We start from the raw sequence: 71,795 nt of genomic DNA, 5'->3' as shown, positions 1-71,795 counted from the left end.
AGTGGCTAGAGGGGGCTAAGGAGTTGGGACTTTTCTTTTCTAAGGTGAGAGAGTTGAATATGTTTGATGTTGATGGGAAAGATCTAGTTTAAAAAGAGTGGCACTTACAGAAGAATGAAGAGATCATCAAAGGGTAAGGTGCTTGAGGTGGAGTAGCAGAGAGTCCAAAGCACGCGTGCAGGAAGTGGCCTGAGACAACAAGGGGAGTCTGCCCCTAAAGCTAGAGGAAGAGAAGGAGAGATGAGGGCAGTGGGAAGTTGAGGGGATTCAGTTCTCTCTGTGAAGTGGAAGGTGAGATCCACCAGCTCGGGGTAGCAGTGGACTGAGAGGGAAGGATAGAGGTTTAAAAGAGTGGGAAAGGTTTGAAATCATCATGCGGGAAAGTGAATAGAGGAGTGAAGGTGGGTTGTACGGTCGTGCTGAAGTCTCTGTTGAAAGTCAGCCATCTTGAATTTTTCTTGCACCAGTTTGCCCTGAAGCATAAATTTCACCAGCACTGCTCAGGTACTGAAGTTAGATATAGAGAAACACAGAAAGAGGGACTCACCCTGGGTTAAAGTTTTCCCAGATGGTACAAAATTGGAAGTGCAGGAGAGTTTAAGGCCAAAGAGGCAGAGGCCATGGGGAGGTTCCAGGGGGCTCAGTGTTCTGGAGGTGGGGGAGGAGTGGCAGGTGGGGTCAGGGCCTAAGAAGTACAGAGTATTGCTGTGTGCCACACACAGTTGTCAGGGGAGCATTTTTAAAGCATGATTCCAATCAGGTCCCTCCCTTTGAACCCAGCAATTTAAATAAAGACTGAACTCGCATTAAAAGCCTTCCCCAGTAGGGCCCAAAGACACCACTTAAGACATATCTCCAAAACCTTCTCCATCATCTTCTGCTCCTTCTGCGCCTCTCGATATACCTACCCAGTACTGAACCAAATGGACCATAAGCATCTCATTGCTTTCTCATCTCTATGCCATTGCTTAGGTATTTTGCTCCTTCAGGAATGCCCTCTCCATGACATAAATGATTCCTCTATCAGTGTTCTTATGGTACTTAATGCAAATCTCTATTACAGCCGTTGTCACATTTTATTGTAATTTTTTGTTTACATTTGTAGAGGGTATCTGTTGTGCCTCTCTGCCCAACATCCCTTCCTCCACGGCCCCTCCTTTCCTTTGGTTCACCCTGCAGTTAGAGAACTGCAACTCCTCCACTCATTGTGGATCTCGTGTAGCTCCTGAATGTGGCTCCAGGACCATCTGGCTATAATTATGGGCACATGACCCAAACCAGGCCAATCAGCATCTCTTCTCAGGATAATAAATATGGAAAGTGAAAAACTCTCTCTTTTAGTTCTACTGGCTAAGATGGTATAAACCAGAAGTTGTCTGTGGCCAATTTCCACAACACGACTTCTGACTATTACCACATAGAGGGAGCCCAATTGTAATGGAAAAAAAAGAGGAGACCCAAGCAGGGATCACATTACTATTTGACTTCTGAGATCCACTTATGCTTGACCTCCCCTCCTGGACCTCACAATTGTACAAGCCATTCAAGTGCCTCTTTTGCTTAAGCCAGCATGAACTAGTTTTGTTTACCTGCCCCCTAAAAGGTCTCAGTGAATACACATGTTGTCTCCTCTGCAAGACTCTAAGTCCTGGACTAGACACAGAGACTTTGATGCTCAATAACGTGAAATAAATGTTGAAATCCTAACAATCATTCTGGGTACAATTCAACTTTCATTTACTTCTATAAAAATTTTACTGAACCCCCAAACCAATTAGGATTATTCTCAGAACCCTAAAGCAATTGCCTGTGACTCCTGGTGGCACTTTATAGATTCTGCTTCTTATTTCAGCTGTCTGTGTGTTTGGCTGTCTCTCCCTACCGGGTAAGTAAGTTGCAGGGCTTAAGTCTGTAGAGTAGGTGCTCAATATAAGTTAACTGTTCTAAGTTGCACCCTGTGTGCCAGTTGTTGTGCGGAGGCAAAAAGAAAGATAGGGGAGATTCAGTTTCTACTATGAGGCGCTTGCGGCACATGTTCAACAAATAGTGTCATGAATTGCCTTGGCCTGAATAGAAAATGAATAGAGAAGAAAGAAAGTAACAGATATCCTTTATGGAGAAGAAAAGCTCTACACTGAGAGCAAAAGGTATTTTTATCAGGAAGTGTCCAAAGAATGCGGAACAAGCTCAGAAACATTTTATAAATAGATCAGGAAGCAAATATACTAGAAATATAAAACCACTCATAAATATAAGTCAAATGCAACGTAATTTAGCAACTGTAGGAGTCACTAAATCCTCTTTTCATTGTCTCCAAACTTCTTTCCAACTAAATAAGGGTAGATTAATCTGATCTTCTGTGTGTCTAACCCTGGTTATAAAATGCCCTGCTTCTCCAGAGAACACTCGATGAAGCTCACCTTGTTCCAACAATTCCAGTGCTATGTTAAATATGGTGGGAGAACCTTGTTCAAGTTTGAGGCCGCCATGGCTCCCCCCAAAGAAACGTGCAATCTGCAGATGCTCTGGGAATATCTGTTGAACAAATGGTGAATGACTCAAACCAAATCTTCTCCCCCAAGGTGTGACCACATCCAACTTCCTCACATTGTTTCCTCTCCAGCCCCCTTCAGAGGTTTGAGAGTCTTGCCCTGGACAGGCGAATTGGAGTGAAAGTTTATGCAAGAATCCAGGAATCTTAGTCTAATCTCTCTGCACAGCCTTGGGGGAATCAGGCAAAAGACATCTGGGCAAGTATGCACAAAGTGATTATGTCATCTCAGCAGTCCTAGCATTGTTCAGTGTCCTCAGTCACCTGAAAGCTTTCCTGTTGCAGTTAAGCTATGGAGACACCAGCTGGCTGGCTGCTCGGTAGGATGTCATTGCAAAATGGCCTTACCAAGGTGAGGCACCAAAGGCTCAGGGCCTCACCTTTTCTGGATCAGAAACTTGATTAGACCTACTCTCTCAAAATAAGTGTATTAGTCAGGGTTCTCCAGAGAAAAAGAACCAGTAGGATATATAGAGATATATAAGAAGAGATTTATAGTAGGAATTGGCTCATGTGGCTATGGAGGCCAGGAAGTCCCATGATCTGCAAGCTGGAGACCCAGGGAAACTGGTGGCATAATTCTGTCTAAGTGCAAAGGCCTGAGAATGGGGAAGGGGGGTGATGGTGTCAGTCCCTCCCTGAGTCAGAAAGTTCAAGAATCAGGAGCACCAATATCCAAGGGCAGGAGAAGATGCCTCAGCTCAAACTGAGAGGCAAAGTCAGCCCTCCTCTGCTTTTGTATTCTATTCAGGCCCTCAGTGGATTGGATGATGCCCACCACATTGGTGAGGATAATCTTTACTCAGTCTACTATTCAAATGCTAATCTCTTCCAGAGACACCCTCACAGACACACCCAGAAATAGTGTTTTACTAGCTATGTGGGCATCCCTTAGCCCAGTCAAGTTGATACATTAACTTAACCATCATAATAGGGGTGATCAAACTCTGGGAAACTGGGTTGCACTCCCCCAAAACACTTCCCAAGAGGTCAAAGATTCAACCAACCTGAAATTCAGTCCTTCTATCCTAATGAAATAAATGCCAAACTTTATGCACAAAAAGGTAAAGGGATTTTTTTTCTTTTGTTTATAGGAGGAGAGGATTAGTATGTTACATTCTTTTACGCAGTTTGAACTTCTTTTACAATAGACATGTTTTACTTCTATATTAAGATAATCATTTTTAAATTATTGCTGGAAATAATTCATCTGTGAGACCATTTTTTGGTTCTGTGAGGGTGAGGACTGTGTTTTGTTTTGCTTTGCCACTGCACCTCTAGCATGTAGCTTAATGTCTAAGACATTGTAGGTGCTGAATAAATACCCCAATAAGCTTCCTGACTCTTGTCAATCTATTCTAACTTTAAAAGTGGTGGCAGTTGTGTAAATCAGGGAAAGGCTGAGTTTATAGACAATCAGAGTCTTTAAACAGTATATAGTCCAGAATTTTCCAACTTGGAGTTAGTGCCTATCAGTGGTTTGTAAAATCAATGTAGTGAGTCATGACTGGCATTTAAAAAAATAGACTAGAATTCAGTAGAAAAAAAACAGTACCTTTAAGAAAGATATTGTTTCATAAAATTTGGTTTCCGTTTTTACATCACACTGTGTAGTGATGTAAAATGTATTTCTTAACTCTTGGTTGTGGTCAAAAAGTTTGAGAGCCTTTGATCTAGTCTAACTTAGACACACACACACCCTGCTGTCCAGCCATAACAAACCACTTTCAGTTCCCCAAAACACCGTGTCGTTTTCTTCTCCTGAGGACTTGGCACTAACTGTTCCCTTTACCTGAAGTGAACTTGCTCCTTTTGTCTACCTGGGGGCACCTAGCTTACTCTTCAAGATGCTGCACAAGTATGTTGCCTCTGAACCCTCTGTGACCCTTCTGAGCAAAGCCAGGCTGCCTCTGCATGCTTCCACCTCCCCTTCCACCTGACTCATCGCAGCGCTGTGCACTGGACAGTGGTCACTTCCGCAGGTGGCTGCCTCTTCTACTAGTGTTGCTCCTGAGAGTGGGGACTTTGTGGTCCTCACCTCAGTATGGCCAAGGCCCCACACGATGCGTGTAGAACTCAGTACATGACTGTGGAATAATTACAGAGAAAAGCCTTTATAAAGAATGAGGGGGCTCTTTATGTAATGAAATAGAATAGCATCCAAATTTGAGCATCCAAATTTTTCAGCAGTAAGTGAAAAAAGCGAGGTACAGTGCAGTCTGCATAATGTGCTGCCATTGTGTGTATGTGTGCATTTGATTGTGGAAAGTAGCTTTGGAAGAATACAAAGGAAACAAGTAACAATGGTTGCCACCTGGGGACAGGCATAGAAAGAAGATGAATATTTCACTGTCTGCCTCTCGATTTTTGTGCTATGTGCGTGATTTACCTATCGCTAAAACTAATTGTCTTCCAAAATATTTTTATAGGCAGTGAATATAAGAAAGACAAGATTTATGGCTTCCAAATGTCCCATATGTAGAAAGGCATAATTGTTTTTTCTTGACTGACTGAAAAAAAAAAGGAAAAGGGAGTCTTTATTGTCTGTGAGGCTTAAAGGTAAACATAGACTTTTTCTGATTTACAGTAAAAAGGAGAAGTGGCATCTCCCTCTAACCAGGAGAGCAGCCCAGTAGAAGAGGGAGACTGGGGTGGATAGAATTGCAGTTTCTAAGAAATAAGCAAACCTCCAATCTATGGAAAACCTCAGATCCTTAGCAAGGCCTGACTAATGAACACTCAGCGGTTGGCAAAGGCAGCAAATGTAAGAAAGGACAATCTAAGCTAATGTTGTAACCATTTGAAGAGCAAGGTTCTTCCACCAGTCCTCTAGCTGGGCTGTCCAAATTCTTCACCTCATTAAAATATTCTTTTATGTAAGCCTAATTATCAGAATTAAAAGAGCTGCTTATTACAGACCTCGGTTTCTATGACAACAGTAAAATAAATTCCAAAGTGTCTGAAGCATCGAGAAAAATAATGTACACTAATAATAGGGAGCCCTGTGAATCCTTTTAATAAGACAACTAATTGAGAACCAGTAACTCTACATGTTGTAAGAAGAATGGCTGCAGAGATCTGCACACTTTTTAAAACCCGGCATAACGTTCTCTTTTAAAGTCACTGACATGATTTTGAGTCAAAAATATCTTCCTGGCTACTTTAAGAATATCATTGGGATATTCCAAGCCTATCAGTTAGTGGAAGAAAAGATCATTTTCCCTTTTACATTGTATGCTCAAAATCTGTCTCTTGGATTCTCTCTTTCTCTTTTTTTCTTTTTTTGCTTAAGTGCCGGTTGACATCCTGGCAGGGATGATCTGGGCCCCAGGCCGGGGCCTGCCCTGTGGCGGTGTGTGAAAGGGCAGGGGAACTTGTTCCCTTCTGCTGCATATGCCATGTTCCTCTCCTTAGAATGGAAGACGCACTGTGAACAGGGATCCTCAGATGGGCCCTTCCTAGTTCATGTTTGCAAACATAAAGTTCTTTGCTGAAATGTTTTTTTCTTGACTTATTGTAAAGCAACTGGCATAATCCTTTGTATTAGTTTGGTGGGGCTGCCATAATAAAGTACCACAGACTGAGCGGCTTCAACAATGAGCAATTGTTTTCTCACCATTCGGAGGCTAGAAGTCCAAGATCAAGGTGTCAGCATGGTCAGTTTCTTCTGAAGCCCCTCTCTTTGGGTGGTAGATGGCCATCTTCTCCTCCCTGTTTTTTCACATTGTCTTCCCTCTGTGTGTGTCCGTGTGTTAATCTCCTCCTCTTCTTGTAAGGACACCAGTCATACTGGATTAGAGCCCACCCTAAAGACCTCATTTTAACTTAATCACCTCTTTAAAAACCCCATCTCCAAATACAGTCACATTCTGAGGTACTAGGGGTTGTGACTTCAGCACATGAATTTGGGGATGGGGGGAGGGGGGGACATAGTTCAGCCTATGACAGTGAGCGTGCTCCTTTACAGTATGACTTTGCTGTCCTTCCCGTCAAGGTGGGCCTTACACAGTATGACCAGTGCCCTTGTTAGAAGAGATTAGGACAGACACACATAGAGGGAGAACACCATGTAAATATGAAGACAGCCGTCTACAAGCCAAGGAGAGAGGCCTCAGAAGAGCCAACCCTGCCAACACCTTCATCTCAGACTTCCAGCCCCGAGAACTGCGAGACAATAAATGTCTGTTGTTTAAGCCGCTCAGCCTGTGGTATTTTGTTGTGGCGGCCCCAGCAGGCTAACGCACTTGGAGAGATGGGGAGAATTTCTGCAGCTGCCTTTTCAGATCCTTTTCAATCTGCCACACCAAGACCTGCAGCTCCTTGTGGTTTGGGATTCTCTGGTTCTTAAATATTAAATAAATATTGCATGTTATTATGCCTGTTTTTCAAGACAAGAAAAGAAAGAGAAGATGGTAAAGGATCAGAAAAAATATGAGAGAACCAAAAGAATGTTTATGTCATGGAAGCCAAAGGAAGAGAGAATGTTGGGAAGAGATCTTTGGAAGTCTCAAGGAGGACGGGGATTGAGAAATAGCCATTGGAAGGGCCGACCCCGTGGTGTAGTGGTCAAGTTCAGTGCACTCCACTCCAGTGGCCCTGGTTCATGGGTTCGGATCCTGGGAGCCAACCCACACCACTTGTCAGCCATGCTGTGGCAGCAAACCTCATATAAAGTGAAGGAAAATTGGCACAGATGTTAGCTCAGGGCTAACCTTCCTTAAGCAAAGAAAGAGTAAGATTGGCAACAGATGTTAGCTCAGCGCTAATCTTTCTCAGCAAAAAAGAAGAAGAAGAAGAAGAAAGAAATAGCCACTGGATTTGGCAATTGGAAATTGACACGTGAAAGAGTTCACAACATGGGAAAGGCTGGGATTGGTTGCAGGGAAGCAACGAGTGTTGATCAAGGAGAGCTTTAATTCTTACTATGTATTTCTACTGCTTGAAATGTTTTATCATAAGAATATATCCATGTGTAAAAATTTTTTTTAACTATATGGTAATTTTTAAAGAAAGAAAGTCAGAATCCTCTCTGGATCCTCCACCCCTGCTTTCTGGAAGTACCCACTTCTAGGATTTTAGTGCACATTCTCATAGAATGCTGAGGAGTGCCAAATGGCACAGCCCCACAGGAGGGCAATTTGACAAAAAACATCTAAATTATACCTCAATAAAGTTGTTTAGAAAAATTACAAATGCAGAGCTGGCCCCATGGCATAGTGGATAAGTTCAGCATACTCTGCTGCGGTGGTCCGGGTTCATGGGTTTGGATCCCAGGCGCAGACCTACACCACTCATCAGCCATGCTGTGGTGGCGACACACATGTAAAGTGGAGAAAGATTGGCACAGATGTTATCTCAGGGCTAATCTTCCTCAGCAAAAAAAAAAAGAAAAGAAAAAAAAAAGCATGAATCCTTTAGCTATACTCACACACATGCAAAATAACACTATGTACAAGGATATTCATTGCAGCTTTATTTGTCATAGGAAAAGTTTGGAAATAATCCAGATGTCTTCCAATAATGGATCGTTAAATAAACTGTGCTACAACCACATGATGGAATCTCATGCTGCTGTTTAAAAAAAAAAAAAAAGAGTAAGGCAGCTCTCCTTGTACTGAAATGGAAAGTTTTCCAAGATAGAGTAAGTTAAAAAAAACAAGGTAAAGAGCAGTTGTATCCTCCTTTAATGTAAGCAAGAAGGCAAAAGAAGAACATACTTATACATATAAGTATAATATATATATTATACATTTAAAATATTTGCTTATATTTGCATAAACACTGGAGGGATAAGAAACAAATAGAATTGGTTATCTGGAGAGAAAGGTGTAGATAGGAATGGAGATGAGATTATACTAGATTATTTTCTCAAGTATGTAGACAATCTCATTAGATTCTTACAGCGAATCTGAGGCAAATATTATTTCCTCATTTTACAGATGAAGATTAGAAAGACTAAGTCACTTGCCAAGTTCACCAACTTACACAGCTGGTCAACATGGAGCCTGATTCCAGCCTAGCTCTGCCTAACTCCAAAATCCATGCTTTAAGATCATTCAAACTGTCTCCTGAGTCACGGGTCCCTGGTCTTCAGGTTATGATCATAATAATCAAAAATAAATGACATCAAAGGCAGAATAATGAAAAATCATAGCTAAACATGTTTTAAGGTCTTTAAACAAATACAAGGGGCTAGAGATTTGGAGATTTTTTATTAAGTGGGCTGGTTCTACTGGTGGTTTGTGTTTATTTGTTCCTTTGTTGGCTTCCTGGCTTTTTATATGTCTGTTTAGGAAGAAATAAGTGGAGGAGGGGATGGAAAGATAATCTACTTTTATTGTTTGTTTTGAGGAAGATGAGCCCTGAGCTAACATCTGCTGCCAATCCTCCTTTTTTTGCTGAGGAAGACTGGCCCTGAGCTAACATCCATGCCCCTCTTCCTCTACTTTCTATGTGGGATGCCTAGCACAGCATGGCTTGCCAAGTGGTCCCATGTCCACACCTGGGATCTGTACCAGCAAACCCTGGGACGCCAAAGCAGAATGTGTGCACTTAACTGCTGCGCCACCGGGCCGGTCCCAAGATAATCTACTTTATGTGGTACATACAGTTCCCTTAGGCAAGTAATTTTTTGTGGAGGTTTTTGAAGTTTAGAGTTTATGCTGTTTAGCTCCAGGACTTGTTGTCTAAGAAAGTGACTAGAAGTATAAAGAGAGAAAAGGTGAAGAAAAGTCCCTTCCTGTATAAGGCTTCTGCTGTCACTGCTGCCAAGTCTCCTGGATAGGAAGGACTTCCTGTCTGAGCATGAATAGAAAAATCTGGAGTCCATCCATCTGTGAGAAGGCTTTGGCACCCAGTTAAGATACACTGTGTGTTCTAGATCTTTTCTTAACTAATTGTATCCTTTTTTCCCCATCATGAGGAAATCTCTCTTATGCTAGATTTATTTTCTAAATGGAAATATCCGGGGATTTAATGAAGTAGCTCCTGCTCTGAGCTGTCTGGATCCTAAAGTCCATCAGTTACATATTCACAGTTTTTACTTAGGTGTAAAACTTGAGTCATCCTTCACAGGGGTCCTAATTAGAGCTCCTTGGATGGCAAGAGTTTTTTTAAAAAGTTTAGCGAAAAGTTCTTAGAATCCCAAGATCCCATAGTAGGAAGTGGAGAGTTCTTTCCTTGGATTACTCTCCCCCTTGATTTCACCTACAAGTGGCACTGGTTTGCCAAGATGCCAACTTGGGCCTATCCCGACTGGTAAAAATGGAAAAATAAAGTAATTCCTTCTCCCTGAGGTTGATGACTCCTGTCCCCATCACAGTAAGTCACAATGCCAGGACCACACAAACCAGTTGCCCTAACTCCAAACCACCTTATGAAAGTTTGCCCTTGTCTTGCAGCAAAGCAGATCTCCAAGCTTGTCCCACAGGCCCTCGTGCTGCCAGCATACTAGAGCAGATCTCATGATGCTTTTGTTCTGCAGACCAACCCTTTCCTTGGCTCATCACAACTCACAGAAGATGAAGTGAATCTCAGCCATGACACTGATAAAGTTTACATAGAGTAAAACATTCTCTTTGCAGTCTTTTTGTTATTGTTTTTGTTTTTTGTTTGTTTGTTTTTTCTGGCAGTAGTGCTCCTTTATTCTGAGAATAGCATGGAGTAGCACGGGGACAGGACCAACGGGCAGTGAAGAGCTACAATGGGTTGAGAGCAGGGCTAAATTTATAAGGTATAGGTATGTGAGTTATTTCTTTACAATACAAAGGAAAGATCATGAAAAAAATCATTACAATGGTGTCAGTGCAGATGGGGTCTGGTTATTGGGTGGTCCTATAACTTTGGATAAGAATCAGATCGGATCAGGTCAGGACGTCCTATGCTTCCTGGAGGATGATACAGATCGGTATGTAGGGCAGGAGGCCTTGGGCTTCTCTCCCTGGGGCAGCCTTGATCCTCATCATAAACCCCCCCTGAGCCCATCTGGCCCCAAAATCTTTTGGGGATGTGGACGATGGTCAATCTTCCGTAACTGCTTTCGGCTGTATAATCTTTGCAGTCTTAAGGAAAAATAAGAACCACTGGTGATCTGCCACACTTGAAAGAGAATTAGCACTCCCTTGGCAATGGAAGAAGTATAACACCCAAATCCCCCAGTCACTATCAGCATCAAAGCAAGAAGGGGAATGTGTTGGCTGGCAAAATGGTTTATTGGCTGGGTGAAGGGGACTCATCATTTCACTCAGCGACCCTCAGCTCATGAGTTTCTCCACTTGTTCGTTTGTTATTCATTTACTCATTCATTCACATGTATTGAGCCAGAATTTGCATTAGGCACTGGGATTACAAAAGAGAACAAGACAGAAACAATCCCTGACCTCAAGGAGTTTACAGACCAGCTATTGTTCCCGCCCCTCATCACTGTCTCGAACTTCAAGCTGCTCTCTCTGTAAGCTGTAAGTAGTTCTGCCTCTCTGGTCTATAGAAATGCCAGTTATCACTGGGGAACTCTTTTAGTATATCAGCTTCCAACTTAAGGACATAATGACGTCTAAATATTATTATCATTGTGTAGTTTGAAATACTTTTCTTATCTGTAAAACAACTCATTTGAGCCTCACAATTTATCTGAGCTGGGTAGAAATTACTGTTTCATTTTTTTCTTTCTTTCTTTTTTATAACATAGCTTTATTGAGATATAATTCACATACCATGCAGTTCACCCATTTAAAGTGTACAATTCAATGGCTTTTTTCTATAAAAATGAATACAACATGGGCCAGCCTGGTGGTGTAGTGGTTAAGTTCACATGCTCTGCTTCTGTGGCCTGGGGTTCGCAGGTTTAGATCCTGGGTGCAGACCTGCACACCACTCTTCAGGCCATGCTGTGGAGGCATCTCACATACAGAGTGGAGGAAGGCAACGGATGTTGGCTCAGGGCCAATCTTCCTCACCAAAATAAAACAAAAGAAAATACACCAAAATATTAATACAACCATCACCACAATCAATTTTAGAACATTTTCATCACCCCAGAAGGAAACCCCATACCCATTAGCTAATCTACTAATCAATTTTATGTCCTTGTAGATTTAGCTATTCTGGATATTTCACGTAAATGGAATCACATAATACATGGTATTTTGTGTCTAGCTTCTTTCACTTAGCATAATGTTTTTAAGGCTCATCTATCTTTTAGCATGTGTCAGTACTTCATTCCTTTCATATGGCTGAATAATATTCCATTATGTAGATATTTCACATTTTATTTATTAATTCATCAGTGGATGGTGTATTTCATCTTGTAAATGAAAAAAACCAAAGCAAATAAATGGCTGGGTGAAACCATTCAATGCCGAGTCTCCTGATTCCTGGTCCAGTGCTCATTCCGTTAAATCTATGAGGTCCCATAACTTTAAAATACATGTTAATTTCTACTGTCAAAACACATTTATGTCAGAAATTCTGCAATAGAGTATGAATCTAAGAAATGCAATTTAGCTTCCAGGACTGCCTTCTGGGCAGTTTAGGCCACCTCCTCATTATTTCCTATTGCTATTTCAGGGTTTTTCTCACTTTTGAGGTAAAAATGAATTTTGAGGGTGAAAAAGAAGTCAATAAAAAAAATGGTTCTTTGTAGAACATAGCCCTCACCATTGTCCTGCCCTTTTCTCTGATTCTGTGTCTCTCTTCTCTGCTGTTGTCTTTGTACAGGTCATGGGTCATTAGAATGGGCTTGTGGTTGTTGAGAGAGAGAGATTAAATTCTTGATTAAAGGGGCTGGCCCCATGGCCCAGAAGTTAAGTTCACACGTTCTGCTTCAGTGGCCCAGGGTTTGCCCACTCGGATCCGGGGTGTGGATATTTGCACGGCTTGACAAGCCATGCTTTGGGAGGCGTCCCACATATAAAGGAGAGGAAGATGGGCACATATGTTAGCTCAGGGCCAGTCTTCCTCAGCAAAAAGAAAAGAAGAGGATTGGCAGGAGATGTTAGCTCAGGGCTAATCTTCCTCAAAAAAAAAAAAAGGAGTACATCAGAGATCAACAGTCATCACCATTCTTCAGTTGCCAAGGCACAGGCTCCAGAATCCACAGCCCATATGCAAGTATTATGAAACCCATCCTGATTACCCTTGTTTCCCTAACAGTTTTATACACTTAGATGGGGCCCTTGGCAGGAGGATATCCTAGTGGAGGCTACTATAATATAATAATTTTTTTCTGTGAAGAGATTTTATTCAATTTTAAAAGAAAATGACTACTTTAGATAAAGATTTGGCCCTATAAAAAAGCACATCTGTCCAGCTTTAAACCAAATACCAAGAGTAGTCTACTTCTATTTCTTAGCAGCTGGCAACAATACCCTTAATGAGCTCTATTGACATTTCTATTTTCTTCATCCCATATGGTATAAAACAAAACCAATCCTGACTCCTTGATGAGCCTAACGTGGTCATTTGAGTTTTACAAATGGTTTCTCTAACAGTATGCCGAAATCCTTTTGTGCTCTCCCCAGACAGCTGACTGGAACATACGGCAGTGTTTACCCTGGTAGTGAGTCTTCTGTGAATAGTCAACCAATGCTCTGTGTTATGGAAACCAATCTGTATGCAAATGAGACAATCCACAGGTTCTAACCTGGAAATACTAGGACAACAGTCTGGATGCATTAACCACAGAACTGTGAAGATGTGCTAAGGCTGCTATAAAAGGATACCGTAGACCGGGTGCCTTGTTGCCTTGTAAATGATAGAAATTTCTTTCTCACAGTTCTTGAGTCTGGAAAGTCCAAGATCTAGGTGCTGGCAGATTCAGTGTCTGGTGAGAACCTACTCCCTGGTTCATAGATCGTTATCTTCTCACTGTGTCCTCAGATAGAAGAAAAGGGCAAGGGGTCTCTCTGGGGTCTCTTATAAGGGCACTGATCCCATTCACGAGGGCTTCACCTTCATGACCTAATCACCTCCCAAAGGCCCCACCTCCAAATACCATCACATTGACGATTAGAATTTCAACATTTGAATTTTGGGGGGACACACATCCAGTCTATAGCATATATAAAGGATAATAAAGTTGAATAAATTAACTCAGAAGCATCAAAATTAAATAAAAGCCTAGTAAGCCAGGCTAAGAGAAGAAAGCTGATATAAACAAGAAAACATTGTCAGGCCTTATTGTGCAAAATACCAGGTTGAGGTTTTGACCTCAGTGAGTTTTTTGCAGTTCATCTCTCACTTCTTTTGTTTCCAGCTTTCCTCTCTTTGTGGGAGGAATTGGGGCTTCCTATTCCAGGATCCCAGTTAGCTAACCAGCCTAAAACTGGGCAGATCCACCAGCCAGACTGTTCTCGTCAATAGTGGCTGCTCCTCCTCTTGTGAATATTTAAGTGTGCTAAGATCTAATTCTAAACCTATTCTGATTCCAATGCACCTCCAATTCAAAAGTAATGCTCTGTCCTGGCATGGCTGGGGACATACTGAGTCCACAAATGAGTAATTCTGGACAAGGGACCTCCTTCAGGGGAGGGAGCCCCAAGGGAGAGAGAGAAGGGTATGTGTTGGGTTGGATGAGTATGTGTCTAAAATGAAAAACCCCGTCTTTCCCTCCTGCTGTAGGGAAGAACCTCAGTTCAGTCTGTCTCCTGTCGTTTCTTTCACTACTCACACAAAACACTTCACTTCTGATACTTCTGGTCACCAAATGTGTGCAGGTTTTTCCTCACAACAAGCAAGTCTCTGACCAGCTGGGTGTCCTACAATTTAACTCAATTCTGACACTCTCTACCCAGAGATGGCGTCAGATACTACAGGTTAAGGGCTCAGTCCTACAAAACCGCCCGCCCCCTTCCACCCCCTCCCCAACACCTCAGATGCCAGTCGCTAAGCCCAGGTTATCACCTGTGCTTCTGAGCAACCGACTATAGATAGGAGATTCCAATGACCCCCACCTTGGATGCAATTAATTTGCCAGAGCACCTCACAGAACTCAGGGAAATATTTACATTTACTAGTTTATTAAGGGATATGATAAAGGATACAGATGAACAGCCAGACAAAGAGATACATAGGGGAAGGTGTTGGGAGGGTCCCAAGTACGGGAACTTCTGTCCCTGTGGAGTTGGGGTGCGTGACCCTCCAGGTGTGGATGTGTTTACCCACCTGGAAGCTCTCCAAACCCCACACTATTGGGATTTTAGGGAGGCTTCCTCACATAGGCATGATCAGTCATTAACTCCATTTTCAGCCCTTCTCCCTTCTCAAGAGAACGGTGGGCAGGAATGAAAATCCCAAGCTCTAATCATGGCTTGGTCTTTCCAGTAACCAGCCCTCAACCAGGAGCTATCGGGGAGCCCACCCAGAGTTACCTCATTAGAACAAAAGACACTCCTATCACCCAGGAAATTACAAAGGTTTCAAGAGTGCTGTGTCAGGAAGAGGGGCAAAGACCAATGTATATTTTCCGTTATCTCACAGTGTCCTACCATAATTTCTGAAAGGGACTAGAAGCAAGACATCAGGCATGCTAATAAAGTACTAGGGAGAAGTGACCCCCTGATTTGGGAGGGGGTGGGTGACCAAGGGCACCTGTAAGGGTGAACAAACCAAGAATAACCAATAAAAATTGCAGAATACTACATATAGTATGATTGCATTGGCTTATTTTAAAACTGTATGTCTCCAGGGATGTATCCAAATTTGGAAAAAATTATAAAGACACGGGAATGATAAACACCAAATCCTGGATAGTTGCTACTTGGAGGTGACAGAGAAGCAATGCATTCAGGGAGAGACACACGAGGGAATTCAACGACATTAGGAATTTTATTTCTGAAGCTGAGTGATGGGTACAGGAGTGTTAATAGCACCATCTGTTCACACCAGTGTTTGTTTTTTGAATTTCTCAGTTTTTTTTTTTTTTTTTTTAATTTTTTTTTTTTTTTTTAAGATTTTATTTTTTCCTTTTTCTCCCCAAAGCCCCCCGGTACATAGTTGTGTATTCTTCGTTGTGGGTTCCTCTAGTTGTGGCATGTGGGACGCTGCCTCAGCGTGGTCTGACGAGCAGTGCCATGTCCGCGCCCAGGATTCGAACCGACGAAACACTGGGCCGCCTGCAGCGGAGCGCGCGAACTTAACCACTCGGCCACGGGGCCAGCCCCTGAATTTCTCAGTTTTAATAACTAATAAACACTGATAGATATAGCCCACATAAACAAGAGCTCTTTTCAGTCCTCAGTTTGTTTGTTTGTTTCATGTGCCCAGTTAGTCCTTTTTTTTTTTTTAATTGTGGTAAAATACACATAACGTAAAACTGACCATTTTAACCAAACTGGTGTTCTTTTAATACTACTGGCTCACATGTGAAAGGTGATTAGGGAATGGTATCAACATAACACAGAAACCAAGTTGGTTTATATGCGATTTTTTCAGTATGTTAATATTTTGAAGTCATCAGGGCAAGCTTTCTGACAAAGAGAAAGCCTTCATCATATTTGAGGTCCCTAAGGAAAAAGCTGAAAATCCCACAAAAGCACCTTCCTTTAGTGGATATAGTGGCTGACTTAGTGGCTTCAAGAAGCTCTACATTTTTCACTATATTAACCTGGGGAATTTGAGAGTACAGATCAGAAATTATGAAGATACTTCTCCTTATGTTTAAATAAAGTGATTTAAGAAAACTACTTCTAGGGGGCTGGCCCAGTGGCATAGCAGTTAAATGCGCACATTCTGCTTCGGTGGCCCGGGGTTCACCAGTTCAGATCCCAGGTATGGACATGGCACCACTTGGCACGCCATGCTGTGGCAGGCATCCCACATAGATAGTAGAGGAAGATGGGCACGGATGTTAGCTCAGTGACAGTCTCCCTCAGCAAAAAGAGGAAGATTGGCAGCAGTTAGCTCAGGGCTAATCTTCCTCAGAAAAAAACTGCTTCTAGATTTATTTTTAATTTTGGTGAAAATAGTCTCTTTTGGAAGCAAACGTCTTTAAGGACCCTCATCTCTAAAGAGGAAACAAGAGTGCCCGGGTATAAGGCTGCAAAGAAAGGCCCGGCCATGTGGTTGGCTGCAAATGCCAGTGGAGAGTGAACTGTGCCCGGGTCTTTATTAGGATGGTTATCTTTGTCATCAGGGCTCTAATTACAAACTTCTTAAGATTTTGAGTGGCCTGTTCCTAACTCTGTGTTTCCCATAAGCCCTTTTATTTTTAGTGTATGCTTTGGCTAGACATGAGGTTTTTCAAAAATATAGAAGAATTGTTGTTACTCTCTCTATGCACTTGTATGTTCTAAATATTTAATTTAAAAAGTCAAGAAAAGGCTGCAAAGAAGAAATAACCTAAGTAGGAGAATTATTTATTTTCTTTTCTGCTTTCTGGGCTAATATTACCCAGGGGTTAGGGAATTCAAAATGGCTTAAACAATAAGGAAAGTGTATTATTTCACAAAATATAAAGTTCCACACATAGGGGAGGCATACGTAGAGTGGCATAATGATGTCTACAAGGACTGAATCATTTTCTGTCTTCCTCCTCTGCCATCTTCAGCATGTTGGCTTTCATCCTCAGCTTGTGCCTTCATGGTCACAAGATGGCTGCCATAGCTCCAAAGCTCACACTGTCATACAACTGTGTTCAAAGGGAAAAAGAAGTTTTTGCTTTAGAGTCGTTTTTTATTAGGGAGAAAACTCTTTCCAGAAGTCCCGCTGCAGATTTCCCTTCGGGTCTCTTTGGCCAGAGTTGGATCACATGGCCATGCCCTAGCTGCAAGAGAGACTAATAAATTAGTATCTGGCATGTTCAGCCTTTAGAGAGTGAGGCAGCACTACCAGCAAGGAAAACACATTGGGAATGGCTCTTTGGTTAACAAAAAGCACTGTTAGCCAAGGTGGTAGGTAACCAGACAAGTCTGTCTGTAGACAGAACCTATGGCTTTAACCTCTGCTCTCCGATGTCACCTTTAAGATTCTTCCAGCATTTGAATTGCCTTGCCATCACAAACACTATAATGTAACCACACCCCCAAACTCACCCTGTACCTTCTTGCCTCCCATCTTCGTACATGCAGTTCCTTCAGCCTGAGATTCTGCCCCCTTCCATGTCTGCTTTTAGATATAGAATCCACTCTTAAAGATGCCACTCAAACACCAGTGTCTCAATAAAGCCTGTCAAATAACTGGTCAAACTTCGCAACTCTTCCCTCTAGTGTCCCCTAGCGCAGAGGAACTCCCCACAGGGTCTAGCGCAGGGTCTGCAAAGGGAATTGAGTTGAACTGTTTTGTCCTTTGGGCTGCAGAAGGAAGGGTACAGAGAACAGGTTTCCCTTCATATAGTATAGTATTTGGGGGATTTGAGTGAAGTGATATTACGCAAAAGAGCTATTCCAAAAGTTAACATTATCTTTTTCTATTTTACACTGGTTTCCTTATTAAAAAGAAAAAAATTTCTTGCCCAAATCATTTAGGAAATTTACCTAAAAGCTGTTATTTTCCTCTCCCAAATTATTTGAATGACCGTTTTAACCCTTTCAGATTCCTTAACTGCTAAGCACTGGTCGTCTTGGATTTTTAAACTGCTCCTCAAAATTAGTAAAATGTTAATAATTGTTGAAACTGGGTGATAGGTACATGGGAATTCCTTACACTGCTCTACTTTTGTATATGTTTAGAATTTCCATACATAAACTTAAAAAGAAATGGTTTTTCCATGTTTTAGAATCTCCGAAGTACATGCCTATGTATTTAGGAGAAAGTTTAGCGGACATTCAGATGTTACACAAGGCAAATTAGTTGCGGGCATGTCAATTCATATGCAAAATCTGCAGCCCCTGTGGTAGACTTTTCTTCTTTGCTTCCCCAGATTCGACAAGTTATAAAGCTTTATTTTTCCATTTACTTTTGGCAAAAGAGTGCCAGTGTGGTGTGTGAACATATGCCAGCTCATCAGTGATGTTAAAGTTCTTCACTGTTGCTGTGCACTTGTTTTCTTTCGACTGGAAACTTCTGTGACCATGCTGGATCTTTGTCAGGTGGGTTCCTAATGTGACAGCTTCGTGTTTGCTCAAATAAACTGAGAGCTTTCATTTTAAAAAAATAATAACTTTGACTCAGCTGATGCCAAATTTTGTCAACAACAGTTAACCAGGAGCAAAATTAACCAAAATTCTTTTAAGTGACATAACTTTACTGTTTCAGTGATCTCAGTGAATGTCTATTTCAGTTCATAAATAAGGAACTACAGAGGTTTCATTTTATCACATTTGTTTTGTACAAGATATAGACAGTGGAGCTTCCTCCCTTGTTTCCTCTGCAAGGTTCTGTCTATTCTCCAAGGCTCACTTTAAATTCTGCCTCCTCTGTGAAACTGAAATATACAAATATGTACTGGGGGGATTTGGGGAGAAAAAGCAGGGGGAAAAAAAAGAAGATGGAAAACATTTGTTAGTTCAGGTGCCAATCTTTAAAAAAAAAAGATTTCCAAGGGCCTTCCCTAGAGATCCCAATTTGGTAGCTCTGAGGTGGGCCCCGTGAATCTGTGCTTTAATAAGGACTCCCTGGCTATTCTTCAGCCCCGGCAAATGTGGGAAACCAGGTAGAACCGTCAAGCCATGGTCCCTGGACATTCCCTGGGTGCAAACTGCCTAGGTTTGAATCCTGGCTTCAGCACTCACAGTGTGATCTTAGAAAAGTTACTTAATATCCATAAGTCTCAGTTTCCTCATTTGTAAAATGATGTATAACTATCTTGTAGCATTGTGGTGGGGTTTAAAAGAGATAGTACTGGTACAAGATTTGGGGGACCTGATTTAGGAAAAATAATTGCAAAAATATCTTAAATTTGCAAATTTTATAAAAACATATGACCAAGTGAATACATTGCCAGAGCCCCTCCTCGGGCCCTGAAGTTTCATTAGCTTCATGGAAAATCCACTTCTTAAGTGTTATTTTATTGTACTCAGCTTCATATACATTGTTCCACTTTGTTCTTGCAACAACCTCATGAGTAAAGTGTTATTATTTCCACTTTATAGTAGAAGAATCAAAATAGAGGCTTAGGGAGCTGGTGGCCTGACCAAGACTATACCAAAAACAGTGGTAGTGCAAACCCAGGTCTGCCATGTCCCAGAGCCAACTAATGTTGTCAGGATTACATACTGAATATGCATACTCTGCCTTTCTTAACCCTTTTTTATGTGAATGACCTTGTCAAAGCTAAAGAGAGATACAAGGAGTCTTAAATTAGTTGGCTCCTCTGGATTATGATGAGTCACCATGGAGCTGAGATTGTTCTCAGCTTTGCAGCCAGAATCTCAAGGTTTCCAGTTCACTCAAACTCTAGCAACTAATTGCTTAACCAAACTCACAGGAGGCTGACTGAACACATGTAATGCCAATGTGTTCACGGACCATGGGAGGGCGCCTACCTGGTCATCAACCCAGTCAAGGGGCCAAATCACAGGTCAGAAAACAGTTTGGTAAATCTGGAATCAGCAATATGAGTTGGGTGCCATGGTGAGATATTTTCATCAAGTTAGGCTAACCAAATGAATGACTATTTCTCCAGGAGAGAAATACGTCTGCCCAGTGAAGAGGGATGAAGGTCAGGAATCAGAGCATCAGCTCTCTTAAGAAAGCACTGGATTAAAGGCAAGATATTCTTACTCTCTGGTCTTCCTTCTAAACCAAACCTCCATAAGCACAGTTTGTAGAACTATTTTGGTTGTCAGTGTCTAAAAACCCAGCTCAACCTGGCTTACACAATGTGTTGGCTCACAAAGCTGCAAAATATAAGGGCAGGCAGAAGACATGGCCTCACCATGGCCAGATTGGGGTTCAAATGACTTGTTCCCCTCCATGTGTTGCTTACTTCTCAGGCTCCCCATGGAGACAAGATAGCTACAGCTGCTGCAGCCACAAAGTTCAAGTTCAAGAACAACACACACACAAAAAAGAGCTTCTTTGCAGTGGCTTCAATTTAACAGGCTTAAATTACTTGCTTACCATTGAACCAATCATGAGGCAAGAGGAATGTGATGCACTGATTGGCCTGTGCCTAGGTCATGTGCTGTTTCTCTTGAGGCAAAGGTGGAACCCCAGACACTTCATGGGTTGTTGAGGGGTGGATGCCCAAAAGAATAAAAGGCACTCTTGCTGGAAAAAAGAGAATAGAGGTAAACAAATGTCCACTAAACTATGACTTCATGCCTGGTACATTAAGGTACAGTTGACAATGTTAGTTTTTTTCTGACAATAATCACATTCCATTCATACCTTCCTTAGGATACACTCCAGTCAGCTTCTTTGATCTTAGATGTCTCCCACAAACCATTTCTTAGCATGGGCAACTTCTGCAGTTGACTAAACTCCTTTAACATGAATGGTTCGATTTCCTCACCCATTAAAAATGAGAATATGCTCTTAAAAAATGTATATATATGTATATATAAAATACAAAAATATATGAAGAACAAAAAACTTATCCAGTCTCACCATGTAAGCATAAACACTATTTCTTATGTGTTTCATCCCAGTCTGTCTTCCATGGATAAATTTTGTTTTTTGTCACTCTCTTGTTCTACATTGTTGTTATCCTCCTGCACATACTTCTACTTTTTTCCTTAGCATTATATCATAAACATTTTTCCAGATTATTACATAGACTTTGTAACTTTTCATTAAAATATTTTAAAGGATTATTACAAAAGTAATACGTTTGTGAGAGAATAATTCAAATAACACAGAAGTGTATAAAGTTAAAAAGTAAAATCACCAGGTTTTAAGAATGTGAACTAAACTCATGCTGTAATCTCCACTTCCTTAGAAGACCCTGAGAAGAGATTTTAAAGACACAAAAAGGAAGGAAGAAAGGGAAGGAGGGAGGGAGAAAAGTGAAAGACAATACAGCTGCTCTTGAAAATAAGAAAGGCTCTCTCCATAAGGGCTGAGCCGCATTCCTCAAGGAAGTGGAGATGGGAAGCCGCAAAGTAAGCTGAGGCACCCCTCTCATCACCTCCACGTGGTAACTGGTGCAGCCAGGCTGCAGGGGCAGCCCCGGGTGTAGGCAGAGGTGTAACCCAGGTGGCAGAAGGGCAGCTCGCTCAGCCTCTGAAAAATGCCAACACTATCAAAAAGAAACAAAAATCTCAAAGAAAGAAGCAACTTGTACCTGAGAAAACAGTTACCAGAACAATGAGGACTTAAAAATTAGGGATTTCAGATCCTCGGAGACAATGGTTCTCAGTCTCAGTTGCATCCTGGAATCAGCTGGGAGCTTTTACAAGTCTGATGGCCACTGCTCCCCAGACTTTGCTGTCCCCCAGGTAAGTCAGAATTCTTGGGATGGGACCCAAACATTAGTATTCTTTTTTTTTCTCTTCTTCTCCCCAGAGCCCCCCAGTACATAGTTGTGGATTCTAGTTGTCAGTGCCTCTGGTTGTGGCACGTGGGACGCCACCTCGGCGTGGCCTGATAAGCGGTGCCCTGTCCGCACCCGGAATCCAAACCAGTGAAACCCTGGGCCACCGAAGCGGAGTGCAGAGCTTAACCACTTGGCCATGGGGCTGGCCCCAGCATTAGTATTCTTCAAGTTCTCATGTAATTCCAGTGTGCAACCAAGGTTGACTTCAGATATTCAGTAGGGAATGATGTCCATAAAATGAGAACAGAAGGCGATAAAATAACAAGACATGATCATGAGAAAGAATCAGCTAGGGGCTGGCCCCGTGGCCGTGTGGTTAAGTTCACAGGCTCCAGTTCGGACCCTGGGTGCAGACATGGCACTGCTCATTAGGCCACGCTGAGGTGGCGTCCCATGTGCCACAACTAGAAGGACCCTCAACTAAAGTATACAACTATGTACTGGGGGGACTTGGGGAGAAAAAGCAGAAAAAAAACCCCAAAAAACAAAAAGAATCAGCTAAAGATGCTAAAAATAAAATACATATCATTGTTGACAGAAAAAATCAACAGTGGTCTGTTATTTGGTTTTGTTTTTGTTTTTTTGATGAAGATTAGCCCTGAGTTAACATCCACTGCCAATCCTCCTCTTTTTGCTGAGGAAGACTGGCCCTGAGCTAACATCCGTGCCCATCTTCCTCTACTTTATATGTGGGACACCTGCCACAGCATGGCTTGACAAGCAGTGCGTAGCTTTGCACCTGGGATCTGAACCACCGAACCCCCAGCCACCGAAGAAGACCATGCAAACTTAACCGCTGCACCACCAGGCCGGCCCCAACAATGGTCTGAATATCAGACTGGACGTGACCTTGAAGGCAGTGTCTTCAGATGAGTGACTTCATAGCATTGGTTCACCTCTTTCCTCCCACCTGCCTGCCCTCACTCTCTCCTTCTCTTTCCCTATTCCCAATCCTAGACCCTGTAAATATAGTCAAAAGAGCACCATACAAAAGTCTAGCAAACAAAAGCAACAAAGAAAGTTTCCAGGAGCCCAGCAGCTTCAGGTCACAGGAGTACCGCTCTTTCTTTTTTTTTTTTTTTTAATTGAGTTAATGATAGGTTACAATCTTGTGAAATTTCAGTTGTACATTAATGTACATTCGTGTTGTAGGTGCACCACTTCACCCTTTGTGCCCACCCCCACCCCACCATTCCCCTGGTATCCACTAAACTGTTCTCTTAGTCCACATTTTTAAATTCCTCATATGAGTAGAGTCATACACAGATTATCCTTCTCTAGCTGGCTTATTTCACTTAACATAATTCCCTCAAGGTCCATCCATGTTATTGCAAATGGGATGATTTTGTTCTTTTTGCAGCTGAGTAGTATTCCATTGTATATATGTACCACATCTTCTTTATCCAGTCATCTGTTGATGGGCACTTAGGTTGCTTCCATGTCTTGGGTATTGTAAATATTGCTGCAATAAACATTGGGGTGCACAGGACTTTTGGGATTGCTGACTTCAGGCTCTTTGGATAAATACCCAGTAGTGGGATAGCTGGATCGTATGGTAGTTCTGTTTTTAATTTTTTGAGGAATCTCCATACTGTTTTCCATAGTGGCTGCACCAGTTTGCATTCCCACTAGCAGTGTATGAGGGTTCCTTTTTCTTCACAACCTCTCCAACATTTGTTACTATTAGTTTTAGATATTTTTGTCATTCTAATGGGTGTAAGGTGATATCTTAGTGTAGTTTTGATTTGCATTACCCTGACGATCAGTGACGATGAGCATCTTTTCATGTGCCTATTGGCCATCCGTATATCTTCTTTGGAGAAATGTCTGTTCATGTAGGAGTACTGCTCTTTCTGATGGCCTTGGCTCACCTCTGCTTGAGCCTTGGCAGGATTAGAACTCGGGGCCAGAGAGGCACACCTGGAACTTTCGGTAAGGGTACACGTGGAGAGGCCTTGGAAGAAGGAATAGTTTGGTAGATATCTCACTGTGCCTTCATATTCTCTTTTCTCCTCCCCCACTTCCCTCCTAGGAAATTAAAATCTGGTTAAACTGAACAATTAGGACAGTTCGAAAGGGAAAAACAAACTCAACAAAGCCACTTGTAAGGTGTGAATGAAAGAGGGCCCTCCCTCCCACCCACAGCCCATCTCTGTCTCTGCCTGGCCCCAGCAGCTACAGGGAGGACAAAGACTTGCTGTATCCTAGGGGCATCTGGGCATTCGGACGACACAGCTGGGGCTGGCAAACACATGACTTAATGCAAGCCACCTCAAGAGGTGACTGGCGGGCCAGGAAGGGTAGCAGTGAGGAGCTTGAGTTTTGGAGACAGAGACACCTGAGTTTGACTTCCTGGCTGCCACTTACTCGTTTGGGGCCTAGAATGCCATGGGTTTGAATCTCAGTCAGCAGTTGAGGCAAATGTCTTCACTGAGGCATTCAGAGACTCACTGTCTGCTCTGTGGGTAATGTTACTCACCTCCCGGTGTAAGGCTAAAGGTGAAACTGGGTAATGTAAAGGCCCTAGCGCAGGGGAGATACAACAGATAGCCAGCCAGTCAGTCTGCCCTCCTGCAGGAGCCAACAACCACAACCACGTCCCAGCTGCTGACCGGAAGCTACTCTCAGAACTGTAGGAACTGAGAGTTGAAACACACAGGTGGTATCTGTAACATTCTCCACACGGTTTTATAAGCATGCCCTCTTGCTACACACATGTATTTCACAAACTTACAATACTCTGTTACGATCTATTTTCATGGCTGTAGAAACATCTGGATTTACACAGCTTTCTCCAGATGTTTTTATATACATTGGATTTAATTTTGCCCATGATAAAGGGAGTTAATTTAGTTTTGGGGAAACATTAGCACTTTCAATCTACCAAGACCTTCTGAAAAAGTTCCATCCACCAGTAAACTTGCATCTGAGGGATCCTGGGCTGAGATCTTGCTTAATAACCTATTAATCTATATGAGACTTGTGTCTGGAAGTTTATCACATTCCTTGCAATTATTTTTTTAATTAAACTTTTTTATTTTGAGATAATTGTAGATTCACATATAGTTGTAAGAAATAATAAAGAGAGATCCCAGGAAACTTTACCAGTTTTCTCCAGAGGTAACATCTTACAAAACTTTAGTACAATCTCAGAACCAAGATCTTGACATTGAGACAGTCAAGACACAAAACATTTCCATCACCTGTAGGATCCCTCTTGTTGCCCTTTTATAACCATACTCACCTCCACCCCCTCCTTAACCGCTGGCAACCACTAATCTATTCTCCATATCCATATTTTCATTCTTGTCATTTCAAGAATGTTATATAAATGGAATTAAACACTATGTAACCTCTGAGGGTTGGCTTTTTTTCACTCCGCACAATTCTCTGGAGATTCATCCAGGTTATTGCCTGTATGGACAGTTTGCTCCTTTTTACTGCTGAGTGGTATTCTGTGGTATGGATGTACCACGGTTCGTTTAACTACTCACCCATTGAAAGACATCTTTGTTGTTTCCAGTTCTGGCTGTTATGAATAAAGCTGCTGTAAACATTTGTGTACAGGTTTTTGTGTGAGCACAAGTCTTCATTTCTCTGGGATAAAACCCACAGGAGTGCAATTGCTAGGTCATACGGTAGTTTCATGTTTAGTTTTAAAAGAAACAGCCAATCTGTTTTCCAAAGTGGTTGTACCATTTTCTATTCCCACAAGCAATGTATGAGTGATCCAGTTCCTCTGCATCCTCACCAGAATTTGGTATTGTCACCACTTCTTTTTTTTCTTTTTTGCTTTTTCTCCTCAAATCTCCCCCAGTACATAGCTGTATATTTTATTGTGGGTCCTTCTAGTTGCGGCATGTGGGACACCACCTCAACGTGGCCCGAGGAGCAGTGCCATGTCCATGCCCTGGATCCAAACCAGCAAAACCCTGGGCCACCAAAGCGGAGTGCACGAACTTAACCACTTGGCAATGGGGTCAGCCCCTGTCACTACTTTTTATTTTAGCCATCCTGATAGATGTGTAGTGATATTTCATTGTGGTCTTAATTCACATTTCCTTAATGGCTAATGATGTTGAACATTTTTTCATGTGTTTATTTGTCATCTATGTTTCCTCTTTGGTTAAATGTCTCTTAATATGTTTTGCTTATTTTTTTAATTAGATTTTTTTATTGTTGAGTTTTTAAAGTTCTTTATGTATCCTAGATATTAGTCCTTTGTGGGATATGTGATCTGCAGATATTTTCTCCCATTTTGTAGCTTCTCTTTTCCTTCTTTTAAAGGGCCTTTCTCAGAGCAAGTTTGTAATTTCGATGAAGTCCTATTTATGTATCATATTTTTCCCTTTATGTATCATATTTTTGTGTGTCAAATCTAAGAACTCTTTGCCTAACCCTAGATTCTGAAGATGTATCTCCTATGTTCTTTTCTAAAAGTCTCGTAGTTTCACATTTAAGTCCATGATCTATTTTGAGTCAATTTTTGTATAAGATATGAGTCGTAGGCCAAGGTTTTTTTTTCTCCATGATGTCTAATTGCTCTAGCACCACTTGTTAAAAAGGTTGTCGTTCATCAGTTGAATTGCTTTCTCATCAAAAAAATCAGTTGGACCTATTCGTATAGGTCTATTTCTGGGTTCTTTGTTCTGTTTCATTCAGCTCAGTGTCTAACCCTCCACCAATACCGTGCAGTCTAGATTACTGTAACTATATAATAAGGGCTGAAATCAGGTAGACTGAAGCCTCCTATTTTTCTTTTTCAAAATTCTTTTAGCTATTCTATTTCCTTTTGCCTTTCCATATAAATTTTAGAATAATCTTGTCTATATGTACAAAACATCTTGCTGGTATTTTGGTAGGAATTATATTAAACCTGTATATCAATTTGGGGAAGACTATGTTTAGTCTTCCATCTATGAACATGACGTGTCTCCATTAATTTAGATCTTTGATTTCTTTCATCAGCACTGTATAGTTTTCAACACATAAGTCCTACACATTTTTTTAGGTTTACATCTAAGTATTTCATTTTTGTTGAGCAGCTGAAAATGATATATTGTATTTTTAATTTTGGTGAATAATTTGAATAATCCTTTTTTCAAAAATATAACCAGAAGAGGATACAATCTTACTCTCTGTTCTGAGAGTGTAAAGCTCAGCATGTCTGCAATGTTCTCTCCATGGCTCTGTTGAGGAAGAACCCTTAGAAGGTTCCTCACACACACACCTGTTGCCACAGATGACTGAGCCACGGACGGCACAAGAACTGCCAGTTCCTGGGCTGACCAATGGCTGATAAGGTGTACACAAATAAGAGCTTTGCCCAATAGGGACAAGTTACTAAATGGACCAATTATTCTTTCTCTCTGAAATTTAACCCAGAGATATGTGGAAAGAGTTAGTAGGCTATAGTAGAGGCAGAAGTGAAGGAAAACAAAGAAAGAAAGAAAGCAGGAGCTCTAAGTAAGCAGAAGCTAGGAGGCAGACATGGGAGAGAGCAGCAGGTATTGGGAACAGAACCCAAAAGACACAGAAAGAAGAGATTTGGCAGTGTCCCAAATGACCTTCCAGTTCCTGACCCAATGACCAGTCTCCACAGGGTGCAGGGATGTCAGTGTTCCTGTTCTAACCCTGAGGACTGGTGGAGTGGCTTTCCAGTGTTCCCATGAAGACGATATTTGTTTTCCTCACTTCCATGAACACTCTTAAAATAAATCTTTCATTAAAACAATCACATACAGCCTGCCCAGCACAGGTGTTTATCTAATAAATCAACATCTACAAAGTCTGATGTGTAAGAAATATCACTTCCTTTATTCCCTTTAAATCAACCTAATTCTAATTCCCAAACCCTATCTCACCTCTGAGAGGAAATCTCAAATCAACTTTGCTTGTCACCTGATTGTTTAGTGTCTGTCCCCTAGTGCCAGGTAAGCTGCACAAAGTGGCATCTTGGTCTTGTTTACCCTTCCTGCAAGGGCCTAGATGAACGCTCCATCTGGTACTCCCCAGATGTTCTTGACACACCTGGTGTTTTAGCGGATTTTCCATGGAGCCCCTAAGCCAAAAGAAATACCTAAAAAGTTCTATTTTACTAAGTAGTTAGGTCTAAACTATAAGTATTTGTGTCCTAACACCTTAGTAGTTGTTTGAAAAACATAAAGCACACAAACTGAAAGAAAAATAGTATTTTTATTTCATTCTAACCACCGTCACTTACCAATGGAACATGTGCATCTGCTGGGCACTGCCAACCCTTCCAAACTTGGAATTAGAGTGGACATTGCCTCACCTCCTATTCCATATTGATTTTCCTACAGTATTGGTTTTTTTTAATCACAGCAGCTGCTGAAAGCCCAGCTTCACAAAGATGGACGGCATCTAAAGAGGAATGTAGTGCGATCTAATGTTGAAACTGTGACCCTCCGTGAGTTAGTAGTGCATGCAGTGTTCAGATGTTTCACTAGAAAATGTAAAATATCCCCTGAAGCCTCTGTGAGTTCGCTGCAGCTTGCTAGAGTGCCTCAACACACATTTTGGGAACTATGGGCCTAAGCAGATGATAGGCATTCCGTAAATATTTGTTGCATAAACAATTTGGGGTCTCCTTTCCCTGTCAGGGTCACACTAGAATCCAGGAAGCTTATGTGGAATCAGGAAAACAAGAGAAGAGCTTCTAACCCTGGCCTGTCCAATATAATAGCCACTGGCCACATGTGGCTATTGAGCACTTGGAAATGAGTCCGGTCTAGATTGAGATATGCTAAGTGTAAACTGCATACTGGATTTCACAGACTTAGTACAAAAAAAGTAAAATATCTGTAATTTTGTTTTATTATTACATGTTGAATTGATAATATTTTAGATATAAATATATTATAATTAATTTCACCTGTGTCCTTTTATGGTTTTTAACGTAGCTACTAGATTCTAGTAGCTAGAAAATTTGAAACTACATATGTGGCTTGCATTATATTTCTAAAGGTCAGTACTTTAACCTTTGACTCCTCATGGTCAAGGATGACATCGTCATAATCCAAGAACCCTGGAGTCTGGAGCTCCTTGCTTCTGGGTCAGGTGAGGCATGGAAGATGGATTCTGCCTTCCATGGCGCACACGCAGCCATCCCCCTAAGGGGGTGCCACCACTCGGGGCCCTGCACAGGCCCCCAGCATCTAGGCCCTTCCCCAGGAACTCTCCTCCTCTTGCCCCTCTTCTTGTATCCACAGGCATCACCCACCTCCACCTCTCCCGCAACACTCAGCATCACCCATCACTTCAATGGACTTGGGCTTTCATTAAAGACTGGATGAGCCACTGGTTTCAGGCACCTTCTGCTCTCAGGGGCTCCCCGTTCCAAAAGAATCCCTCAAGCCACAGGTACAAGAGAGCACGGCCACCTTCTTGAAAGGGGGAGGGAAGGACAACTAGAGAAAGAAGAAACATAAATGAATAATATGAGTATATTGCCACATTATGTGCTTATTATGTTATGTGCTTATTCTTACTAGTCATATTGCTTTATTAATAAGTGATAGCAAGAAAAATGATCATTTACTTTGATTTTATTAATGTTTTTATTTAACAAGCACTTATATAGCAGGTATAACATACCAGTTATAGCAGGTATCACATACTCAGAGCTGTTTAGAAATATTAACTCATTTAGTTCTCATATCAGCCTCATAAGGTAGGTCCTATCATTATCCCCATTTTACAGATGAGGAAAAAACTGAGACACGGAGAAATTAAGTAACTTGCTCAAGGTCATACAGCTAGTAAGTGGCAGAGCCAAGATTTGAACTCAAGCAGTTTGTTTTTAGACGTTACAGTCCTAATTACATGGTAATTATTGAGAGTTCCTCCTGAGAAATGAATTTTTTAAGTGTACTTATTTTTACAATCAGAAACTCATTTTTCCTTTAGGTTGACCTTTACGAACTATTTTAAAGATCATGTCTTTGCTCTCTAGATCTGTCTTGCTATGGCATTGACCAAAACACTTAACTATTTTGAAAATAACCCCTTTCAACTTTACAGAAAACAGCTTTCCAGGAGAGCTTTCTTCCTGATGCTGTCAGAGCCATTATTTTTCTTATTTAGCATCTGTCAAATAGCTGCAATTTGATAAGTGAAGGGAGTGAAGTTGAGGTGACACTACCAGAAAATAATTAGTACGGTTGGTTGGTTTCACAACCAATGACACCATTCTTCAATTTGCAGATGAGTCAGAATTTTTAAAAATATACATGAAATATACGTAGAAGACTCTAGAAATAGAAGGTATGACTCTCTCTGTCTCCATCCATGAGAAACCTGAAGTATTCCCACCAGCTTTGACCCTGACACTGCAGCAGAAACTTTCAAACCGGTTTTTGCCAGAGAGGTAGGATGGAGGAGCAGCCCCAGAGGGAAGAACAATGACCCACCAGTTGTCACTCAGGTGCTTCTGCGCAAAGGCCAGCGGAGGCAGGATTGTACCCAACCTCTTATAGCAGGAAGTTAGATAACACGTATTGTTTGGGAATCATCAGTTTCATCCTCCAATTCCATTAGCTATTCCTTGACTTTCATTTCTGTGGGGTCAAAGCCACCTCAATGCCCACACTGGGGTCTCCAAGAAGAACTCATTTGACAGCTAGTGTGCCGACCCAATGCCCTGTCACTTTTGACCCTGGGACTGCAGGTCGGGACAGGGCCACCAAAGGCCCAACTGTGTGGCTAACATTCACTTTGTGGCTGGGCTCATTTTTGCTGTAATATTTTGGGATCCCAATTATGTTTGTATCTTTTGAGACTTTATTGTTTACTCCCTCAGAACAGTTTTTCAAATTTAGTTAGATGCAAACTCCTTAAGGGCAGACCTTTCTGAATTATCTTTGTAATCCCAAGATTTGGCACAGAGAGGCATATACAGAACTCAGCAAAGGTATGCTGCATGAAAGAAATGTAGCCATTCTTCCTGTATAACCTGGAGGAAAGATTTTGATGGATTTCCTTTTTTCTGTAAATATTATGCCCATAGGTGATACTATAAGGTTTATACAATTTACAATCCTTTTTTTTTTCAATTAACATGATATAGGCCTTTTCCTGTGTGCTATAGTCTGAATATTTGTGCCCCCGCCCCCAAAATTCATATGTTGAAAACCTAAGACCCAAAGTGATAGTATTAGGAGGTGGGGTCTTGGGAGGTGATTAGGCCATGAAGGTGGAGCCCTCATGAATGGGATTCGTGCCCCTATACTAGAAGTCCCAGGGAGTTCACTTGCCCCTTCCACCATATGAGGATACCACAAGAAGTCTGCAACCAGGAAAAGGGTCCTCACCCGACCATGCTGGCCCCCTGTTCTCAGCCTTCCATCCTCCAGAAATGTGAGAAATAAATTTCCATTGTTTACAAGCTACCTAGTCTCTGGTATTTTGTTATAGCAGCCTAAATGGACTAAGACACTGTTTCCATAAATTCTTTCCATCTTTTGGTAAGTGTATGTGGTTGATTAATATTCCATTGGATGAATGTACCAAAATTTTCTAAGCCATTCTTTCATTGTTCATCATTTGGATTATTTCCTGTTATTAACTGTTATAGATAAAACTGTGGCCAGCTCTTTCATCTGCATTTTGGCTTAGTTTCTTAGGATTCCCTGAACTGGAATTACTGGGTTAAAGGGTATGAACAGCTTTTGGCTAATCTGATAGTTTAAAACACGTCATCTTGTGGTTTTAATCTGTATTTCTTTCCTTGCTAATGGTGCCAAATATTTTTCTTTATCTTTGTTTGCTAGTTGTATTTCCTCCTTTGTGAATTATCTATTCATGTCCTTTGTCCATTTACCTATTATGATCTTAGTATTTTTCTTAGCAATTTGCATGTTTTTTTCCATTATAAAGACTCTAACCTTTGTCCTATTTACTGAAAACAATTCCCTCTTGCTGTGGTCTGAGTTTTAATGTTATAGTGTTTATTGATATAGATATTTTCTAAACTTTTGAAACTTAATAAGTGTTTCCCCTCATGCTTTTATTGTTTCTAACATCGAAATTCTTGGGAGAGGCCCATACCCCAATAAATCTCTTTTCTAAATTCCGCTCTATCCAAAATCCACCATCATCCAGCTCTTGGCTCTAGGACTCTTTGCAAGCCGCTAACTCTCTCTAAAGTCACCAATGACTTCTACCAATTTTCAAATACTGTAGCTCCACCTAACCCCTTGGAGGTAGAGACCACCTCTCTCCATAGCCTCCAAGGTGGACTCTGTCGATTGCCTCTCCAGTACCATCCACCCTTTCTTGTCAGCTGCTCCTTCTCAATCCCCTTCCCCAGATTCTCCTCATCCTCCCATATCCAAAGGTTCCAAGAGATGTCTTGTCTTGTTCATTAAGACTTATTCCCTAGGTGATCAATCCCACGTAGTCCTGTGGCTTTAAATGCCAACTTGATGTTTATGACTCCCAAATTTCTATTGCCAACCGGGACCTCACCCCTGAACTCCAGACCCCAACTTCCTCTGCAATATCTCCTCTTGGATATCTAACAGGCATCTCAAACTTAATGTGGTCACAAGACCAAAGTCAAATCCTTGATTTTCTATCCCACATTTGTCCTCCCCAGCCCAGGAAATGGCAACCTTACAGATGCTCATACTAAAAGCCTTGGAGTCATCTTTGATTCCTCTCTGTCATATTGTAAATCCAATCTATCCACAAATCTTATCAAATATATCTGGAATCCAGTCACATATCCTCATTTCCACCAATACAAGTCAATCCAAGACTCCATCATCTCTCACCTGGACTACTGCAGTAGAATTCCACCTAGTTTTTCTGCTGTCACTCTTAGCCTTTGTACCATCTGTTCCCCATACCACAGCCTGTCACACACTGCCCAGAACCTTCCAATAAAGTCTTTACCTAGTCCTGTAAATCTGTTTGTGGGAATATGTCTCCCACCCCACCTCTCTGACTTTATCTCCTCCCTTGCCTCCAGCCACATTTGTTGTGTGATTCACTAAAGGCACCAAGTAGGCTCCTGCCTCAAGGAGTTTGCATCTGCTCTTTGCTCCATCCGCAATGCCCTTCCACAGATACCCCCACTGCTGCCTCATCTGCTTCAGGCTCTACTCAAATGTCATCTCATGAGAGAGGCCTTGCCTTACTCTGCTTTATTTTTCTTCATAGCACTTATTGTCACCCACATATGATACATCTATTGATTGTTTATTGTCCGTCTCCACTGACTAAAATATAGCTCTGTTGTAGAGAGCCTCAAAGTTGCTCCCCATGATCCCCATCTCCTGGTATTCATGCCCTTAAGTAATCCTCTCCCCTTGAGTGTGAACTGGACCTAGTGATTTACTTCAAAACAAACAGAATATGGAAAAAGTTGACAAATAAAAATGGCAAGCAATAGGATATATTGGAGAATATGAGGAAGCCATTTGGTATAAACCTAATTCGGCCTGACCCTGTTTCCAAAAGGGCCTGACCGAGGCCCTTGAGCATGCATTGTATATCTGCTTTAGATATTCCCTATGGCAAGAGCAAAGGCCCTTGAGATAAACGTGCAACTTCCCTCCCCCTCCCAAAGTTGGCATTTCTTTAAGGATTAAGCATTTTTCCTTAGGCTGGGAACTGATTGCTGCGCTCACCTGTGACCGCCCAGCTCAAGACAATAGACTTGCCTCCTGCTATGCCCTCTGAGAGAGCACACCCACTACCTGCTGTGTCCATCAAGTGCTGTGCTGACAGGGCAATCTTGTGACTATTGTGGGAGGGACATTTCAATCATATGTGGAACAGCCTGTATGGGGGTATATAACCACTCTGTATACCTCACTTCTTTGGTGCCCTTTCTTCCTTTGGGAAGAAAGGCCCCAGGCCATGGTCCTCAGATTTCAGCTCAGAATAAACTCACCCAAATTTTCATTTATAGATTGGCTATGGATTATTTTCATCAACAAATGTCACTTCCAAGATTAGGTTACAAAAAGACTAATTCTATCCTGCTACTCCCCCAACCTCTAGCCCGATGGAGAGGCCCACATTGCAATGAATTGATGTCTCTGGCCAACAGGCAGCAAGAACCAGAGGCTAACAGCCTTGTGAGTCAGCTAGGAAACAGGTCCTCCCCTACTAGATCTTGAGATGACTGTAGACTCAGCTGACGTCTTGATTACAGCCTTATGAGAGACCTCGAGTCAGAGGCACCTGGAGTCCTTAAGTCAAGCCATGCTCAAACTGCTGACCCACAGAAACTGAAATAATCAACGTTTGTTGTTTTAAGACTCTCCATTTTGGAGTATTTTCACATATTGAGGTATATGGGGTAAATATTTGAGTTCAAAACTGATTCAGCTTGAACTAAAAAGCCTAATTTATGGCCTATCAAACATACATTGTACATCTGCTTAACCATTAAAGTGAAGAATGCTCTCTTAAGAATGCATACTTCCCCTTCTATGCCCTATTGGTAACAACACCCTATTGGTAATGCCTGGATTAGTCCCTTTCCTGGCATTACAGTCATGTTGACCTGCTAATTTGCAAGTGAATATCTCTTTGAAAATGTATCCTGGGTGTGTTTAATGTATCTTCTTTGTTCTAAAAAGATATGAGACTGTACTGAAACCCATGCTTCTCCGGAATGCCTTCTAAAGCCTTTCTGGGTTATAATCCTCACTCTGGTTCATAATAAACTCACCCCAATTTTGATTTATAGGTTGTTAATGGATTATCTGCATCAACACCAGCATCTAGGAAAATGTACACAGTAGTTACTCAGCAATATTTCTGAATGAATGGATTTCAGGACTTGTGCTAAGAAGATGGTCTGTCTTGCTCTGGACAATGTGGTGTGCATATGTGAATCCCGGAACTACTTCAGCCATTTTATTACCATCTGTGAAGCAGCCTGGGGGCAGAGCCAAGAAAATAGCAAAGTTGCAAAGCCAGAGCCCCAAGGAACACACCTGCCCTACCTGTAAATTTTTGGGGTTACTTGAACAAAGTTTAGCTTGGGCTGAGTTTTCAATAAATTGAAACTAAAAGCATCCTAACTATTACAGTTTTTTATGGGATCATTCTCTCCCCTGCCCCCAAATGTTCTTCTTTGTCATTTTCTTTCCTCTGTCTACCCACTTACGGCAGAGATTACAGTTGCCTACGCAGTTTGCATTCTCACTTCTCTTCTACCCAGACAACCCCAATTTAGATAAAGCAGTAAGGGCCTGGCTAAGGAACTGCATTTCCCAGCCTCCCTTGAAGGTAGGTCATATGACTAAGTTCTGGCCAAGGTAAGCAGAAATTATGGGATGGGTCTTCTGGAAAGAATTCCTTGAGAGCAGGCTCACTTGGCTGGCAGATACATTTTTCCCTTGGCCTCTTCTGCTTTCCTGCTGCCTCAAATGTGATGGTGGGACCTAAAGTGGCCATTTTGTGATTGAAGCAAATTTGAGGATGAAACACTCACTAAGTATCATGGAAGAAAGGAGAGAGCCTGGGTCTCTAATGAAGCCATCATACTAACCCTGAGAACCCCACCTCAGAACTTCTGTGATGAGAGGAATACAAGTCCTAATCTTGTTCCTTGTCTTTTCTGTTATCTATAGGGTAACTGACATAGCTCCTAAATAGGAACTTCCCAGGGTCTGTTCTTGTCTTCTTTTTTCACACCACACACTTTCCTCAGTTGATCTCATCTGCCCCTATGATTTCAGGTACCATCTACATAATAAAGACTCTTAAACTGATAACCTGTACCTCCTGCTTACCTCCCAAGCGCCACACTCAGAGTCCAGAATGACTCCTAGATAGCCCAGCTGGATGGCATTTAGAAGCTACTGAGGGATAGCCTGGAGTGTGGAGTCAGGTAGATATAGTTTCCAACCCCAACTCCATTATTCTCTGAGCAAACTTGGGTGAGCAACAGCATCTCTGAGCCTTTGTTTTCTTATCTGTGAAATGAACATAATAATACTACTTCATAGGGTTTTTATGACAAAAATATATGTAAAATCATGTCTGGCACATAACCAGTGCTAAATACGTTTAGTTCACTCCTCGTCATCACCCATCCCCACCCTCTACTGATGTCTCCACTGCCTTCTCTTCTTCAGGTAAATGGCTTTACCAACTACCCAGTCTCCCAAGCTAGAAATCTTGGAATCTTCAACTTGCTCTCTGCCACTCCCTGTCATACCCTCATAGCCAATCAATGACCAAATCCTGTTGATCTTACCCCAGAACTGTGACCATGCTTTTCTATCTCCCTATTACTCCCTGGTTTAAACTCTTACTAGCCCTTGTCGGGCTTCTTTCTATGGTGAACCACAGGCTCTTCACAACTCAATCTCTCACCCTTCTATCAGAGTTGCCCCTTAAGAAAAAAAGGATCTTGTCTCAACATAGCTTATTGAATTCTGTTTCCTACAGAATAAAATCCAAATTCAGCAAATGGTCATCCAAGGCCATCTCACCGTGTCCCCTCCAGCCTCTTGAGCCTCTTTGCCCAGATACTCACCATTCTCCACACGTCAGGCCCTTTCCTGACTCTTATCTTCACACCTATTGGGCTGTGCATGTTCTTCTGCTCTTGGTCCTTTAAACCACGCCGCCACCACCATCACTGTGTGGCCCGATAATTCTTTGAAAGTTTAAACTTTTCTCCCTGCATTTCCCCCTTTTCCTCTGCCCATTCTAAAACGATCTATTCTTAGTCTCAAGGGAGGTTGAGCAGGTGGACAGCAGAGTTGGCCTGGAGACACTTCCCTTCCTGGCTTGTATTTCTCAAGTCCTAAGCCTCTTGAGCTGAACAGGGCTTAAGGTGAGAAAGTATGTCTCTGGTGGAAACAAGACTAGAGGGAGGTATTTCCCCCAAACCAAGAAGAGATGCCTGGGCCTGGGGAGAGGAAAGAGAGGTATCTGAGGCCCACCAGTAGCCAGGACCTGTGCCCTGCTTTCTAGGAACGCCAGGGGATGTATCAGGCACTTGGTGGAAATATCCATGATACATCAGGGAGATGGGATGCTATTGTCAGAGTTCCTGTGTCACAGAGACAGCAGCATAGGGGACTGTAAAACCCCGCAGGCTGAGTAACACACCAAGATCTTAGCACAGCTTTATGTGCAGGGGGAGGCCCCAGGAAGGACTAAGACTGAATTTCCTACCAGCCTAACAGGATGAGGCTGAGAGTGAAAATGAAATTGAATGATAAGAAATCAGGAAATGGGGTATTTAGTACCCAGAGTTTCTTACCTGCTTGAGAAACAAGCCTTCACCCATCTTCCCAGGCTCTGTCCTGCCCCTCCCCACATGCCCTCTGATCTTTTGCTCTTGTCTTTCAGCCCCAGATTTCTGGCTCCCTAAACCTGCTGTCAGGGTTTTTTTTCCAACCCTCACAACTCTCCTCCTGCTTCTTTGGACTTTGAGTTTCCTGCTGAGCTGTTGACTCAGCCGGCAGCTTGTCCCCACATGCCCTCAGCTGGGCCAGCCTCTGGCCTCCAAGGGTAGGGGTGAGAGGGACACAATCACAGAAAGCCTTTTCTCTCTTCTCTAGCTGACAGCACTTTATTCATCCTTCAGGACTTTGCTCAAATGTCACCTCTTGGGAGCCTTTCTCGACCTCTCTAAGCAGATTTTCTTCTCTGGGTTTCCACAGCATTTTGCTTATACCTCTGTGCTTGTATTATTATTTATATGTGTATATGGTGGCCTTTTCACCTTGACTATGAACACCTTGGGGGCAGGAACCATGTCTCATTCACCTGGCATGATGTCAGCTACAGAATAAGGTCTCAAAGGTGCTTGTTAAATGCTATTTCTCATACAGTTCCCCAAACTCTCATGTACCAATCTATCCTTCTTTTACTCTGTATCAGATAAGGATGCATTTGGCTGCAAGTAACAAAGAACCTGACTACAGTGCATTAAATAGAGATTTTTTTTTTTTCTCACACAAAAAGAAGTCTGGAGGTAAGTAACCTAGTGCTGTCAGAGACCCAGCTTCTTGCTTTCTATCCTGCCAGTTTCAACGTGTTGGTCATAAAATGGCTACTGTACCTCCAAGCATTACATATAAGTTCTAAGGAGGAAGAAGTAGGAAGAACGAAGAGTCAAATCTATCCCTTTTCATCAGGAAAGAACAAGTTTTCCCAGAAGACTTCTGCTTATATGTCATTGGCCAGAATGATGTCACATGATCACACCTACCTACAAGGGAAGCTGAGAAGGGGAAGGAAAGGGAGAAAGTGATGGAGCACGGGTATGAATAAGAACATTCTTGGGCCCTACCCCAGACCTACTGAATGAGAAATGCTGGGGCTGGGGCCCCGCAATCTGTGTTGTAACAGGCCCTCTAAGGGATTCTGATTCACCTGAGGTTGGAGAACCATAGTCATATTTAATGGAGAGTATTCTGGCAGGAAACAAATCCCAGACTAGAATTGAATTCATCTATTTTTTTACTGTAAGTTTTGCTACTTGCCAGCTAGGAGATCTTAGTTTTCTACTTATAAAATGGGAATAATAATGGTTTCCCTGACTTCATTCACTGTTGTGATGACCAATTTAAATAATGTAGATGAAAACATTTTAAAAACTGTAAGTCATTGGACAATTGTATGATTTTGAAATTGTAGAAGTTCTCATTGAATGAATGAAAAGTTGGCTGGTGCTCAGGAAGGAGGAGAAGTTCTGCATGAGGTAGGTCTGGAGTTCAGAGACAAAACAATACTTAGAGTATGATGGCTAATTGTATGTGTCAATGGAGAACACTGACTAATACAGAGAGGAAGTTTTCTAATTGGCATTGAGTGATTTATTTTATTGTCCTCTGAATTGTAGGTCAACATTTCAGAAAAGGGATCTTCTCTTGGAACAGTTTGCAGTGTTTGGAGATGATTGTATATAATCAATACAGTGCTAAAAACATCCATGTGTAGGCCTCTTAGAGTCTTGGAGTCTTTCACAAGACATTTTCTGGGGGTAATAATAATAAAGGAATCTTGCAATAGTCTTGTCACAGTTTACGTAGCTGATGTATTTAGCAGAGTGCAAATGCCTGGGAAAAGCACAACTACCAGTAAAAGATATGAAGAGATCGAAAAGTTACGACAGTAAGGGACAAAAATAGAAATTGAAACCACAGACATTCAAAATACAGTTATCAAAAACAAATGTTTGCAGCAGCCCCAGCAGTTGCTGCTACAGGTGGTTTCCATGAGAGGAGGAGGACAGACGTGGTTTCAAAACAAACGTTTTGGAGGATAATGAAATGGAGCATTTAGGAGAAAGGGTTGGTAAGAAGATATAAAATAAATATAAAGGATTTGGCGTTTTGTCATTTGGATTAAAAATGCTGAGACGGCACTGTCTGAGCATGAAGTAGAGAGTCCATCCTTCATTGAATTAAAACCTGCTCACTCAATTCCACGTCTATTCATTCCACAGCAGTCGCCCACGTAACAGACGCTGAGTGGTTTTCACCGGTGAACTTGCTCACTAGGCACCAGGGAAATCACAGTCAGATCTACATTTACCTTCAGATAACCCTCCCAGGTTTGGAAACTGCCATGACTAAAATAGCAGAGCCATATCGATGTTGGGAGACTGACCTGTCTACTTAGGTGGAAACCACAGTATTAAGAAAGAAGTGTTGACAACTCTATGAAAACACTAAAAACCAATGAATTGTACACTTTAAATGGGTGGATTGTATGATCTGTGAATTATCTCAGTAAGGCTGTTACCAAAAAATAAATAAAAAGAATAAGAAGGAAGTGTTTGCAGGCAGAGACCCTGTGCAGCAGCTAAGAGACTTTGTGTGTGTGAATCCGTTAAATCTGTCTGTACAAAATGTGAAGCCAAGGGTGATTGATTGATTTGTTTAACATCTGGACTCTGATATGCAAGTGCTATGATAAGAGAGTTTGTAAAAGCAAAATCACAAAGCCACGTGCTCCTTGGCGCTGATGAAAGAGGGTAGCAATCTGCATATGAAAAGCAGATGATGTAACCCTGTGAAACTGGTGGTGACCTGAAGCCAAGCTCAGTTCAAATAATTAGGCCAGTGCTGGGTCAGATTCAAAACAGTCCACCACTTTTGGAACTGGACTTCCTGGGGGTGTTCTAGTTCATCCCTCAGTCATAGAGCCTTGTCTATTTCTCACGTTCCCTTTCCATGAACCCACAACTGCCTCACCCCTGCAGAGCCCCGAGTGCAGTGGCAGTAGGGAGCCAGACCAACTCTAATTCCATATGAGAACAGTTTCTTCCGTTGTGGTCCTCTGCTTCCTTCCTGAGGGATTGTTATGGTTATTGCTGCTCCCAAGGACAGGTGTTGAAATGTAGTTGGTGGGAGAAGAGAGTCACAGAGTTAGAATTACTGGGATTAAGTGCCAGCCCCACCACTCATAAATTAGTGATCCCTGTAAGTCATTTAATAGCCCTTGATCCCATCCCCTCTAGGCTATTGGAGGACTTTGCTACTGTAATGGCCCCTCTTTCTCCTGCAACCACAATTTCAGCTTCTCTACCATGCCATTCTCACCAGCAATACCAGCAGCTGGCATTTCTCCCAGAGTAAAAATCCAAAATAAAGACAAAACCTCCCTTAACTTTTAGTTCCACCTCAATCCCTTGTTCTCCTTCATAACAAAATTCCTAAAAAAAGAACTGCTGAGGGGCCGGCCTGATGGCGCAGCGGTTAAGTGCACATGTTCTGCTTTGGCAGTCCGGGGTTCACTGGTTCAGATCCCGGGTGCGGACATGGCACTGCTTGGCAAGCCATGCTGTGGTAGGCGTCCCACATATAAAGTAGAGGAAGATGAGCACGGATGTTAGTTCAGGGCCAGTCTTCCTCAGCAAAAAGAGGAGGACTGGCAGCAGATGTTAGCTCAGGGCTAATCTTCCTCAAAAAAAAAAAAAAGGAGCAATCATACTGTCTGTGGCATCCGTTTGAGCAGGATAGAAATACATGTTCTACTCAAGCTTTCCCCATAATAGAGTGATTCATGGTGACAGACCCCACCTGGGCTGCCTCTGACATGGGCAGACTGCAGGGCGGTGACCCAGAAGTGGCTGTGTGAGTGAAGATGTAGCTCTGGCAGCGGGAGCTATAAAAGATCTTTGCTCACACGTTTCAGACAACCGCTGCCGCTGCCCCAGGACTGGTTGGCTCTGCCCCACACAGCGGGCCTCTTCAAGCTCCATGGCTCCTTGGGGCTGCGGTGATGTATGGAGGGACATTCTATATCACGGATCTAGGCATGTCCATTAAGGGATGATTCACTTTCTGCTCTGCTGGAAGGATAAGTTTTAATATAATTTTAAATAATTGGAGACTTACCTCTGCATTCCCCTAGAAACTACAAAGCCTCTGAAGTCTAGACTTTCCAGGAACTGGAGTGAGCACTCTGGGTTGGAAGGACTGCCTGCAATCACTCACAATCCAGCAGATGCTACCACAGCTCTTGAGGGCTCTTCTCCACAAACACTGGCCTCAGCCACAGCATAGACCCTTTTCATTTTAAGGGTCTGTTGATGGATAGATTGAAAATTACCTCGGCAGACTTCTCTTTGGGATTCTCCTCACTACAGACTGGACAACTTGTTGCTTTGTTGTTCCAAGGTTGCCCTGAGCAGCCATCCTATGGGGCTCCCCATCTGCGGCTTGGTAGGAAACAACATTCTTTAGCAGCCTTGACGCAACTGGCAGGGTTGATGGCCACAGTCTGCCTTTGTAAGCAAGTGGCACGGGCATTAGCTGTATTGTTTCTGGATGTTGGCATAAATGTGGTCCTGCCCTGTGGTGCTTCAGAACAAAACTGGAGGTTGAATCCCTTTTGTTGGGGTAGATAAGGGAGTGTATTGAGCTCCACGGAAAATAGACAGGAGGACCCTGACAGATGTGCAAAGGGTCACCCCCACAGCAGGGGTCAGCCTGGAAGTGGGTACTATAGCAACCCACTGAGAATTACCCTGCAAATTAAAGGACGGTTGGATTCACTGGGTCTCCCCAGGCAGGGAACCTAGCTGGGTCTTTGTCAGCCAACAGATGAGAGGCTGGTTAGCAGCTGTGTGATCTGACAGTTTGGTTGTGTTCAGAGAGCTCTCCGCTGTGGAGATGACACTACTGCAGAGTCTCACGGCAGGGATGTGTGTGAACCAGCAGCGCACCAAGGAGGAAGGCAGGGAGAGCCTCCGCCCCAGGTACGGGCAATAAGCCGTGAATTTCTGTGTGCGTCCGCAGAGAATTTAAAAACAATACTAAAACTGATAAAAGTCAGCTTGCTTTTTATTATTTTCAAGCTCCAACAGTTCCAAACGATGTACAGTGCTAAAATACTGCTCCCTCATAGGGGCAGACTTCTCCCACACCCCCTTGCCACCCCGCTTTAGACACCACAGGGATAAACAAGCACCAGGTGGGGAGATTATAAGTCAGCAAGAGAGTAAATGGAAAGCAAATAACTCCTGAGATAAGATAAAACATTTTTTATCCCCAAAACTCTACTTTGTGGAGTTTAGAGACGGTTAATCTGTACGCTATGGGCCTTTCTGTTGTTTAGTTTGGGTTTTAGTTACCTATTGCTGCTTTTAAAACCACCCCAACATTTACTGCCTTAAAACAACAATCATTTATTTGCTCACGATTCTGCAATTTTGGCAGGGCTCAGTGAGGACAGCTCATCTACATTCCACATGGTGTCCATTGGGGTTGGAACTTTTGTTTTTTTTTGAGGGAGATTAGCCCTGAGCTAACTGCCGCCCATCCTCCTCTTTTTGCTGAGGAAGACTGGCCCTGAGCTAATATCCATGCCCATCTTCCTCTACTTTATATGTGGGACGCCTACCACAGCATGGCTTGCCAAGCAGGGCCGCCAAAGCGGAACTTGCGCACTTAACCGCTGCACCACCTGGCCGGCCCCTGGGGATGGAACTTCTTAGAGGGCTTTTTCACTCATATCTCTGGTACCTCAGCTGCGATGGGCAGAATATCTATGGGCTGGCCAGGCATCTTTCTCTTTCCACGAAGCCTCTCCACATCACTAGCTTGGGCTTCCTCAGAGCATGGTGGTCTCTTCTTATGCGGTGTGTAGCTTTCCCCAGAAGGCAAAGCAGAAGCTGTCAGGCTTTCTAATGCCTGGTCTTAGAAGTCCTAGCACATTATTTCTGCCATGTTCTACTCGTCAAAGCAGTCATAGGTCACAACTAGAATATACAACTATGTACTGGGGGACATTGCGGGGAAGAAGAAGGAAAAAAAAAAAAGAAGATTGGCAACAGTTGTTAGTTCAGGTACCAATATTTGAGAAAAAAAAAAGCAGTCATAGGGCCAGCCCAGATTCAAGGGGAAGGCAAATAGACTCCACTTCATGATGAAATACTGTTGTGACCGTCTTTGGAAACATCATCTTCCTCACATTGCTTTCTCAATCATAACAAGGTATTATATGATTTCCCATTTTGCCATTAATGGTGATAAACCTTCCCAAGTTGGAAAAAGTCTCAATTTGACTTTTTAAAAATTAGATCCGCATAATTATTGTCATGCCTTGGTTCTAAATGGGAAGATGGTCTCCTCATGAATTCCTAAGAAGAAACAAGAGATAGTGGGGCTCCTAATGTAGCAATGACATTTGAGAGAAAATATTAGAATGAGCCTGATTTGCCAAACCCTAAAATCCAAAGCATGCCCAATTTTGTGAGATTGTCCAGTCTACAAGTTACAGTATTGGTCTATCTCCTGAGAAAAAAGTCAAATGGCCACCATATGTTGGTTATTACTCCAGGCTGAGAGACAATCACCTGCACTTTGATTTACATTCTTTAAAACCGGCATTGTTGGAAATGGACTGATCACAGGATTCTTGGAGGGTCAGAATGTGAGGCTTTCAGATACTCTAATGTATGATCTATCTGTTGAGAGTTGCTATAAACTTCACGCCGGGTCAGAGAATTAATTGCACCTCAGTCCAAACAGGATCCACATGAGTAGAGATGCCTCCACATGACTCTCTTGCCTTTGCCGGACACAGTTAATCCATCTATAGGTATTCAGAACTTTGGTTTGGAAAGCATTTTCAAACCCACTGTCTCTATTTTCTTCTCACTCTAAGTAACCCAAAGAGCAGGTAGGCCCTGTGTGAATGTCCACAGTTTGCAGGTATGTAAACAGTAAAACAGAGGTCATAACCTCCCTGGGTCACCTGAGAGCTTGGATGCAGAGCCCGAGGAAGAAGCAGAGCTAACTCTTCTTCCTCAAGGGTTCTTCTGGTCGGGTAGCACAGAGAGTCCTCCAGGCTTCTGACCTCTCTGCCTTTGGCCTGGTCTGAGGGCCTCTTCTGCCTCGGGGGCCAGTCAGTTGAACCCTGCGCCTACAGGCAAGTTCAGTCAGCTCCTAGCGTCAGTTACCACCTTGTCTTAAAAGGAGGTTGAGTGGGCCAGCATCCCCTATCTCTGCAGCCCAGACTTTCCTTCTCAAGAAGGCCAAAAAGTGGGCCTGTCTATGGTTTCACGCCTACGCTGGCCTGAATGGGCTCCTTGGGATCTTTGGCCACCATCACTTGCAATGCCATTAATTTTTCTCTCACAGCAAAGTATGTTTTGCGTCCCTTGGTGCCTCAAACCTTTGGGCCCTCACTTGGCCAAAGGGACCACTAGGGTGGGCTCTTCCTCTCGCCCTTCAGTTCCTCCTCACACTCCTAGGGTTCTCAGTTCTGTTCGCCTCCAGCCCCTCCTCTCCTCTCCCAGTCCCCCCAGTACCACCCGCCCCTCCCACATCCCCTTCTCCCCCTGCCGTCCGCCGGCCCCTCTTCTCTCGCCTCGGCACCCGGCTTTTGTTGCCCGGGCTTGTTTCTAACTTGAGAGCGTCGCCCAGCTCGGCGCCAGGTCACGTGCGTTAGTGACAACCTCTCGCAGGGCGGCCCCGGGGCCCCCGCGCCGCCGATTGGTGGGGCCGGGGCTGGCGCGGCCCCGGGGCGGGGCGGCCGGGCGGGCGGGCCCGACGGGCGGGCGCAGCGGCCGATCAGCTGTTCCCAGCGCTGCACAACAACAAAAGGAGCGAGACGGGCCGCCGGCGGCAGCGGCGCCGCAACAGGAGGGCTGGACCGGCCCCGCACCCGCGCCCGCCGTCCGGGAGCCGCGGCTACCTCAGCAGCCCCGCGCCGGCGCCCGGCCCTCTCCGCCCTGCACGCTGCAGCTCGGGCCCACGTAAGTGCGGGCAGGCCCGGCCCGGCGGCGCTGCCTCGACCGCAGCGCCTGCCCCGCGCCGCCGGGCCGCTGGCGGGCGCCCTCCTCCCTCGCCGCCCCGGCCGCCCAGCCCCTTGGCCGCGCTCGGCGGGCCCGCGGCCCCGGGGTGCGGGCGGAGGAGCCGAGCCCCAGCGCTGGGCGGCGGTTGGGTATTTGGTTTCTGCCTCCTCCCCCGAGCGTGGCCTGTTTTCTTGGCCGCGGCGGGACCGCCCCCCTTTCTCCTCCTCCTCCTCCTCCCCCTGCACCCGGCAGTGCGACTCGGGCTGCCAGCTCGCGCCTCGGCGGCCGGGATCCCCGGCTCCTAGAGCAGCGACCTCGGCCGTCGCCCCGGGAGGCATCCCTGGGAGTCCGTGGCCCCGCCGCTCACCTCCTCCTCCAGCAGCCCTCCTCCTCAGCAGCCCTCCTCCAACTCTCCTCCTCCAGCAGCCCTGCTCCAACTCTCCTCCTCCAACTCTCCTCCTCCAGCAGCCCTCCTTCTCAGCACCCTCCTCCAACTCTCCTGCTCCAGTCCTCCTCCTTCAGCAGCCCTCCTCCTCAGCAGTCCTCCTCCAGCCCTCCTCCTCCAGCAGCCCTCCTCCTCCTCAGCTGTTCTTCTCCTCAGGAGTCCTCTTCCTCCTCCTCCTCTTCCAGCAGCTCTCCTCCTCAGCAACCCTCCTCCTCCAGCCCTCCTCCAACTCTAATCCTCCTCCTTCAGCAGCCCTCCTCCTCCAGCAGACCTCCTCCTCCAGCAGTCTTCCTCCTCCTCGGCTGTCCTCCTCCTCAGCAGTCCTGTTCCTCCTCCTCCAGCAGTCTTCCTCCTCCTCAGCTGTCCTCCTCCTCCAGCAGTCTTCCTCCTCCTCAGCTGTCCTCCTCCTCAGCAGTCCTGTTCCTCCTTCTCCAGCAGCCCTCCTCCTCCAGCAGCCCTCCTGGACTTAGGTCGAGTTTGGTAGCACAGGGGGCCCTGTGGCCACGGGGAACCTTGCTCTGTTACCTAGCGACTGGTGCTTAGGTGCCTGCCTGTCGGTTGTATATTTCTTGACCCTGCTTGATCTTACACCTGGCTGTGTGAACTTAGACCTGTGGATAGAGCACTTTATTGCCCATCATAATTAAAGTCCTAATTGTTTTGATTACTCACACTGATTGAGCACTTATTATGTGTCATATACTATGCTGAGGGCTTTACATGCATTAGTTTATTTGATCCTCACAATAACTCTATGAAATAGGCTTTATTATCTCACAGATAGGAAACCTGAAACCCAGAGAGATTAAGTAATTTACTCAAGATCACACAGGCAATTAAAAGGAAATGATGTTTTCTCTTTCTAAGTTGCAGATGAATTGTAGGTGAGGATTCTTTGTTTTTATTATATTTCCTAATTGCATCTTCTCATTATCTTCTATGTCAATTCCAATTTAGAGTAGATTAAGGAAGAACCCCTTTCCATTGCTAACTTCCAAGGACTTGGACATCCATTGCTGAAAGAGCCTTTTCTGAATACACAGTAGTTTCAGGACAAGGCGGGGGGAAGTGACCCATGGGGTCATTGGACACAGGTAATAATGAGGTGCCCCAAGATCCTGACATCACTTGCTTGGTAATTGAAATACATTTTTCATTGCAGATGTGAAAAGCACTCGGAAGCTTTTGATTTTAAGTCACAGCCACTATAATCTGAAATGGGAGTGTAATTTTCAGAGGCCCCTGCCTGGAACCAGGACCTTACTAATTTCTGTGACCAAGGTCTCTTGTTTTTTCATCCTGTCTTTTGTTCTTTTCTCTGAATGCTCCCTCCATTGCCCCCTCATATTTCTCTTGGGAATGGCTCTACTTTCACAATTTAAGGTTAACAGGCACTGAATTACTGCTTACTGCTGTCTTTGTCCACTGTCATTCAGTCTTCAGCTCAGACAGTAGAGGGTTCCTGGGACACCAGCTTCCCTGTAGCTAGTTGAACAGGCGAGTGGAAGTGAAACAAGCAAAGACAACTTTCTTGGCTTGGTTTTTCTGCATTTTAAAATCTATTTTAAATTACTTGAATCAGCATATTTATTTTTCTAAACTGGTGAGAGAGGATGAGATATAAAGAGAAAGATAATTTTGAGGCTGCTTTACAATCAAGATGTGTTAGGATAGCCACCTGATATTTTGAAACTGTCAAGAAGCCACAACTCTACACATAGTTAGAAGTTAGATCATCAAAGTTGTGGGGTTTTTTTTTTCTTTAATTTAAAAATGTTATTTTTGGAGCCTCCTACTGGCAGCCAAAACCAGCTGAAAAGCACTGTCCTCTAAAGTTCATAGAGCCAGAGTTGAGGCTGGAAGGAGCCTGAAAGATCAAGTGCAGGGGAAGGCAAGGCACCTGGAGCCAGACAGACTTATGCTGTCATGCTGGCTCCACCCCTGACTGGCTCTGTCACTTTTGAGCAAGTTACTTAATTTCTGAGCGTCAGTATTATTATTAGTACAGTGGGACAAATAAGTACTTCAAGTCCCTGTCATATACAACAATAAGTATTCAGCAAATTGTAGCTCTAATTATATTATATGGACAGTTTGCAGAAGAAGATGTTCAGACCCAAAGATGCTAAATGACTTGTTCACAGTCACACAATGGCTTGGAATGAACTTTATTTTTCCAAGTTATTTTTAATATTTCAAGTTACCATTTGCTGGCTGCCTACTATGTGTCAGGCACTATTCTAAGTGATACACACTTAATGCTCAAGTCAGCACTATCATCCCCATTTTAGAGATAAGAAAACTGAAGTACCCAAAGGTTACTTAATATCGCAGGTTCACACAAGTTCCAAGTAGCAAAGCTAAGATTTCAAACATAGCAGGCTTTGGTGACTTGTCTTAAAAATGAGAAAATAGGGCCCGGCCCAGTGGCGCAGCGGTTAAGCGCGCACGTTCCGCTTTGGTGGCCCAGGGTTCACTGGATCTCGGGTGTGGACATGGCACCGCTTGGCAAAAGCCATGCTGTGGTAGGCGTCCCACGTGTAAAGTAGAGGAAGATGGGCAGGAGTGTTACTCAGGGTCAGTCTTCCTCAGCAAAAAGAGGAGGATTGGCAGCAGTTAGCTCAGGATTAATCTTCCACAAAAAAAAAAGAGAGAAAATAAGTTATACTACCAAGCTCTTCCTGACTAGCAACTCCTTTGCTAAGTTCTCAAACTAGAATGTCCTTCCTTGTAAATATTAAACTCAGCCACCTTTCTCTGCCCACAGAGCATTTCTCCTCATGTAATAATATGAAAAACATCAACGATAAAATGTTAAGTAACAAAGCAGGATACAAAATTGTGCATTCACTAGACCACAACTATGATAAAAAGAAACCTTATGTGTAGAAGAAAATGCACAATATGGTGCCGGGGATGCCACAAGGCAGTGGAATAATTATTTCCTTATTATTTTGTAAACTTTCTATAATGTAGTTTTGTTCATTTTATAATAAAACAGACTTTTTTTTTAAGGAGGGGGTGGAGGCATCTTGAGCCAGCAAGACAGGGACAAAGCGGCCTTCTTGAAATGCCTGGGGGAGGGGGGGCAGACACTTTGTTTCTTTTCTCCACTAGGGTGAGACTGCCTGGCTGAAATTGGTTACCACTGAAAGCATGCAGGTGCCCCAGCAGCCCGGGGCACTGCCCCACCTACTCTTCTTTGGCTCTACCTCTTCACTGAATTCCAGAGCTATATTTGTAAATTTGTCCTTGTAGGACACATGCTTTCTCTGGAATTTTCCCTTTAGTTTTATCATTGCCCTAGAGTTGTGAATATCAAAAAGTGACGTGGTAAGGAGTGAAGTTTGAAGTTCTGCTTTGACTTTTAGCTCCACACAGAATCAGCCTCATCAAGAACCTCCGTTCCTGGGCAGCAGCCACCGTAAAGAGTAGCAATGACCAAGTAGGGACAGTCTCTGGGTCATCGGTGGGAGGATAGGCCATCAAGATTTTAGAGAGATATTTCTAGAATAGCACTGTCCAATAGAAATATATAATGTAAGCTATATGTATATTTAAATTTTCTAGTAGGCATATTAAAAAAGGAAAAGAGCAGGGGCCGGCTCTGTGGCCAAGTGGTTAAGTTCACACGCTTTGCTTTTGTGGCCGAGGGTTTCGCCAGTTCAGATCCTGGGCGCAGACGTGGCACCGCTCATCAGGCCGTGTTGAGGCAGTGTCCCACCTACACAACCACAGGCACTCACAGCTAGGATATACAACTATGTACTGGGGGGCTTTGGGCAGAAGAAGAAGAAGAAAAGAAGATTGGCAACAGATGTTAGCTCAGGTGCCAATCTTTAAAAAAAAGGAAACAGCAGGCAAAATTAATTTTATTAATATATTTTATTTAACCTAATATATCCAAAATTATTCATTATTTCAATATAGAATCAATATGAAAATTATTGTGATATTTTACATTCTTTTGCGAGGGGTACTAAGTCTTTGAAATACACTCCAGTGTATTTATACATAGGGCACATCTTAATTCAGATGTAAAATTTTTACTGGAAATAATCAGTTGTTCCAAATGTACTTGAAAGTTTTCCCCAAATTGGCTCAATTGTCAGCTTTTAAGTTTACATTTTAAATGGATTAAAATTAAATAAAATTTAAAATTCAGTTTCTCAGTCACACTGGTTGCATTTCAAGTGTTCATTCACCTAATGTGCCTGGCAGTCACCTCATTGGACAGTTTTAAACATTGGGGTCTCTCCAACAGCTCCTTGTCCTTTGTGACACCTACAGAAAACAGGGCCAAAGGAAGTTTGCATAATTAGATCAGCATCACTTCATTCTGCTAGAAGTCTGTGGGAAGAGGAAAGGGGTGATCCAACCCAGTCTCCCCATTTTTCTCACAGTGAGATCGAGGCTCAGAAGGGCTAAATTGTGTAGCTCCAGCCACCTGTGGTAGAAGCAGAGCCAGAACCCTCTCTTGCTGCTGTCCAGGTCAGTGCTCCTTCCACCCCTCCCCAAGATTCCACTTTGTGTCCTTCCCATAGGGCCTCAACAGGTGTGTCATGTAAATACCACCAGTGGCGAGGGAGAGGTGAGGATGAGCTCTTTCCTTGCCTGGGTGGGCTCCTGGACACTACCCACCCAAGGTTGGTTGCCCTTGCAGGAGACATGAGACATCTGGAGGCAGCCTCACTTTGGGAAACTGAAAGAAGATCGACTTATGCTGCCCTATAGAAAGCTCCTCTGCAGATACGTTTCCTGTGGCAGTTACGTATGTTCCAGGCATAAGCTGGCTTCCGTTATATGAGTTTGGAGCTTTAGCCAGAGAGAGAAATTTGCAATTGGAAACCTGAAGCTGCCCAATTCTCAGTACCTCTAGTGATGTTTTCTGCCTTGTAGCTGCCACTTAACCAGCCTGGGCCCCACCTTACCCTCACACAGCATCACAGTCAGGGGACAAGGCACTCATTCAGGATGAGTAAGGGTTCCCCTGTGGGGTGCTCTCCTACTCCCCCAACAGCTCCAGTTTCCTTCCTGATGTCTGGCCTGAGCCCAGACCTGTACTCAAGAGAACTGGGATCATTCTAACCTGGTTCATCAGACACACAATTGTACCTGGGCCCAATATCTGCCTCCATAATTTTAGAGAAATAGGGGAAAGATTTAAAAAATATCTTTGTTTATATGCTCAAAACCTTATCTACATCAGAGCTTGTGAAAGCTCATCTTATGAGATCTAACTATCACACCCAGTAAGTCAGGCAAACTACACAGCCTGCTTTTGTTCTAATTTCTCTAATATGGAACATAAATCTGAACTTGAATTCTCTTACTAGAGCTCCATCCTTCATGATGTGGCCATGTTGCTCTGCAGAATGGTTTCAGGAAGACTGGTTAGGCAAGTGACACTTCCTGTTTACCAGTTTTTAATAATTAATTGCTGAGGACGATGGATTGTGACCAGAAAAATGTTCAAATGTCATTTATTTGAACACATTCATAATACTACACATTCGTAGTAGCGTGCCAGACAATTTCAGCAGTACAATTTGCACATAAAGAATTGAACCAGGAGTCTCATCAACCACAGATTCTAACTACGTTTACAGCTAAAGATGTCTTTTGAAAATGAAATGTCAAGAGTCTGAAGTTATGGATTCAAGATTGATGCTTGTGAGAAAAAGAAGGGTCATTTAGCAAGGTGCCTGTTACCATTCCTGGATGATCTCATCTACTCTTATGGTTTGTGTCACCCACTTTGTGTTGACAATTCCCAAATCTGTGCCCCCAGCAGATCTGTGCCCCCACCAGAGCCCTGTATTGAGCTCCCTTCTAAATGTCTCCAGGTGCGTGACTTACAGATTTCCCGAAGTCTGCATGTCCAAAATGCCCAACCTTCACCTTCTGTAGTATTCCTAATCCACTAAATAGTCAGGCCATAAACCTGGGTCATCTTTGACTTTTCCCTCCCCTTAACTTCTGGCTTACAAGGTCCTGCAGGATCTGGTTCCCGCTTAGCGCCCCATGTCTGTTCTCACAACCTTCCATCTGGATCTTGAGCCATGCTGAAGGTGCCACATCCTCACTCATCTACAGGTTTCCACCGTGTTCCTTCTCCCCCTTCCTCCATTCTTGATCTTCTCAACCACTCAAGATTGAAGTCATTTATTGCGGAAGTCCTTCCCTGACCTCCACGTGCATAGATCTGAGGAAGATCAGTATTTCTCCTTCTGTGGCATTCATCACCTGGGGTTGTTACACTTGCTGTGGAGGGCCTTATTCACTGCTTCTCCCTGTGCTGAGCACTATGCCTGCTGTGTAATAGGTGCTCAGTAAATATCTGCAGAATAATAGTTGACATTGAGAACTTTGGGCCAAGTGCCTTGCTGAATATGTTGCCTGTATTATCTCATTTTACTAGAGTAGCTCATGGAGACCATCTAGGAGGTAGATATTGGCAAAGTCCAGAGAGACACCAGCTTGGCTTCAACTAGGACAAGAATGTTGGAGAGAAGTAGGCGGCTTCAAGCTACATGTGCAGCTAGAGTCAGTAGGACTTGCTGATAGTTTGATGAGGGGTTGGGTGTGGAGCATGGGGGATGGTAGGGCACAAGTCAAGGGTAACTGCTACATTTTTGGCCTGAATAACTGCTGGATGCTGCTGAAGGACAGTGTACCTGACTAAGTTTGTGAGGAAAAAATTAAAAGTACTCTTTGGTGTGTGTTAGGTTCGATATGCCCATCAGGTAACCAGGGAGAAATGGATATATTCTGGAGTTCCAGAATAAGATGAGACAAGGCTGGAGTTCCTCATTTAAAACTCACCAGAACTCCATGAGGTAGGAACTATTACCAACTGAAGTAGTGTAACTTCCTGATTCACATAGGGCATGAGCAGCAGACCCAGCACTTGAATCCAGGCACACTGACCACAGCACTAACTGCTTAGCCACCACGCAGTGAATGGTTGTGTCCAGTTCTACTCACTGTCAGCTCAGTTTTCTACATTGTAAATCTCTGCATGCCCGCTGTAGGAAGTGTTTTGAAGGTCAAAGTATGCTGCACTTACAGATTTTAATTTGGGATGCTTACAGTCACACGAGAAGTACAGAGCAGAGGAGAAAATGAGTCAGGAAAGATGAAAGCTGGCATAATGGCGGTCACTGGGCACTATTGCTGGGCTTATTTGGCAGCTTCTGGGCAGCTTAATATCATAGCAAGAACGTTAACATCTAGTTTTTGTTCCTCTACTTAGAGAAAAGCAGTATTGCAATTTTTCTTTTTTAAAGATTTTAATTTTCCTTTTTCTTCCCAAAGCCCCCTGGCACATAGTTGTATATTGTAATTGTGGGTCCTTCTTGTTGTGACATGTGGGTCACCGCCTCAGCATGGCCTGACCAGTGGTGCTGTGTCCACGCCCAGGATCCGAACCGATAAAACCCTGGGCCCCCGCAGCGGAGTGTGCCAACTTAACCACTCGGCCATGGGGCCGGCCCCAGTATTGCAGTTTAAAATACATTTATTCAAATCTCTTATTATAAAAGCACAAATGTGAAAAAGAACCAACTCCTTCCCTTTTAGTTCACATTTTAAGATATTCACAGTTGGCATTTGAGTACTCCATTTATAATGTTTTGTAAATAAGAGATACTGCAATTCTTGTGTTTTGACTCCTGCAGGAGGGGAACAGCTGTAGATGTAGGCTAAGGCATGTGCTTTCTTCTAAGGGTGCGTGTGTGTACTTCTAAATTATTAAAACATATTCAAATATTATGTAAATACACGCTGGTTTAAAATAACCTTCTTTCTCTGTTTTGTTTTAGGGATAATGACTCTTCTTGCTTTTTGCCTAAGTTGAACAAGCACCTCGTGCACTTTAATCTCCTGTTGGTGCCATCAGGTTGTCTGAAGACGGGGTTTTGAAATCTCAGCTATCAAGGCATCCTGCCAAAGTTTCAGTCTTGCCTTAACAATGTTCCAGAGACTGAATAAAATGTTTGTGGCTGAAGTCAGTACTTCTTCCAACAAAGAACCAGAATTTAGTGAGAAAGAAGATGATGAATGGATTCTTGTTGACTTCATAGGTAAGGTATTCTCAGTGGTTAATCATCACAGTAACAGTAGAAACTCTTGCATCTCAGTTTTTGCATAAGTAAACCAGTAAAATCTGAAGGTTTTTAAGCCTTAAAAGTAATTAAGCAGGAATTTGTCTAAAAAAATTACAGGAAACATCCCATGCCAGACAATCAATCAGTGAAGTTCATTGACATCACTTTCCAGTTTTGCAACTCTTCTACCCTGATCAAATTAGAGGCACTTTAATAGGAAACTCTAATACTCAACAAGCAGTAATCCACATAGCTCGTTATATGTTTACTCAGCAGAAGAGAAACAGTCTTAAAACTATTCCTGTAAAGCCAACATAATCCGTCCCATACACACATACACAGTGCTCAGAAATTATAATCACTATGAGTGAATATAACTGGTTTTGTTTCTGACCTAAATGAGGGGGGAATCTAAGCATCAGCTAACAGTATTGTCTCTTCTTTTTCCGTGCTCTGTGATATCACCATGATACTTGTCCTCCCGTGGGACTTCACCAATGCCTGTGGACTACCATCTAGACACTTGCACTGGTTTCTCAGCAGCAGAGGACGAGGAAGAAGACATCAGTGAAGAGGCACCTACTGAGCATCCTTCAGTCTTTTCCTGTTTACCTGCATCTCTTGAGTGCTTGGCTGATACAAGTGATTCCTGCTTCCTCCAGTTTGAATCCTGTCCAATGGAGGAGAGCTGGTTTATCACCCCTCCCCCATGTTTTACTGCAGGTGGATTAACCACTATCAAGGTGGAAACCAGTCCTATGGAAAACCTTCTCATCGAACATCCCAGCATGTCTGTCTATGCCGTGCATAACTCCTGCCCCAGTCTCAATGAGGCCAGCTGTGGGACTGACGAATTTCATAACCCAAGTAGTCCCAGGTATGTTGTATTTTACTCTCTCCACATGCAGTCTGTTTAGCATGCATTTTATTTATTTCTACTACAATGCAAAGCTAAGTTTTTAGAAGATGCAAAGTAATCTTGTTAGAGATTCATGAAAGTATCTGCACAGTGCACAAGGCAATTGATGTATGAAAAAACTTGTTCATTATAAATTTTCAAAAAAGTTAGTCATATATCCTTGTTTTATTATTTTCTTCAAAGCATTTGTTAACATTCTACCTCTCTGTATATGTGTATACATAAATACACACATGTTTGTTATCATTTTGCAGACCTTTTGAAAGCAGGTTGCTGACATGCTGAGTGACTTTCAAATGGCAAACACTTAGGAGAAGAGGATGATTTTGTAGGAAACCAATGACATTTGCATATAAGATACTGTGAAAGAAAAAAAGTTAGTTGTATCATGGCCCCAGTTATATAGTGGAGAGCTGTCTCATTTATAATATTCTGCTACTGAATGGAAAGAAAAGACTTGCATTCCTGCTAAGTATCTTAGAATATAACTCTAGCACTTTGTAGACTGGATTATTTGGGGTATCAAATTCGACAAGAATAGTACATCTTAAAATGCAACTCTATTTTCTTCCAAGTAGTCCTAGCTAGGTCACATCAAATGGCACTTAACCTTGAAAACCTGAGAAATCTTAAGCCTAAAGTAAAATGGCAGTTTTACCAAAACGTTTTGCTCAAAGAGTTATTTTCTGCCTTACAAAGGAAAGAGTTCACACCGAAACAATGTTTTGTTGGTCTGTGGGGGTGCCCAGTGGTCTGAAAGGCTCTGTTTGAATGGCAGGTGGGTTGGGGGTCTAGAAAGGTTCATGGAGGGTCCTGGTCAGTGAAGAGTGATATGTTCCAAAACAAACTTGTAGACGTCCTGTGGCCTCTATTCAGGGAATATATTCGAGATTGTTCCCACCCACTAAAATAAAGCCCATGGCCATGTTAATTTGCTCAAAGTCCTGCTGGTCCATGATGCATGTTAGTGGAATGTTCCTCATGGTGTTACAGTATTTTGGAGATGCTGCACTGACTTAATTCCCTTAATAACTGTCAAGGGTACAGGTGAATTGGATTCTTAGGAGCAGTTCAGAATATTCCTGTGGTTAGTGCTATCATCCAAAGGGCCTCTTTTTGGATTGTCCAGGCTCCAAGTCTACTAACTAGACCATTGTATATATCTTCTGCTATTTCCTGTTTGCCAAATATAAACAAAGCCCAGGCAGCTCATTAATTTGTTAACTTTACCGGAGTTTGCTGCACTCTCAAGTCTCAATATTGTAGATGATCTGGAATGAGGATAAACATATGCTTGTACCAAATTGGAAAACACTTGGCTTATGGTTACCCAGGCTTTTCTTTTTTTCCTTTTTTTAAAGATTGGTACCTGAGCTAACATCTGTTGCCAATCTTCTTTTTTTTTTTCTGCTTTTTCTCCCCAAATTCCCCCAGCACGTAGTTGTATATTTTAGTTGTGAGTCCTTCTAGTTGTGGCATGTGGGATGCCACCTCAGTGTGGCCTGATGAGCAGTGCCATGTCCGTGCCCAGGATCTGAACCGGCGAAACCCTGGGCTGCCGAAGCCGAGCATGAGAACTTAACCACTCGGTCACGGGGCCAGCCCCTGGTTACCCAGGCTTTATACTGGGTAAGATCTTTGATGGGAAATGTTACTTTAACTGGCACTTTATTCAGCGCTATAAGTTTTTCAAAAGGTTAGTGTTTCAGGCATTCCAACAAAAATTTAAAATATAATTTTTTGGAGGTGATATTGATTTAATTATTTTATAATTGATTGAAATTAATTTCTTCAGTTCTTAAAAATTCTTCCCACCTGATTCACCTCTGAGATGTTCTACTCAAGAATTTAGCATGATTAATAGTCACTTTAAATTTAGTGGCATTGTAGATTTACTTTGCAGTATTTGAAGAGTACGTGTGTGTATGTGTATTCAGCAGCTTTGTAAGTAACTTATTATAGAAGCAGTATGTATGCATTGCAGAAAATTAGAAAATGCGAATATGCAAAAATGTAAAATTTTAGAGTAATATTCTCACAACCTAGAGATGAATACTGTTAAGACCTCAGGGCATGTATCCTTCCATATTGTTTTTTCGGTATGTGCCCGTGCCCATGCGCATGCACTCACGCACATGCACTCACACACACACCATTTTTAATCTAAATGGGATCAAGCTATATATACTATTTTATAACCTGCTTCTTTAGGCAATGATTTCCACCTTTTTCTTTTTTCACTAAAATTTCACTTCATCTCCTCCACAAACCATTCTCAGATTTCCTCAGTAGAGCCCAGAATATTTCATCTAGTGTGTACAAACCAGCATCCAGTCCAGGATGTTGCACTGCATCTGGTTATGTGTTTGCAGTTTTGATGCAGTGAGAATGTTCACTTTTTAATGTCTTGTTTGTTTTCATATCTTGTTGCATGTTTTGATACAACATATAGGATAGTCAAATATGTACTTTTCCATATATAAAGGATCAAAAGAACACACTTAACTTTATATGAATTCTTTCTGAACATAAGAAAGTACTGCAAATTATAGTTTTACAATAACTAAAAATTTTTTAACATCCTTTTTTTGGATTTGAAATTCTTACAAGAAAGGCCCAAATAATCAAGGGAGAAATCAGATGTTACCAAAATTAGGGGGATGGCTATGTAGTAAATATGTATATTTTCTGAGCAGGAAATAAATCATGTGTCTTTTAGAAGTTAGATTGTTTCCAACCTGCCTTTGGGGATATTACCATAAAGCAGGTAAAAGTAAAGTACTTCATACTTACAGATGGGCTTCAGAGTGTGTGTTTTATTGCATTTTAGCTTTTTTAAATATTGTCTGTGAAGGTTCATGTGCTATCATAATCTGAAATTAAGTACTATACCCTTTAACGACCCTTAGTACACCAGTTATAATAAAGAAAAATTGACCACAATCTAACATAAAATTACATAGCATTTTAAGTCTTACTAGTAATTTAATAGTTCACCATTTAACATTTGTAGGGCCAGGAAAAGCTGCTTATAAGACTCACTGGCACAGAGTAAGTATATTCCCTGTGAAACTGTGATGTGTGTTATCAGTCTGCGCAGGGAGGCTAAGGACTTGAGAAAAAACCACTATCTTTATTTTAACTTCTCTATGTTAGTTTCCTAATGTGACCTGCTTTAATTCCACTATTTAAAAAATAGATATTAAAAGGTAACAGTATTTTCCTCTAGTGATTATAGGCAGAATATATAACTGCTATTTCTGTGTAAAATGACCCTTAAAAATCTTAAAACTCTTCATGTTATGTGTTAATATAGTTTAGATCTATCCTATTTGATTAGCTTTTAATATAGAAACTATAAAATAATTATATGGTTTGTAACCATATTTTAAGATTATATGTTCTCCAAGGATCTTTTTAACATTGCTATGCAATTGTCATTCCAAAATGTGCCCTGTTGTGATATGAATTGAAAACTCAGAGTTGTGTTCTGTAATACTAAGTGGGTAGCTTCTTACCTAGAAAAATGTTAAATGAGTAGAATTTCCTGATGCATATTTCTCTTAAATATAGATTTTTTAATTTATGGAATTCTATTTAAATGAGACTTTTGCGTTTTTTTCTTCTGGTTTTTCTCCCCAAATCACCCCAGTACATAGTTCCACATTTTTTTTAGTTGTTGGTCTTTCTAGTTGTGGCATGTGGGACGCCACCTCAGCGTGGCCTGATGCGCGGTGCCATGTCCACACCCAGGATCCGAACCGATGAAACCCTGGGCCGCCGAAGTAGAGCACGCGAACGTAACCACTCAGCCACGGGGCCGGCCCCTTAAATATAGATTTACAGCTTGTTTCCTAGAATGTGTTACTTAGAGACAGAAAATGTCTTCTGAAGGTGCTCTTGGCACAGTGCATCAGTGTTAACCTTGCTTCATGACCATGGTTTTTGGAGTAAGCCCTGTGTTAGAATCTTGGTTGAATCAGTTAATAATTGTGACCTTAACATCTCTGAGCCTTAGTTTTCTGATCAGTAAAATTTGGGAATTAAAATATTTTCCTCTTAACATTATGGTGAGAATTAAAGCACATAATATTTACAAAACAGTTGGCAAATGCAGATATTCAATAAATATTAGTTCCCCTCTCAGAAAAGCTTATATAAATGTGTTTGCTGTATAATTGAAATTCACTCAAAGTGTAAAGCATTTTTTAAAAAAATACAGTCTACTAAATTAACCACCTGTGGATTATTTGGCATATTTCTGTTAAAAGTTGGCTTCTCCTTTCTACCATTATTAGTCAATGTGGTCACAAAATATAAACTTATCTGTCAGCCATGAGACACTAAGCTCTTATTCAACCATAAACAAATGGTGTGGCAAATTGAATTGCTAAGTAACTTTTTCAGTTTCATTAATAACATACCCTGTTATTTCATACATCCTCATTTTTTTCTGTTCCAGAGTGGAAGCTCAAAGTGAAATGGGGCAGCACATTCATTGCTATGTTGCAGCTCTTGCCTCTCATACAGCTTTTCTGGAACAACCCAAGAGCTTTCGCCCTTCCCAGTGGATAAGAGAACATAGTGAAAGACAGTCTCTGAACAGAAATAGCCTTCGTCGCCAAAATCTTACCAGGGATTGCCACTCTCGGCAAGTCAAGCACAATGCTTGGGCTGTCCATCAGCCTTGCCCACGTCAGTACAATTACTAAGAATTTCAAGTTTGGTTGGTTGGTTTCTCTTGGTTTGTGCATATGTATGTGGACGTGCGTGTATGGACAATGAAAATGCTGTCTCTTTACAGCCAATTGATGACCAATCACATAGTTTTATCAGTGTGTTTAGACACTATCTTGAAAACCAGATTTACTTGCTGTGTATCACATAATGCCTTGCTCTTAACATTTACTTTTTTGTAAACTTTTTCAGAATATTTTTGGAAACATATCAATACAATTACAGTGTTTGGTGTTTAGGGATGTTTTTAAATCTGTTGAGGTGTACATGAGTTAGCATTTTAAAGACATTTCTTCCTGAGTACGAGAATAGGCATCTTTTCAATTTCATTTTATTTTGTATTACTTAATCAATCTTTTGAGTAAGCAAAAATTTCTCAGGGTCAGCCATACACTTTATTGACCAGTACTTGATAATCTTTTCTGTATATAATGAATACATTTTTACACACTAACCTAAGCATTAACAAGTGATAGTTGCCATGGATATAATGGAATTATGGCTGAACTTTCTTTTGAAAGATAACTTGATATATTTCTGTGTGTATGGGTTTTTTCCCCCAGATTAGCCATGCAATTCATTTTGGAATTCAGGTACATTCAGTGTTAGTGAACAGTGCGTTCAGTAATTCCGATGTGACTGTGTGACGTGGTACAGACATTACAGGTATTGTGGGACAAAAGCGCTTGTCTCACACGCAGAGGGATTAAATTAGACCTGTGAAATTGTATTTGGAAAAACATATGTCTGTGACTAACCCATGAGTTCACTATTGAAGTTGTTTGGATTCTTTCCTGCCAGCTCTGCCCACTTGCCACCTCACATCAGCTATAAATTCTGAAGTACTTGTCCAGGCACTTGAGTGACTTAATGCTTACTTCTGCCCAAGGGAAAAGAGATGGGCTTTGTATTTCTACATACAGTGATACATCCTCTGCCATGGAGCCTGTCCTGCCAAATGGCAAGCAAGTGTGGGGGGGCTTCCTGGTGACATCTTTTCATAGCATCTAAATGAAAAGTGACGAGTTGGCTTCTTGAGTTTTCATTTTTTGTCTTAATTCAGGCTTCAGGCAGAATCTTTAACCACTTTGGCCTCTGTTTCCTCCACCAACGGGGGAGTAGTAATATTTACCTCCCTCACAGTTGCTGTGAGGACTGTATACTGATTCGAAGTAGGGCTGTCTAGAACTGAACCTTGGGTGTAATTCCAAAGGCCTCTCTACTGAATTTAGTGATGGGATTGGGGTCTGTGGCCATTTTTATGCCACAATTGTTCTTCAGTGTTGGTGCTAATGAGGCCAGGTGCAGGGTTCACTTGACGCGGAGCCCAGTTAACTCAACACAGAAAATCTCTTTCCTTACCTCTAGCGAGTCACTTTATGTTTTAGCAGTTGTGATGGGTTTTGCTGAGCCATCCACTCTCTCACCAGTTTCCTCTGAAATTACGTTAAACACATTTACAATCTAAAAGCAAATTCTACTGACAGAACGGTAGTATCACCTTCGTAATCAAATAGCTTATTTTTCCATCTCCTCTGCAACCCTAATTAAATAAGTACACATCTATACAATGTTTTCAAGGGAAAAGCATATAGTTATGCGAAGTATTATTATATTTTTCGGTAGCCCTGTAGCAGCTTGCTGCAGGGAACCATGGGAGACTTTTAGGTGAAGAGCTGGGCTCTTTTCTGACTGGATTGGGATGTTTGGAGTCGGCAGAGATCAGATGGTCTAGTTAGATGGTGGTGTTAGGTTGTTCTCCACTGGCTGTGATGAAGTGCCAGGAATGTCTCCTTAGAACAAGTCTAGATCCCCCTTTCTCCTTACTCCCCGTCCATTTCGACTACCCCTTTATTTATTTCTTTTCTAATTAGGGGCCAAGTCTGTAAAGTCAAACTGAGCTAGAAGTTATTTTGTTACTATTTGTGTTTACCAGAGTTGGGAGATAAGATAGAGCTTTCCTGAAGGTGTGTGTGTTTTACACCACGTCTGTTACAGGGCCATATGTTGGTAACTTGAAAATAGACCAGCTAAATGTCTTCTGGATGTGAGCATCTGAGTACATGGGGGTCTCTTTTTTCATGTATCACATGCAAGTTGTTAGTACCTCACGAGTTACAGAAGTTCAGCCATTAGAATTTGTTTGGCAGCATGAACAGGTTTGTATATTAAATCACAGTGGTCTGTTTTTACTATTAGTTTTTCAAATTTCCTGATACCTTAAATATATTTACATCTCTGTCAGTTACTGACGTTTTGTATGCCTTATCTGGGCCTAGTTTTTTATGCTTTGTACCTGGAAAACAAATGATTTCAGTCTTTGGGATGTTCAGGGTAAGGGTTACCACACCGTCTGTGATATCACACTGTGGTTTCTATATCAGTATCTAAGGTTTCTGTTTAAAATTGGCACATGTAAGAATTGAAGAAAGTGGTTACATAATTCAGTTGAAGTTCTTGGTCATTAGATGTTTGTTAGGCATCTACTATGTGCAAAACACAGGACCAATAATAACACAGAATGATGTTGACCTATTAAATATTCTTTGAAACATGGCCAAAATGCAGTTTATTAGAAGTTAATTATTATTTTTACTGTTGTAAATATTAGTGGTTTACAATGTGCTTTAGTGCACCTTCCTTTCAACTTCAAGCAATGAGAAATAAGACCCCTCTGAGTTTAGTGCTCTAACTGTTTCTAAACTGATGATACAGAATGTTACTTGGAAAAAGTCTGGAATATGTGGTGCACACAAGCAGTGCTTCATGAATGAGTTTCTTAGTTTTTACAGTGCACCATTTCTCAAAGTTTGTGTTTTTGTTAATAAAATATTTTATAATGTATATCCTATGTTTATTACTTTTTCTTCCTCAACTAATTGAATTATGTACTGCACTGTAAGTTGAAGATTAACCATCCATTATTTATCTTCTGTGGCAATGCATTTATATGATTGGTTGGGTGAGGAACTTTTTGCAGAAGATGCAAAGTGATTGGATTTTTGACTTTCTATTCCAGGGAGCTTTTTTTACATTAATTTCCTGTACATTTTTCCAGTTCCAGTGCAAACTGTTCCTGTTTACATCTTCTCTGTTGCATCAGTACTTTGATTTAGTGAGAAGACAGTTTGCTTAAAACTTGAGAAGGCCATTTGGCATCGCCTATTGTTTTTACTTCTCAAATCTGTGAGGTACACTGGTTTATAATCTTTATATTTTCATTGAATCTGAGTGTCTTTGCTATTTCTCTTCCTCAAGGAAATATATTGTCTTTATATACCCTTGAGAAAAGAGAGCAAAGAAGAGTATCTTCCTTATCCTCCTTTTCTTTGAGTTGGAAACAAAAAATGAAGGATTCCAACTAGAAAATAGACATTTAAATTTAAATAGGTTAAGGGAGAAAGTTTAAGAGTTTCCAAGTATTAGTTTTTGTTGTTAGAATCAGTTAAGAGACTGCTCCTTGTACTGGAGATACTAGCCTATGTTTGTATTGTTACCTTAAAATTATCTTTTTATTTTATAAGGCCCACACATACTGGTTAAATTCTTTTAAAGGTTGGGCTACTATCATGGATGGTTTCACTGCCATCAGCCATGTCGATGTATTATAAATGGCATCCATATCTACTTATTTTAATGCTTAAAGTTTTATATAAAATGCTTTATTTAGAAAACGTACATAAAACAATGGTGTCAGCCTTGCCGTGTACCAATTTCACTTGAAATTTGACACCAATTACAGTGGTTCGGGGTGGGAAAGCGTACAGATAAGGGTACCTTTTTTCTATTTATGATAGTATCCTTTGTGTGGTAGGAGAAGTTACTATTCAAAGGAAGGCAGCTTAAGTGGATAATGTTTTGTATATTGTTGAGAATTTTCCTGACAACATTGTTTTTAAATTGTGTAATTGTTAAATGCCCAGTTTTGCTCTTATTTGCCTAAAGTTTTAGTATTTGTTTTCTAGGTGGACTTCTAAAAACCAAACCAGTACTTGGGGCGGTTAGATGTGCATGTTTCCATGCTTGGTGTGTATGAGTGCTTTTGCTTGCTTTTTGGTTGTTCTCCCCGAGAGATTTGGAACTTTAATCAATAATTGTGTGTGTTATTTAACAAAAAAAGTGGCTTTGGTTTTTGTCTTGAGTAAAATTGTGAACACGTTTGCTTTTCAAGGGCAGGGCATCAGTTAACAGAGATTGAAGAATATTGTAGGTTGTACTATGTGCCTTCTCAATGTATTTCTGGACACAAATTTTTTTCAACGACTTGAAAACTCAAAAGGGACATTTGGTTAGTTTATACTGTACATCAATCTATGCATAAATGGCAGCTTGTTTTCTTGAGCCACTGTCTAAATTTTTTTTCTGTTTTTATAGAAATTTTTTATACTGATTGGTTCATAGATGGTCAGTTTTCTATACAGACTAAACAATACAGCACTTTGCCAAAAAATAAGCGTAGCATTGCTTAAACATTGTGTATTAACACCAGTTCTTTGTAATTGGGTTCAGTGGTGCATTTTGCACTGCCTGGAGTTATGGTTTTTAATCCATCAGTAAATAAAATGTCCTTTAACTTCACATTCGTCAGATGCTCTTATTTTATCTTTATGGTCATTAGTCTTAAAACTAGGTAAAACCTACTTAAAGTACTTGCTATTTAGTTTTACTTGTCCAAAAGATGTGTTTAATGTGCACTTTAAAGTACTTTTTGTAAAACTCGTGTAAAATTAGTATATTAAAATTTTTTACCTAAAATGAGGAATCAATTAAGTGAACATGAATTTGAGGGTGACTCCCAGCCAGTACCATTTCCCTCCAACCAATCTGTGTTAAGAAACAAATATAGAATTTAATACACTGGTTCTTAGCCTTTTTTAAGGTAGCTTGGTGAAATCTCGATGTCTCTTTTCCCATATAAATGTAGACACAATCTTATTTAAACATTTTATGACACTATGGACATCCCTGATGTCCATTAATGCCTTCTATTGTGGAGTTCTAGTTTGAATAGGCCAGTAAACATTCAGAATGCTTCAATAGGAAGACCAAAGAATAACTCCCATGTTAATGAATCCTTGGGAAAGATCAGCATTCTAGAATTGTAACCTATTTCAAGACAGATTTTTATCATCTCTGAGATTCTCAGCTGAGATGAAAAGATCTGGGGGCAGGGGTGAGGAAGGGCCACCCAAAACTGAAAATAAGGTCATGAAAGTTGACTTGGAAAGGAGCAGCTTGAAATCAAAGAGGCTACCCTAGAATGGCAGGTAGATTGTTGCTACTGAGAATAGTGTTTACCAGGCCTATTTACAAGGTGGCCAGAGTGGCTGAGGAATCTAGCAGCTGGATCACATGTTAAGGGCAACGACTGCATGGAGTCTCAAAGGTACGCGAATCAGAAGTGAAGGTGGCTTGTGGGGATGGGCATGTCAAAGTTTCATAGTTTGGCATATGGTCTAAGATTATCTACCTCACTTGTCTGAATCTGTACTGACCAGAAGGTAATTCATTGCAGTATTGTCTGTAAGTATAAAATATTGGAAGCAACCTAAGTGCTTATACATAGGAGAATGGTTGAAACTATTATGTCACATCCACACAAGGGAGGTCTATCTACATCAATCAAAAAATATATATATGAGAACGAGCTCTATGAACTGATTTGGAGTGATTTCTGAGACTCCTGAGTGAAAAAAAGCAAAGTGCAAAAGAGTATCTATAGTAAGCTACCCTTCACGTAAGAAAGAAGGGAATATAAGAAAACATGCATGTATCTGCTCATTTGTGCAAAATACAGGAAGAATAAACCAGAAACTAAAGAGATTGGTTACTTACAGAGGATGAGTAAAAAAGAGCTGGAAAAAAGGAATGGGGGGGCCGGCCCAGTGGCACAGCAGTTAAGTCCCCACATTCTGCTTCGGCAGCCCGGGGTTCGCTGGTTCAGATCCCAGGTCAAGCCATGCTGTGGCAGACGTCCCACATATAAAGTAGAGGAAGATGGGCATGAATGTTAGCTTAGGGTCAGGCTTCCTCAGCAAAAAGGAGGATTGGCAGCAGATGTTAGCTCAAGGCTAATCTTCCTCAAAAAACAAAAAAAAGAGGAATTGGAACCGATTGATGGAGATAAGGAGGGAGCAACATTTCTCTGAGCATCCTTTTTTGTATAGCTTTGGCTTTTAGAACTATAGTAATACTTCCAACAGCCTCCAAAATAAAAATTGAAAATCAACAAGGGTGTGTGTGTAAGGGATGGGGCACCCAAATTGGAAACAAGAAATAACAATTGAACCTAACTGTTGCAAATGAGTACATAACCACACTCAAAGGAAACGGAAAGAAAAGAACTAACCTAAGTAACTGGAAGTCAGTACTTTTACTGGGTACTGTAAGGCTAAGGCAGAACTGTGCACAAATATACTATTCTAATTAGTAAATCTGTCTCACAGGTATGAGTTAGCAATTGTTATTATTTTATGTGTATACTAGGGCTGAACAAGTGAATATGTGGTAGATAATGAGAGCCAGGTTTCTCACAGTGTGTGGCAGACACACCCTAAGGTGACCCCTGGTGAGTCACAGCTTCTGTAATCCCTTCCCCTTCTGTGCAGGTTGAATCTGTGACTGCTTCTAACCAACAGAATGTGGCAAAGGTAATGGGATGTCACCCCTTGATTAGGTTACATTATATGGCAAAGGTGGAGACTTTGTAGATATAATTAAAGTTCCTAGTCAGTTGACTTTAAGACCAAAAGAGAGATTCTCCTGGATGTGACCGACCAATCAGGCAAGCCCTTTGAAAGAGAATCTAGAGGTCACGGATTTGAAGCAGCAGAGACTCTCCATGGCTGGGTTTGAAAAAGCAAACCGCTATGAATTCTACAGTCACAGCCAGATGGATCTGCCAACAACTCCAGGGAGTGTGGAGGCAGACCTTTCCTCAGTCAAGCCTCCAGGTGAGAATGCAGCAGAGAACCCAAATCTGCTGTGCCAGACTTCTGACGTACAGGAACTGTGAGAAAATAAATGGGTGTCATTTTAAGCTGCTAATGTTGTGGCAACTTATTTTGCAGCATAGAAAAAGAATTATACTGTCAGACAAAGAACTTAAACTAAGGAAATGGAGAAGACTAGAATGAGCTTTATGGTGTTAAAGTGGAATGGGAGGTATTGGGGTGAACCTAATTTTTAATATATGTACAGATAGATATAGAAATAATTATAGATGTGTATGTATGCATTAGTATACACACACACACTTCCTTGAGAGGACCTATGAGAGTAGCAATGATAACACCTTGCACCCAGATCTTGGTTCCTAAACGATGAGGATCAAGGCTGCCCCAGGGAGAGAAGCCCAAGGCCTCCTGCCCTACATATTGATCTGTATCATCCTCCGGGAAGCATAGGACGTCCTGACCTGATCCGACCTGATTCTTATCCAAAGTTATAGGACCACATGATAACCAGACCCCACCTGCACTGATAGCATTTTAACGATTTTTTTTCATGATCTTTCCTTTGTATTGTAGAGAAATAACTCACATACCTATGCCTTATAAATTTAGCCTTAACCCTCAACCCATTGCAGCTCTTACTGACATGGGTCCTGTCCCCATGCTATTCTCTGAATAAAAGAGCACTACTACCAGACCTTGAGAGTCCGAGAAATCTTTCTTTCGACTCCTCGGCCTGCCGAGTCTGTCGTTTCTTCTGGTGGCCCATACAGGGATCTTGCTTCACCGGCTTGTGAGCTGAAGTTCTGGTAAGTGCACTTTTCTTCCTTGTGCCTTCCTCTTTTTCAAGAATGGATCTAAATTCATTTCTTCGTCGGGAACCTTCTCGGACAGGTGTATGAATCCAGGTTTGCTGCCCATGGCTACTCTATGGGGCAAATCATGACATTCAGCCTGAAGAGTATCAGTACCTTAAGCCTGAGGGTGATGGAGAATGAATTAATCCATTCCTTCCTAATCCTATCTCTAATATATAAATTCTACATGGGCACAGGTCGACCACCTAAGTCGTTAGGACGGTTGCCAATCTTCAAGACTCCTGTGGCAGGTTTCTTTTCCTAAGGCTGGATTGGGGTCCCTCCCTATGACTCCTGACCACACTCCAAAATGCGGGAAGTCCCAATTGGGACTCCGGTTCAAGGAAAGTACCAAATTCTAACCTTTCGTTGAGTATGGGAACCCCTTCTTGGGAGAAGGGCTCCAGGATGCAATTGGGTAGAATGTCCCCCAGACCGGCAGAAAATTCTTCACTGTTTTTCTCTATTCTTTTCCCTCTGGGACCATTCACCAGGCACCTATTACTGCCAGGCATAATAGGGAAGGTATACAAGAGATACAATGCAGGGGGACGCCCCCATCACCTCTTGCTATAGGAACCCCACAGGAGGAACAACAGGTAGGACGCTGCCCTAGGTTCAGGGGGGATTTTTCAAGGTAATAGACCCTTTTCTTTCATCTCTCTTCTTTTGTCTTTTTGCTTCTTAGGACCATGGGAGCTTCTAATTCCATTCCTAAGGACTCACCTTTGGGCTGCCTTTTAAATAATTGGGCAAAATTTGATCTACAAGATCTAAAGAAAAAGAGACATCTTTTACTGTAGTACTGTTTGGCCTCAATATACTCTGAATGAGGAAAAATGGCCCATGAATGGCATCCTAAATTTTAATACTATTTTTCAACTAGACTTATTTTGCCACCACCTGGGAAAATGGTCTGAAATCCCTTACAGTCAAGCATTTATGGCCCTATATCAAGATCCTGAACTCAGAGCAGTTTGTCGCATGTGTCTAGCTTCCCCCACTAAAGTAGAAAAACCCATATCTGATATATTAGATGATGACTGCCTTGTTAGACCTCTCCCTAAGGCCCCTGCAGCTCCTGCCGAATTAACCTCTCCCAAGGACTCAAAGACCAGAATACCCCCTCCCTCCAAGGAGGAACCTAAAATTGAGTCCTCAATCCCTGTAAGTCCTGCAGGTCATACGAGGAGTGGGACCTCTGATAATCCTGGACATCTCCTTCTCCGCGAGGTAGCAAATGGGGACCTTTTGAGTCCATGTGCCATTTTTGATGTCTGAAGTGGCTCAACTAAAGGCACAACTGGGTAGATATTCAGAAAGTCCTTCCCAATTTATTGACAGCTTTCAACAGCTTGTCATGATGTTTGATTTGACCTAGCAGGATATATATATTATTCTTACTCGTTGCTGCACTACAGATGAAGAAAATCGTATTTGGGCGGGAGCACGTGAATTTGCAGATGATTTACGTACTAGAGACAGACATAAATATCCAGTAGGAGGCACTATGGTGCCAGATACAGACCCCAAATGGGATTATAGGGATGAAAAAGAGGACAACGGAATCACATGGCTACTTGTTTAATAAAGGAAATGAAGAAGGGATTTACAAAGCCAGTCAATTTTGACAGACTCTGGGAAATAACTCAGGGAACAGATGAAAACTCTGCCCTTTTTCCAGAGAGATTAGCTGAAACTACTCAAAAATACACCAATCTAGACTCTACTTCTCCGGAAGGGATTACTATTCTAAACATGCACTTCATTAGTCAATCTGCCCCAGACATACGCCGAAAATTGACAAAATTGACAAAAAGTCCTACCAGACTTTTGGAGGTTGCTACTCAGGTTTTTAATGATCGGGACAGGATAAGGACAGAAGGGTAAAATTACACGGTAAGGTACAGGCTCACATTTTAGCAGCCGCCATTGCGGATATGCCACCGAAACAGGCTAGCGAGGGTCTCAAGTCTCAAACTACAAATGCCAGAGACCCAGGTAAGTTCCCTTGTTACCACTGCCGTCTATTTGGACACTGGAGCAAACAGTGGCCAAGAAAGGATCTTCCTCCTGGGCCTTGTCCTCTCTGCAAGCGAGAGGGACATTGGAAGCGTGATTGTCCTTGCCTCCAGAGCAAAGAGGGGCCAAGAACACACTTCCCTTCCTGGAGATGCAATCCTGAAGGCTCTGCCTGAAGGGGCCCAGAGGCCAGTCTGGCTCCCATCATCATCGAACAGACTGAGCCCCTGGTTACTCTGGATGTGGAAGGTAAGCAAATCAATTTTCTTATTGATACGGGAGCCACTTACTCTGTACTTGCTTTCCATTCTGGCCCAACTCATAACTCTCATCAAAAAATTGTCAGAATAGAGGGTGACTCTAAGTTTTGCAATCAAACTCTTCCTTTATCTTGCCAATATCGGACTCAGGTGTTTTCCCATAGTTTTTTAGTCCTACCTACTTGTCCTACTCCATTATTAGGGTGAGACTTAATGAAAAAATTAGGAAGCCAATTTATTCTAACACGTGAGGAGGACGGCTTGTTTGCCACTCTCTCTCCAAGCTCTGTTGTTTCCCAGATACCCTCTAATATTCCACCCCATATATGGGAAGTAATTTATCCCCAAGTTTGGGACAGCTCCCTTCCAAGAAGAGCTATAACAGCACAGCCAGACTCTATTACCCTGCAGGATTCTTCTTTTGTACCCCATAAGAAGCAATACCCTTTAAAACCAGAAGCAATTAAAGCATTACAACCCCTTATATTAAAATTCCTCAGTCACGGCCTCCTTAAACAATGTCAGTCTCCCTATAAACTCCTATCTTGCCTGAAAAGAAGCAAAGTGGAGATTATCGTTTGGTCCAGGACCTCCACGTAATTAAGCCACTGTTCCTATCCACCCCATCATGCCTAACCCATATACTATGCTTTCCCAGATCCCAGAAAACTCTACTTGGTTTACAGTCCTGGACTTAAAGGATGCTTTCTTTTGTATTCCTCTGGATGAAACTTCCCAACCTTTATTCGCCTTTGAATGGAAGTTTCCTAATGAAGTTCTTCCTACGCAGTTGACATGGACAATCCTCCCTCAAGGTTTTCATGATGGTCCACATTTGTTTGGAAATGCCCTAGGCAAGAATCTACAGGATGTCCAACTCCCTGTTGGTGGTTTAATACAATATGTTGATGATATTCTCATTTGTAGTCCCACAAAGGAGGATTATGATCACAATACTGTCCTTGTCCTTAATTTCTTAGGCCAACGGAGATATCGAGTCTCCCCACAAAAGGCACAAATTTCACAACAGCAGGTGTCCAATTTGGGCTATGATTTAACCCCAGGACACTGGGAACTTTCTATAAATAGGAAAAAGGCTATCCTCAAACCTGGACCACCAAAGACCAAAAAAAACTTTGCACTTTCCTGGGTATGGCAGGATTCTGTTGTTTATGGCTTCCTCAGGTTGGGTAATAGCAAAGCCTTTATATGAAGCAACCAGAGGACCTGATATGGAACCTCTGGAATGGACACAAAAGGAGGACAAGGCCTTTGGGTTGATTCAACAGCAATTGTCTTCCACCCCAGCCCTGGCTCTGCCTAATGTCAACAAGCCTTTTATTCTTTATGTTGCTGAAAAGCAGGGCCAAGCCCTTGGTACCCTCACTCAAAGACTAGACCCAGAGACCCGAATTGTTGGATATTTCTCAAAAACTCTAGACTTGGTGGCTTTGGGATAGCCAGCCTGCCTAAGGGCTGTAGCAGCTACAGCTCTGTTAGTTGAGAAGGCCTCTAAATTAACTATGGGACAACCTTTAACAGTCATGACTCCCCATCAGGTACAAGCTGTGTTATAGACCAAGGGACATCAACAGATGACTGGAGGATGTCTAACTAAATATCAGGCCATCCTCCTAGATGCCCCTGAGATCATCCTTAAGGTGTGTCAAATGATTAATCCAGCAGAGCTTATGCCCGGTCCTGACTACTCAGTCCAGGATTTGGAGCATACATGTTCTGAAGTCATAGGACAAGTGTACTCTAGCAGGCCTGACCTGCTGGATTCCTCCATAGATAACGCAGATGACACCTGGTTTATAGATGGCAGTAGCTTCATAGAACAGGGCACATGCAAGGGGGGCTATGCTGTAGTAAATGCCTTGCACATCATCGAGACACAAGCCCTTGCAGCCAATATGTCCACCCAAAAGGCTAAACTCATTGCTCTTACCCAAGCCCTTCACCTGGCGAAGGATATGGTTATTAATATTTACACTGACTCAAAATATGCCTTCTTGGTCCTACATGCACATGGGGCCATATGGAAGGAAAGGGGATTACTCAATACAAAGAACTCCCCTATCAAACATGGAGCAGAAATTTTGGCTCTTTTAAACTCTGTGCTTCTTCCAAAGCAAGTGGCTGTGGTCCATTGCTGGGGACATCAGAAGGATTTATCCCTTGAGAGCAAGGGTAATAACTTTGCTGACTGGGAAGCTAAACAGGCAGCTAAACAAAGTACTCTTTTTAAGCTTACTCCCCATTCCCCCTGCTTTAG

General features: G+C 42.3%; 1 protein-coding gene and 1 long non-coding RNA gene across 10 annotated transcripts; one reads left to right on the top strand and one right to left on the bottom strand.

Moving 5' to 3' along the window:
- Positions 1-15,512: 15,512 nt before the first annotated feature.
- LOC123275821 (uncharacterized) lies at positions 15,513-37,491 on the bottom strand. 3 transcript variants are annotated; one of them, XR_006511913.2, is made up of 5 exons: positions 37,222-37,491; positions 35,738-35,920; positions 29,206-29,392; positions 20,546-20,695; positions 15,513-17,174 (listed from the first exon to the last, which is right to left on the bottom strand). It is a non-coding gene; the product is annotated as an uncharacterized lncRNA (long non-coding RNA). The 3 variants fall into 3 exon arrangements; XR_011493270.1 differs by lacking the exon at positions 35,738-35,920 and having other exon boundaries at positions 37,222-37,413; XR_011493271.1 differs by lacking the exons at positions 35,738-35,920; positions 37,222-37,491 and adding an exon at positions 36,487-37,197.
- Positions 37,492-44,947: 7,456 nt separating this feature from the next.
- TP53INP1 (tumor protein p53 inducible nuclear protein 1) lies at positions 44,948-64,003 on the top strand. Of its 7 annotated transcripts, none has more exons than XM_070481359.1 (6): positions 44,952-45,177; positions 46,824-46,942; positions 53,485-53,745; positions 54,289-54,646; positions 57,702-57,739; positions 59,151-64,003. In XM_070481359.1, the coding sequence occupies exons 3-5, from the start codon at positions 53,634-53,636 to the stop codon at positions 57,721-57,723; spliced, it is 492 nt and encodes a 163-aa protein (XP_070337460.1). In that variant the 5' UTR covers positions 44,952-45,177; positions 46,824-46,942; positions 53,485-53,633; the 3' UTR covers positions 57,724-57,739; positions 59,151-64,003. The 7 variants fall into 7 exon arrangements, with proteins under 7 accessions (XP_044599899.2, XP_070337460.1, XP_044599896.2 ...); XM_044743961.2 differs by lacking the exon at positions 57,702-57,739 and adding an exon at positions 50,065-50,152; XM_044743964.2 differs by lacking the exon at positions 46,824-46,942 and having other exon boundaries at positions 44,948-45,177.
- The last annotated feature ends 7,792 nt before the right edge of the window (positions 64,004-71,795 follow it).

Source organism: Equus asinus, chromosome 12 (assembly GCF_041296235.1).
Source record: "Equus asinus isolate D_3611 breed Donkey chromosome 12, EquAss-T2T_v2, whole genome shotgun sequence".
Classification (NCBI taxonomy): domain Eukaryota; kingdom Metazoa; phylum Chordata; class Mammalia; order Perissodactyla; family Equidae; genus Equus; species Equus asinus.
Note: the sequence above shows the minus strand (reverse complement) of the source record. Positions and strands in the feature narration are given on the sequence as shown.

Excerpts from the sequence above, each read along its gene's own strand:
- TP53INP1 (XM_044743960.2), top strand. The coding sequence starts at position 53,634 with ATGTTCCAGAGACTGAATAAAATGTTTGTGGCTGAAGTCAGTACTTCT. Across the intron at positions 53,746-54,288 it reads GATTCTTGTTGACTTCATAG|ACACTTGCACTGGTTTCTCA; the intron begins GTAAGGTATTCT and ends ACTACCATCTAG. Across the intron at positions 54,647-59,150 it reads CATAACCCAAGTAGTCCCAG|AGTGGAAGCTCAAAGTGAAA; the intron begins GTATGTTGTATT and ends TTTCTGTTCCAG.